General features: G+C 37.3%; 1 pseudogene; it reads right to left on the bottom strand.

Moving 5' to 3' along the window:
- Window positions 1-37,348: 37,348 nt before the first annotated feature.
- On the bottom strand, window positions 37,349-37,961 carry LOC126061537 (high mobility group protein B1-like; annotated as a pseudogene).
- Between the last annotated feature and the right edge of the window lie 34,128 nt (window positions 37,962-72,089).

Raw genomic sequence — 72,089 nt, 5'->3', positions numbered from 1 at the left:
TTCTTTATAACATTGTTCTTTATAAACTTATCTACTTTGATGTGCAGCACCTGGAGTCTCAAACTCTTGTGAGCAGCCAGCTACGATACTCCACTGGTCTCATCACATCTGGAGCAAGGGGGAATGAAGAAAACCAAAATACAAGGGAAAGATTAGTCTAAAGGACTAATGGATCACAAACACTACAGCCTGCACCTGACTGAGTCCAGCATAACTAGATGGTGCCTGGCTACCACCACCAAGTTCTCTGATAGGGATCACAATAGAAGGTCCCAGACGGAGCTGGAGAAAAATTTAGAATAAAATTGTAACTCACACACACAAAAAAGTCCAGACTTATTGGTCTGACAGAGGTTGGAGAAACCCCTAGAGTATGGCCCCCAGACAACCTTTTAGCTCAGTAATGAAGTTATTCCTGAGGTTTACCCTTCAGCCAAAGAATAGACATATTAGACAGGCCCATAAAACAAAAGGAGACTAAGTGGGCATACCAGCCCAGGGACAAGGATGGAAAGGCAGGAGGGAACAGGAAAGCTAGTAATAGGGAACCCAGGATCGAGAAGGGGAGAGTATTGACATGTTATGGGGCTGACAACCAATGTCACAAAACAATATATATACTTATTGTTTAATGAGAAGCTAGTTTGTTCCATAAACCTTCATCTAAAATACAATAAAAATAAAAGAAACCTCACTTGGTTCATATCTCTTTTGTTTGCTACTGAGACACTCACCAAATGTCTGTTAAATTTTCACAAAACATTAGCAAGTGTACTGGACTTTGAAGTCTAGTTTTGGTTTGAGACGATTTATTTTTCTTCTGTTTTTTTTGTATTTCTTTCCTTATTGTTCATGGGTTCTTACACTAATTCTATTTTAACAAAATATTAAAGTTGGAACCATAAGAATTTTCTGCTTCTACAATACTAGTTCATGGTGAGGACATTTTGATGTAAAGACTGAGTCAAATCCAATTGATGAGAATGACAAGTCAATGCAAAAACTTCAAGTTATTTGAAATTTTGTCTGGCAATGATTTTTCCCCCCACACCGTTCAGTGCAGAAGCAACCAAATAGCTTCTGTCTCGTGGTTGGAAACGCTTATGGCTGTTTCCATGTTTTTAAAAATCTCCAAAGGCCCCACCTTTAAATAAAATCTAAACAGTGTATAAAAAAAAAAACCTTAACCAAGGGAAAATTCATAATGTGGTTTAGTCTCCTGAGGCATAAACGGGGCAAACACATACTATGTAAAAACAGTTCATTCTTACAACTCTCTCAAAAACCGCACAACAATCCATAAACCCAGAATCTTACGCTAGGAACAGGCACAAGTCCACTGAGACGCTTAATTTGCATATCACCGGTAAAGTGTGTAGATGAGGACAGACAGGTGGTAAGGGTGATTTCTGGATGAAGGTATCACCTGTGAAATGACAAAAATTGACTCTTCATGTGGCTACCTCCCTGCTGCTAGTAACTAAGCAGTACTGTTGCTTGGCTCATTGCCTCCTAAACTACAGCGGGTGGGTGTTGAGGTTGTGCCATTACAAATCGTCATCTGTTAGATCAAAGTGCAGAGGGAAGAACTGCAGGTGCGTAGTATTAATAGCTACATTTATCTCTCCAGTCACTTAATAATTGCTTCTGGTGGGCCTTCCTTGTAGCGAAGCATTTCGGGGACTCCAAAAGCATTTTGATGAAGCTTAATGTGTTCCATGCTGGCAAAGCTCTCGTGAGCTAAGTGTAGGGTGTGTGTGTTTCGTTTTCTAATGAGGCACTCGTATAGCAAACAGGTCTAGGAAGCCACTTGTTAGTCATTCATATTACTCTGAAGTTAATAGGTAGTAGTGTTTACCTCTACATTTTTAATATTTCTTTAAAAACAATAGCTAGTGTATATTTCTTTAAATCTTTTCCATATTTAAAAGTATCTGACATCTATCAAATGCCTTCTGTATGCCAGCCAGGGATTGATCTAGGCATTTATGTACATATAGTTCTCACAAGAATGAATATTAGTTTATAATTATAATCAATATTATCATTGACTATAATTGTCATGAAACACTTAAGAATAATAAGCTATAAATACTTGCCTTCTTCTTTGTGAGAATCTTAAATATTCAATTAGGTTGTCTTACTGAATGAGGAAAGCCTCTCATAGTAGTAGACAACTAGAAGACAGAAGACTGGAAGTTTTGGCAATTTTTAGTTCTATGTGCAATGATATATCGATAGCTGACTTTTCAATGTATATTCTGGCTCTGATATAAAACTTGGACTGTGTGTATTTGTATATGTGTTTGTACTTTATAAATACAAAATATAATAAACAGAAGGCCTTGGAGAGGAAAATGGAATAGGTAGTCATTGTGAGATGTTATTTGTGTCATCTACAATGCCATGTGCATACTTGTAGTCCAACACTGGGGAGAGCTTGATGAACTTGGACGAATAACATGCTGCTCCTGTATTACTGTCTGGCTTCTTTCTGCCACACAGGCCAGGTGATGCATGTATTTATAACTATTTGTGGACTTCCATGTGGTTCTTCTTCCTCAGCTAATGGCTTTCTTGGCTTTGAAAATGTTACTACATCTGTCTCACTCTAATACCCCACGGTACAAATATTAAGACATATCAAATAAAAAATGGAAAATAATCATTCGTCGTGTTTACAGTTTCTAACATGTATTAACCTAAATATAAAGCAATCTGTTTCCTTTAAATTTGTTCCTGCTATTTGCAGCAATGGACTGTCATCAACAAATTGTTGAAATATCTAAAGATACAAAGCCTTTTAAATGTTATGTGAATTACCACTTTTTCCTGTTTTTTACAAAAGTATAAGCACTCTTAGGCAAAGGTGGCAGTTTAAGTCTGTACTTTTTTCTTTGGAAAATAAGTAATTAGTAATTGTTCCTCCCATGTGTTCAAGTGAGAAATTTTGACTCTATAGCACAGTGAACATTGACATACTTCCTCGGAAAAAAGGTTTTATTCATTGTTATTATTTTATTTTAATGCATGCTTCAAAATATGTCCCTGTGCTTGTTTTCCAACTGTCTAAACCTTAAAACCACAACCATACTCCATATAAGGGAGCCAATAAGCTCTACCCCATAGAGATTCATTGATATATTCTTAATTCGTCCTTGGAACTTCAGCAACTGCCTTCAGAGGACATTGGTGTCTGTTGCAGAGATACCAGCCTTCTATCCAAGTCCATTCTTTCCTGTAGCAACTACTGGCTTGTAGCTGAATTGATGGCTAAAATACTTTTCCCAGGCTCACTTGAAGCTAAGATCTCATCAATAGGATATAACAGGAGTTGATGTGAGACAAGGATTTTAAGATGGATGTTGGCTTCCTGTATGCTTTCTCTACTCTATTGCCAGCTGGATGAAGATGATAATGATGCAATACAATTAATGGGGAGCCACAAGCTATAAGGAGCCTGGGTCATTGAACTTTAATGTGGACAATTGCCTCCTGCCAAAAGCACCATAGACTAGAAACAAACATTGTAGACTGTTACATGAAAAAGAGAAAAAAAAACTATTTCATTTCAGCAATATGTATTTCGGAATTTTTTTTTATTACAGCAATTTAATTTAGTCTAAGCAATACTGTGCCTTTAGTCTATGAGACATAGATTAAAATGATCGAGGTTTCTGAAGAATGAAGAAAACTAAAGATACAGGGGAAAGATTAGTTCAAAGGACTAAAGGACCACTTCTAGCACGGCCTGTACCAGACTGAGTCCAGAACAATGAGATGGTGCCCGGCTACCACCACTGACTGCTCTGACAGGGGTCACAATAGTGGGTCCAGGACAGAGCTGGAGAAAAATGTAGAACAAAATTATAACCGAAAAAGAAAGACCAGACTTGCTGGCCTGACAGAGGCTGGAGAAACCCTGAGGGTATGGCCCCCAGACACTCTTGCAGCTCAGTAATGAGGTTACTCCTGAGGTTTACCCTTCGGCCAAAGATTGAACAGGCCCATGGAACAAAACAAGACTAAATGAGCACATCAGCCCTGGAGCAGGGACTGGAAGGCAGGAGGGAACAGGAAAGCTGGTAATAGGGAACCCAGGGTTGAGAAAGGAGAGTGTTGACATGTCATGGGGCTGTTAGCCAATGTCATAGAACAATGTGTGTTCTAACTGTTTGATGAGAAACTAGTTTGTTCTGTAAACCTTCATCTAAAGTACAGTTAAAAAGAAAAGAAAATGATTGAGCCTTCTTCAAGGCAAACACAGAGACCCAGCAAGGCCAGTTATTAACTCCAATCTACAAATGGTGGGTGTTTGAAACATTATGTTGAAAATATTAGGATTCAGCACTCATTAGGATTCAGTAGTATAGACTGTTGTGATCAGTCACCATGGTTGTCATAGGCAAACAAGCATAGAGTGGTGACAAGTGTTTCCTATATTTGCCAAACCTGATGTAGATAAATCAGTGACTCCCTTCTCTATAATATTAAAATTTTATTTAATATTGACATGGAATGGTTTGCAATATGGGACAGCTTTCTTTTTGGAGATTTGAAGATGCCAGCTTTTTTTTTTTTTTTTGGTGATTTTTGGAATACTATTAACTTCTCTTCCCATCCTTAATCTCATGCTTTATTTCTTCCCTTTTTTCCTTCCCCAGAACTGAGAGTTTGAAATTTTAGTATATCGGTCTACTTTCCCTTCTTTATAGGTTTGGTAGTTTAAAACTTAGAACTTTGGTTTTTTGTTTGCTCATTTTTTGTTAAAGTATTTATACAAGAAATTGATCACAAACTAATAAAATTTAATTTACTCAGTGTTCATAATAATGTGTCATAGGCTTTGAAGAAGTTGCCTCTTAGTGCAAACGGGTAAGCGCTCAGTTGCTAATCCAAATGTTGGCAGTTGGAAACCACCCAGTGATTCTGTGGGAGAAAGATCCGGCGATCTGTTCCTATAGAGATTACAACCAACAAAACCCTCTGAGGTAGTTCTTCTCTGTTACCTGGGGTCACTGTGAGTTGGAATTGGCTGGATGGCACCTAACAACAGCAACAGGCATTGAAGAAACATTCTAAGAGGGTATGTTAATGAGGGAAAAAATTAATTGAATTTAGCACCTAAAAATTAATTGAGTTTAACATCTAATTCCCCAAAACCTTGGGAATAAAAAAAAATAGTTTCATAATTTAGTCCATTGAGAGGACAGCTTTCATATTTTAATTCATTGAAAGGACAGCTTTCACGACAGGTTCAGTTTATTCAGAGAGCGTTTTAGATGGGAGATTTTTGTGAAGAGGAAAGGATGCAAAGAGATAATAGAAGTAGAGGTAAGAGTGTCTGACTGAGGGAAGGGAAGGTTCCCCCAGTTGAAAGGACACAGAAGTTTAGTAAACCCACCAGGATTAGCACTGCAACACCTCATGGCACCTAGGTGAGAGGTGACAGCTGTTCAGAGAATAATAGCTATAGTATACATTATGGGAGTCTGGACATAAGCTCTTGATGCTCCCACCTCAGCAAAGATGCTGAGCCCAAGCTTGGCACTTTCAGAACAGAGCTGTCTATCTTCAAATGGACCCCTTAGGCATGGACAATGGGCATTGCAGGGGCTCTCATGTTGCCGTGAATGACAAGGATACTCCTCTCATTTCTTTTAATACTACAAATATTTATTCAGATTTTAAGGCCACTTAACAAGAAGGAAGGGGAAGAGAATGCTTAAAACGTGGTTGAGCATATAATTCTCATCCTCATTAATGTGGGAGTTGGGAGCTAGTGTTATTTTCCTTGGAAAATAATCAGAGTGTGCAGTGAAATTTTCTTCTGGCACACATAAACAATACAGGGTGTCTAAATTGATCATGTAACTTCAACCAAAGACATTTTTGCTGTATCAAAGCAGATCAGTGTGTACTGTAAAAAATTCCATATTGACTTATTGTTTCAGATTATCTATAATCACTATATTTAATGACCATTTTGTTCTTCTAAAAAGAGATATTTTTATACCCAATGGGAAAAAAGGAACCGTCTCACCATACACACACAGACACACATACACAGTAATTTATTCTGATACTTCATCCCAGAAATATGCCCTCTTAACACTGGTATATTGATCATTCAAATATGATTTTAACTGCTGGCTCTTAAATGCAAAACATTCTTGAATTTAAAAAATGTAAAATGTTCATTTCAGGGCTGCACAGTTAAATAAAAAGACACCCAGTTAAAAACTTACATGTTTCTTTGATTTTTATTTACTTCTTTGTGGTTGTTTTTACTTAGATTGACTTTAACAGAAATGAGAATATAGAGGAAAGATGGAAGCCTCAAAAGCTTTTTCTGATGACACATAAGGTAAGAACTGTATTCGATTGATGCTTTCAAAGTATTTCGCCAAGTATATCCCAAGTTGGCCAAGAGGGTAAATAAATTAAGTCTCGTTCTCTGAAACCAGCTGCTGTAGCGTGAACATCAACTCGCGGCGACCCCATGTGTGGCCGAGCAGAACTCCCCTAAGGCTTTTGGTGGCTCATATTTTGGATGTAGATCACCAGGACTTTATTTTGACGAGCTTCTGGTTGGGCTTGAACCTTCGACCTTCTAGTTAGCAGTTGAGAGTGTTAATCATTTGTACAACCCAATGACTCCTATATTTTGATGACCCTTTGAGTCAGGAATGTCAATAGAACTGATAAAGGGTCCAAATCCCTTCAACATTTATGAATATTTAATTCGATTTTACACACAGAGCGTTAAGGCAGTTTTGAAAAATATTCAGACTGATTTTCCACTGAACCACTTTCAAAAGAAACGCCTGCTCCTTGCTTCTCAGCTTTCCTGGAGAAATCAGCCAATTACAAATGTTGAGCATCATGGCAAGCATCTAAAAAAAAAAAAAGCATTGCCATCGAGTGGATTCCGACTCATAGCAACCCTATAGGACATCGTAGAACTGCCCCCCAGGGTTTCCAAGGAGCAGCTACTGGATTTGAGCTGCCAACCCTCTGGTTAGAAGCTGACCTCTTAACCACTGCACCACCAGGTCTCCACGGTAAGCATCCGGGCAGTAGCAAAACACAGTCTCTGTCCTGGAAGTGCTCTCACTCTCCTCAGGGGAGATTGGACACTCTACAAAGCTGACATTGACATTTTTGTGCTTAGAAGTAGGCATTATCTAATGCAGCCAATTATATAAAAGCAAACCAACCAGAACAACCTCTGAAAAGCCAGAATATTTGCTATAAAGTTCTAGAAAAAATGTTGGAAAATGCTGATAGGCAAGTTATTCAAACATTTACCTAAAGATGGCCTACTCATTTTTATTTAAAAAAAACCAAACCCACTACCATCAATTCCAACTCATAGCAACCCTATAGGACAAGGCAGGACTGCTCCACAGAGTTTCCAAGGAGTACCTGGTGGATTTGAACTGCCAATGTCTTGGTTAGCAGCCACAGCACTTAACCACTACACCACCAGAGTTTCCTTTACCTTGAGAGCATTCTAATAAGACTGATTTTCTGTTTTCTTCAGCCACGGCATATCAGAAACAGCACATTTCTTGTTGAGGGACAAGGAGGCATAGCAACTAGAGGGTATTTTTAAAACTGGCAACCTGAGAAAAGATGAAATGAAGCAGCTTTTTAAAGACCTTAGTATTTGTGTGTGTATGTGTGTGTGCACACACACATACATATGTGTGCATAAATATGCATTTGTGTGTGTATGAGTTTTTTTTTCTATGAGTTTATTCTGATTCCAATCAAATACCACAATGTTCATTTTAACTTTTTGCCTTATTTTACTCAAACTCTTTCTCCCACAATGAGAAACTCAACTCTCATTAACTCTAAAATGTTTACTTACTTGTTCAATTCTAGAATATCCACAAGATAGTTTTAGAATTGCTAAAGTATACTCCTGTGAGAAATATTTTATTAATTAGTCTTTTCCTGTCTTCTAGTACCTTCTCGTTATGCTCAAGCATAAGGATTGTGAGGATGAAGCAGGACAGGGCAGTGTTTTGTCCTGTTCTGCATAGGGTCGCTATGAGTCAGAACTGACTGGACAGCACCTAACAACAACAACAACAACAGTGAAAGGGGCAGCATGGGAAAGAGGGTGTATAGGCCTAACATCCTGGGCATTATGGAATTCTTTTTACCCAGCTTGCATAGTTAACTTTTGATTACCCCAGTGATTTTGTGATTTTGCAGTTTCCTTCTTTCCCCGCCCGTCCCCCCCCGCCCCCCGCCCTTGTCTTTTCCATGATTCTATAAAGTTTGAAATTAACCTGTGTTCCTCTTTGGGAGGCAGAGCAACAAGCAATAAATCTGGAAGAGAGAGAGACTAAACAAAGGGCCAATCTTGTGACTGGAACCAGGATGGCCTCAGAAGATCTCTGAGAATATTCGCAGAGGGTCAACATATCCGGAATGAGGTCATTATGCCCACCTCAAGGCGGAACTAACAAATTCTTTGAGTTCTTCGGACCCAAAACCTACCCCTATAAAACCCTCTGGTCAGCCTCCAGGAGACAGACAGATTTTGGATGAGCCCATTCCCCTCTGTCTCTTGTATACCGGTGTACAATAAAGACCCTCTTGCTGCTCACCTCACCCCTGTCTCAGTATTGGCTTCTGGCACAGGCGGCTCAAATCGTGCTTTGTGGTAACAACAGCATCCAGTCAAGATACTGTTTTTGACAGTTACTCAGGTTATTTCTTTTCTCCTTACTCCTTCAGTGTGGTTATGTCATTCATTTGCAATACACTTAAGTTCATTTGTTTGCATTTTTATTTGGGTTTCCTTCACATCCATATTTGGGGTTCAAAAGTGTTAAAAAAAACCCACTACCGTTGAGTCGATTCTGACTCATAGCAACCCTATAGGACAGAGTAGAACTGTCGAATAGAGTTTCCAAGGAGCTCCCGGAGGATTCGAACTGCCTACTTCTTGGTTAGCAGCCGTAGCACTTAACCACTACACCACCAGGGTTTCCCAAAAGCGTTAAGGTTATGAAAAATAAGGAAAGTCTGAGGAACTGTTATAGATTGGAGGAGACTAAGGACAAGTAACATAAGCAGTGCAGAATCCTAAGTATAGTCCTGGAACAGAGATAAGACATTAATGTAAAAATTAATGAACTTAAACAAGGTTTGGAGTTTGGTTAATCATACAGTACCAATGTTAATTTCCTGTTCTTGATAACAATATTATGATTACATAAGATATTAATATTAAAGGAAGCAGGGTGAGGGATATAAAGATAATTTGTACTATTTTTGCAACTTTTCTGTGAAGTCTAAAATTAGTACAAAATAAAATGTTAAAAAATAAAAGACCTAAGTACTCGAACCAACCTTGATTGGAAACCATTTGGAGTAGTATCTTAAAAACCTCAATGGCTTATTGTTCTTATAATAAAGCACAAGAATATATTAAGCTTTTACAGTAAAGGTTTATTAAGATAACCTGGAGTATCAAGAAAAGCTTTCAGTCAAACTTTTATATCAGATCAAAAAAAGAAGAAGAAGAAGAACAACAAAACCCATTACCATGGAGTCGATTGCCACTCATTGCGACACTATAGGACAGAGTAGAACTGCCCCATAGAGTTTCCAAGGAGCACCTGGTGGATTCGAACTATGGACCTTTTGGTTAGCAGCCATAGTACTTAACCACTACACCACCAGTGTTTCCACATCAGTACAAAAGTTATTATAAAAAGATATTTTACAAGACAAGCTTCAGTAACTTGGAAATTCACTAACCCAAAATAAACAAAGATTTAGCCAAATGGGGTGCTGGTGGTTGGAGCACAGAGATCTTGGTTGAAGTTTATTAGGGAAGTAGAAACATGGGGAATTAGTAAGGAAAGATTTCAGAGGTTGGTGACCATTGGCTGAGCATAGGGCAGAGGTCTTTCCTCTAGTGTATGACTCCTGGCTGAAAGATTGACTTTGCTACAGGACATGTAAAAATGAGCAGTTGACCTCGGTGTGTGATGGGAAACCAAACTAATTTATAAGGAGAGCCTTGTTTACAGTGTTTATATCTCTTAGATCACCAGAGCAATTAATTGTTAAAAAACTAAATTTGAAGAAAATTTTAATATTATATGTGTACGTATAATATATATTATATATGTAATATAAAAATTTTCCTCAAATGTAGTATACATACATATAGATATGAACAAGGATATACTTGGGTAAAATAGTCTCCTTATTCTGTCCTAGTATAAAATGTAGCCCTGGCTTGGTAGACTACAGATGAACTAGAAGAAAGTCAGTCTTTGATATCATACAAAACTGAGTAGTGGTCCAGTAGCGTGGAATTTTGAGGCACCTTTTTCTTAAAGTTAACATACATGCTGTATGATTTTCACTGGGCCCCTCCACTATTTCTTAGAGTACTGGTTAACAAATTGTGACCTCCAGATCAGCTCTGTGACCAGCACTTGGGAACTTGGTACAAATGCAAATACTTGGGCACCACCCCAGACCTAATGGATCAGAAACTCTGGGTGTTGGGCCCACTAAAGTGTATTCTGGCAAGCCCTCCAGGGGCTCCTGGTGCCAGGTCAAGTCTGAGAACCACAGTTTCAGAGAGGAAATCACCTCAGCTCACACCAATGAACTTTATTCCACAGACACTCTTCCACTGCTTGTTATTTATAACCTTTCCTTATTAACATCTTATAGCTGCACAGTGAAATTCCAACACAAATCCATTTTCTCAGACTTTTCCAATCTAACCTGCTCTTAATTTTTTTCCTCTATAAATCCTAGCAGAATGAAAGAGGCCATTTTGACCCTGTCAGCTATTGCTTTAGAAAACCTAACAGTGAAAAAAAAAAAAATAAATAAGAAAATTGCCATAGCTCCTGGAGGATACAAAGAACTTGGGTTTGAATTTCCAGTGCACCAAAAATTTTACACCTAGTAATGTCATACATTAGGTAGAGTGAACTCCTTTAGAAAAATGTCCACTACACTTTCATACATAAGGGTTTCTAGCAGGACTTGACTTGCACCTGTTAAATGATTTCAAAGAATAAAAATACCTGTGCACTCAAGCTGGAAAACATTATCCATTGCCAAGTCCACTGTGAGTTAACATGCAATTTGCAACTTACAGACAGGTCAGCAACCAATCCTTTCCCTAGAGTGTCACTTAAAATAATATATATATATATATATATATATATATATATATATATATTTTTTTTTTTTTCTGGGAGGAAAGAAAATCAACCAGTCAGTCTTTATCTGTGTTTGCCAAGCAGCTGTAGTTATAGAAAGGGATGGCCTGAATTTTTTTTTTTTAATCTTAGATTTTTAACCAAGCAGTTTGGTGGTCTAACGATTTTAGTTTGTGAAACTCATAAAATGCATGGTCCAAAATGTGTTTGAACCTCTTCCCTCTTTCTTCTCTTCCACGTCCCCATTATTTATAATGAGTCTTCCCAGAAAATTCGGTGTGTTCCTCACTGAGTGCACAGACAGTGGTGAAGCAGAAAAGATAATCAACTCCAGGCTGGGGCTGCATAGTACCGCCAACAAGCTACTCATGACTCCAGCAGATGTTTCTGCTTTGGGGGACCAAAAGAAATTTTATAGGGTTTTTCCTCCCTTTCAGGGAAAATTGCCAGAATAGTCAAGAAATGGGAAATATATAGACCTCCTCACGTTTCCAAGTTGGGAGGGATGTTATGACCAGTAAAAGGAATCTGCAAGAGAGGAATTTCTGAAGACACCATCCCACAATAGCTAAGTAAAATGTTCACTAGGAAAAAGAGGAGCCAAGAAAAGCCCACTTGGCTTCAGATTTGTCCGTTTATTGAAAACTGTGTGAATGTTAGGGGAATTAGAAATGATATTCATTTATGGTAAAAATGTACCTGGGATTCAAGAAGGGCCCCCTTGCCCCTTGAAAGTAGACACAGATTCACTACTCTTGATTTCTGCACTACCTTTTTCATTTTTGTTCCTATGTTCCTCAAAACTAATTTAAATTATGAGTCCAATGAGGGAGATGGTGGATGCAGAAAGACTGTGCATTTTTTTTAACATTGACTGTGTGCCACACAGTACAATTTTGCTCCTGTAAAAGGAAAAATAACAAAATTTTTCTTTCAGTGGGAAGATCTGAGAGTTTCAGCTATCTTGGATTAATTTACTTTGAGTTGCATGGTGTTTTGGATCTCAAGAGAAAATTTATGTACAAAATCATGTGAATAAACATCAGAGGGAACAGGTCTTGTGAACCCCATGTGAAGTGAAAGCATGGATCTCGGCAGAGCTCAAGTCCTGTGAGTTAAAAATCGCACTTTTGGAAGCAAGTCTGAAATAGGAAGGAAAGGAAGCGCTGCTAAGCCACTTGCTAGTCTTGTTTATGTAACTGGAAGTAAAGAGGATCAGCTTAGAAAACAGGGCTGCTATAATTCTCTGTGGCCTTTCTATTTAGCAAAGCTGCCTGCTAAGGGCCGGAAGTACTGAGCTATTGCAAGGCCATTCTGATTACCCTTAGATGGATTATTCTTTTCTGATATTATGTTTTCAAAGTCATGCATCAACAATTAACAAAGGTGGTATGATTGACTAGAAATAGTAGTAGAGTGAAGTCCATCTGTTTAGTCACTCAGATCTTCTTATAATTAGTCCCAACTTATATTTCATATGCGTGACAGAACAAAAGTGATTGGAGATGATTCTATTAAGGAATTGTACTATGAAGGAAATGTGTTATCAACCTATTAAAGTTCTGACAAGATCACTGTTGACTTTAAAATCCATTAGCAAGTTTACTGTTAAAAACATGAGTGCTAATAGGGGTCTCAGCAAGCCTCTAGGGTTCTCTCCCTGATCTTTGAAAGGAAGGAAATTTCACCTATTATATGCTTCATAACATTCTACGCTTTTTAGCGGAATCCAATTTATGTAGTTTATTTCAACTTCATTTAAGTTAAAACTTGAAAAAATGAGTAAGAGTTTAGTTAAATTGAGGAGAAATAGCCCACAAAACTTGGGAAACAGCATGTAGAAAGACCCAGACTTGAAATAAAAGTATTTAAAAAACTAAAATTGATATACACAACTTTCACATAAGTTGTAAAGAAACAGAGGGAGATAAAAAGTAGTGAATCATGCAGGAACAAGACTAAAAGTGGACTTCTAAACCATGACAATTGAATTGAAGGAAAACAAAGCCAGTTTCAAGGTACCCAGTTGCAAGTGTATTGCTGAGAATACCATGACCTGAGGAGTGACAGCAAGGATTACAGAGAAGCTGATGGGAATTAGGGCTATTTAAGATTTTGAATTGTTCAGGTTTGGTGTTTAATTGTGTATGAGAGCACAGAGAGGAAAGACAAAGATATTCCGAGTTCATGTTTTGAACAATTTGTTGGATAGGAGTGCCATTCATTAAAATATTTGCAGGCGAAAAGGGAAAGATGGATTCATTCTTAGTGCTCAACTGTATGACAATTATTTCCAGGCATCCCCAGATGTGCATATGAGCTCCCAAACCATTCCATGCATTTTTTTTTTTTCTATTCCAGTAACATCACTTAGGTGCAACAATCAAAGATCACTGGAGAGAGTCTCTCTCATCGATATGCTCCATGACTATGCTGACTCTCTGATAGTCCTCGGGCAAAGCAGTTACTGATGCTGCTCCACATTGCCCATTGATGCTACTGCTGAGTATTAATGAAGCAACTGGGGAAAGTACCTCTGCTCTAAATTGTTGCCAAAGGTGAAATCGTTATGGGTTATAATGACAGCTTTCAACTTCTGGTTATAGGAACTCTTTTGTTAGAATTTTGAAATTAGGTCCTGAAGTTAGACTGAGAACAGAGGTTATTTCATTCCCTCCATTGTCCTTTCCATCTTCATTTCTGATCCTGGTAACGTTGACCTTTTTTTTTCTCAGACTAAAACATGGAAACTTTATGCATATAAATTCACAAGACAAAAATGTTCAAAGTGATCACCTACTTTCCAGTGCTGCAAAAAGCAAGACCATAGTTCTTACTTTGGATTAAAACTGACACCCTTCTATAGAAATATCAAAAGCCTATGACATTTTTAGTCCCCGGATGATGTTAACAGAAAGGTTGGAAGTTCAGCCTCAGAAGAAAGACTTGGCAATCTACTTCCAAAAATCAGCCATTGAAAACTCTGGAAAGTACAGCTCTACCTTGACGCATGTGGGGTTGCCATGAGTCGATGTGGACCCCTCAAGAACTGGTATGACACTTTTATTCCATGAAGTCACAAGTTATTGAAGCTGAAGTGTCCTTGAAGTTGAACTCCACGTTGTTCTCAAACTCTAATGTTCATATGAATTGCAGGGAAACCATGTTAAAATGCATACATTGAATCAGTGGTTCTGGGGACAAGGACATAGAGATTTTTCATTTCTAATAAGCTCCTCAGGAGCCCTGGTGGGAAAGTGGTTAAGGGCTCTGGCAAGCTACAGCTGTTAACCCAGAAGTCGGCAGTTCAAATCCACCAACCACTCCCTGGAAACCTTACTGCGCAGTTCTACCCTGTCCTTTAGGGTCGCTATGAATAGGAGTCGACTTGGTGGCCACAGATATGGTTTGGTTTTTAACAAACTCTTCAGCTGTATGGAAGTTACTGATCTGGAGCCCACACTTTGCAAAGCAAAGTTCTAGTGTAGACAATCTCCTCAGAGTACGCTTGAAGAAAATGAGTCACAGGCATTATTTAGTTCAAGGCAATGAGCTCAGTGCTGCTTACGTGCAAAATGAGGGATAGGATCAGAAGAATCAATTTCCCTGATTCCCAGTTCACTGTCCTTTTCACCATCATCAGCAGCATTTTCCATCAATTGTGTTTGTTCCTCATTTTGGAACCAAGACATTACTCTTCAAAGAAAAAAAAAATCTTCCAAAAGGTGAAGAGATCCAGCAGAAAAGAAGGCTGTGTTTTGCTATTGTCCACGATAATAGGTGTGTATGGTGATTTTTTTATGGTGATGTATAAATCCTTTGGAAATGTACAGATAACACATTTCCAAAGATAAAGAGCTTCAAAGACTATGGTTTCATATTATTCATTAAAAAGAAATAGCTATATAATAAAATAATGTAGGTTTTATTTTTTCCTTTTAAAGATTATTGAATGCAAACTTTTAGTTTAAAAATAACTGGATAAATTGTCCTGAAAAGAAATTACTCTGTTCAGGCAGGAAACCTTCTTCATTTGCCTGTTGTCCTTCAAAGATGCTCCTTAAGGGGAAGGCTAATGAACCCTAAACCTGAGAGAGCAAGAAAAACCGGAGTGTTGAAAACTGGTTTATTTAAGCAACACAAAAATAGGACTTGATAACAATAGAACCATATTCATATCCAGGGATTACCCTCCTCTAACTGAAACATCTGGCCACTAGCTCATACCCGGATTTCTTTACATTTCATTCCTCTCCCTACCCCTCCCTTCTTAATGCTCCTGCTCAAGTTTAAACAAGTGCTGGCAGGAGAGCAGATGGACTTCACTAAGGCTGGGAAGAGCTAGCAGGAGGACAAGATGCAAGGTGTTCCCTTCTGACGCCGTGGTGACTGTAAACTTGATCAAAAGAGATCTTCCTCTCCAGGGAGAAGAGATAATGCAGTCATATTTTTGGCTTAAAATGTCTCCTTACCAAAGGCTGCCAGCTCAGCTATGGTTTGCTGAGAGAGTTCTCGGGAGGATGTGCTAAAGCCATCAAACACCTATCCCTTAGAAAGTCCCATGGGATTCAAAAAACTGGCCAGAAAACAGAAATGAAATAGCTGTTTCCCCCAATTTCCAATTCTCATAAATATGAGAAGGAAAATGTGTGGAGACGTTCTAGCTCAGCAGGGTCCTCAACTAAGCATGTTAGAGAAGTTTCCATTGCTTCTGACTGCATCTTGTAATGTTGCACCTAAAAGAGTGCTCTGACATCTGAAAGCTTTCAGGAATACTACATTCATTCAGAGAGGAAAAAAATCCTTCTTGTGTTAGACAGCAACATGTAATATTTATTGAAAAACTTAAAATGTCTTCCCAAATTAACATCTGATTCAGAAATAAGCCAAATGTAGAGCCAGCAAGTCAGGCTATGTACACATATATTCTACTCATAAATCTATCAAAGGGAAGGGATTAAACAACCCTTCATCTCCATCTGAAAAGTTTGATAGGGCTATAAAAATGGAAACATATTAATTACATCTACTAAAATTTATATGTGCCCATAAAAAACAACAACAACAACAAAACCCAAACTCATTGCTATCAAGTGGATTCTGACTTATAGCAACTCTATAGGACAGAGTAGAGCTGCTCCATAGAGTTTGCAAGGACCACCTGGTGGATTCAAACTGCCAACCTTTTGGTTAGCAGCCATAGCTCTTAACCAATACACAACCAGGGTTTTTGTATGTACCATATGTTTCCATACGTACCCATAGCCGCATGTTAAAGCTAGCACTGGGCTTAATGTAGAATAATACAAAGTACTTATTGCTTACTTTCTCTTTTGTGAGAGAATATGTTTTGGTGGAGGAATTAATTCATTATTCAATAAATACTCCTTTACCTGAGAAAACAAATAGGACAGTAGGACAGGAATTGGTGGTGACTAATAACAAATAAAGATATAATATTATTTTAATGGGAATGTATCCAAGGTGATTTTTTTTAATCAAATAGAATTCCTGAAAAGAATCTGTAGGTCTCTGCAGAAAAATAAGTTTGTGGTTTTTTTTTAGACTAGAATATAATTAAAAAACACATAGACTTATAATTGCAGAAAAATAAGTTTTTTTTTTTTTTTTTTTAGTTAGACTGGAATATAATTCAAAAACACATAGACTTATAATTGGGAAAAATTTTAAAGGTTGATTTTTCTGACAAAGGAAGATTAAAAAATTGATGCATTTGAATTATGGTGTTGGCAAAGGTTGAACATACCATGGACCACCAGAAGAACGAACAAATCTGTCTTGGAAGAAGTGCAGACAGAATGTTTCTTAGAAGAGAAGATGGCGAGACTTCCTCTCACGTATTTTGGACATTTTATCAGGATGGACCAGTCCCTGGAGAAGAACATCATGCTTGGTAAACTCGAGGGTCAGTGAAAAAGAGGAAGACCCTCAATGAGATGGATTGGCACAGTGGCTGCAACAATGGGTTCAAACATAGCAACAATTTTGAGGATGGTGTAGGGCGGGGCAGTGTTTCCTTCTGTTGTACCTAGGGTTGCTATGGGACAGAACCATCTTGATGGTACCTACCAACAACAACAACAACTTTTTGGAGTTAACATAGTCCATAAAATGGTAAAGAATTGTACATAGAATTGTGCATGTGTTTTAAACTAATGAAGACATTTCAAGATTGCCTAGATTCCATTCCTGCCTGACAGTGCTTTGGTGTATAAACCTGAATTATCAAGTCTACGGTGTTTTCCCAGATCAGTGAGCATCTACCACATATATTTCAGAATCTGTGCCATTTGTTTGCTGTTTGACTTTAATTACACTTTTGGAAAGTCTATAAAATAATGCAACTGCACATCCTAAACAAGAATCAATAGCTGATATCCCATGGATTTAAATACAGCCTGAGACATATTTTGTTTAGCAGCATAGTGCTTTCTTTTTTAAGAGAACATGATTTGATTACCTTTAGGTTAACAAGGATTCTCTACTCTATGAAAGGCCCTACCATTCATTATTTTCTTACTTGGAGCTGTTTCACACATTTAAATTGCTTGCCTAGACATTGAGGGCATTGGAGTATGCAATATGACCTTATCATCTAACTTCAAATGTTATAATCCTTTCCTTGATATTGAATACCTTTTGAAAGCAATACAATCCTTCCTTGATTTTCCCTGGGACCAATTATCACAGTTTCTTAAGTAAATAGATATTTCTTTTCTTTATTCACCTAATTCAGAAATATTTTATTTTGTACCTGTTTTTATTGACAAAAATTTACTACCATTTGGGGATAGAGGAAGAGAAGTGATAATACAGTGGTTATAGCACTTAGCTGCTAACCAAAAGGTCAGTGGTTTGAACCCACTAGCTGCTCTTTGGATGAAAGATGTGGCAGTCTGCTTCTGTAAAGGTCGCATCTTATAACCCTATGGGGAAGTTCTACTCTGTCCTCTCAGGTCTCTGAGTCGGAATCAACTTGGTGCCAATGGGTTTGGTGCTTTTGGAGGGGATGGGGTTGAGCAAAATGGACCTAGCCCCACTTTCATGAAACTTAATGATCAAGTGGGGAAGAATTTGTTTATTGATTGAACAAGCATGGCAATCTGAAATCCTTTGCCATCATACATTATAACAATAGCAAGAATTATTATTATTAGAAGAAATGGCATAAAAATACGTAGGTTTAATCCTGAGAATCAGCTGCTCCAAAGAGGAAAGATGTGGTAGTCTGCATCCATAAAAATCACAACCTTGGGAACTCTATGGGGCAGTTCTGCTCTGCCCCGTAGGGTCACTATGAATTAGAATTAACTCGATGGCAGTGGGTTAGTAGAATTCTGAGAAGCTTTGCTTTAGTTGTTGAGTACAAATTGTGTCTGAGATGGAAGAAAGACCACACTAGCATCTATTTTTGCAGTGGCTTTCCACCTCAGAGGTCCCTGATTTCATAACTTGCAGAGGTCTCTTTTTCAGATAAGTGGGCGCCTACCACATGTATTGCAACTTTGCCATCCATTGGCTGATTTCAATTCAGATTCAGAAGAGGACACAGAATGAGGGATATCATTGCTGATGTCAGATGGATCTTGGCTGAAAGCAAAAAATACCAGAAAGATGTTTACCTGTGTTTTATTGACTATGCAAAGGCATTTGACTGTGTGGATCACAACAAATTACACATAACATTGTAAAGAATGGGAATTCCAGGACACTTAATCGTGTTCATGCAGAATGTGTACATAGACAAAGAGGCAGTGGTTTGAACAGAACAAACAGATACCGCACGGTTTAAAATCAGGAAAGGTGTGTGTCCAGGTTGTATCTTTCACCATATTTATTCAGTCTCTATGCTGAGCAAATAATTCGAGAAGCTGGACCATGTGAAGAAGAATGTGCCATCAGAGTTGGAGAAAGACTCATTAACATCCTGGAAGCTGCAGGTGACACCACCTTGCTTGCTGAAAGTGAAGAGAACTTGGAACACTTACGGATGAAAACCAAAGACCATAGCCTTCAGAAAGCAAAAATCTTCACAACTGGACCAATGAGTAACATCATGATAAACGGAGAAAAGATTAAAGTTGTCTAGGATTTCATTTTACTTGGATCCACAATCAATGCCTATAGAAGCAGCAGTCAAGAAATCAAATGACATATTGCATTGGGCAAATGAGCTGCTAAAAAAGTCTTCAAAGTATCAAAAAGCAAAGATGCCACTTTGAGGACTAAGGTGCACCTGACCCAAGCCATGGTATTTTAAATCACCTCATAATGCATGTGAAAGCTGGCCAATGAATAAGACAGACTGAAGAAGAATTGATGACTTTGAATTATGGCATCGGTGAAGAATATTCAATATACTATGGACTGCCAGAAGAATGAACAAATCTGTCCTGGAGGAAGTACACCCAGAATGCTCCTTAGAAATGAGAAGGACAAGACTTTGTCTCATGTACTCGCATATGTCCGCATGAGGGACCAGTCGCTGGAGAAGGAGGTCATGCTTGTAAAGTAGAGGGTCAGAGAAAGAAAGGAAGACACTCTACGAGATAGACTGACACAGTGGCTGCAATGATAGGCTCGAGCATAGCAACAATTGTGAGACTGGTGCATGACCAGGCAATGTTTAGTTTTACTGTGCACAGTGTCACTATGAGTCAGAACCAACTCGACTGCACCTCCCCACAACAACATAAATTAATGCAATTGCATATCCTAAACAAGAACTGATGTGCCATGGTTCTAAATAAATCCTCAGAAGTTAGATTTGACTTAATCAGTGTGGCGCTAAAAACTTCCAATTCTGGGACTATCCAGAAGTAAAAAATTTCAGGAAAGAAACTGAGCCTTACATTGTTGTTCGCTGCCGTAGACCTGGCCCCAAACTCATGGCATCCCCATGCACAGCAGAACAAAACGCTGCCTAGTCTGTGATACATAGATTTTTCACTGGCTGATTTTTCAAGCAGATTGCCTGGACTTTCTTCCTTGTTTCTCTTAGTCTGGAAGTTCCACTGAAATCTGTTCCACATCATAGCAACATGCAAGCCTCACTGGCCAGGAATCAAACCTGCATGGAAAGCTAGAATTCTATTACTGAACCACCAATGCCTCATAAGCCTTACATTCAATAAAAACCAAACCTGCCTTCCAGTCGTTTCCAACCCATAGCGACCCTATAGGACAGAGTAGAACTACCCCATAAAGTTTCTAAGGCTTTAAATCTTTACAGAAGCAGACTCCCACATCCTTCTGCCACGGATCTACTGGTGAATTTGAACCACTGGCCTTTTGGCTAGCAGCCGAGCACTTAACCACTGCACCACCAGGGCTCCTATTAAACCTTATGTAAACACAGTTTAATCATCAAATGTGAGGACAGAACACTTTTCAAGTGTCCATGAGTCAGTTCCATTTATTCTTTTGTGAATTTCCTTTTAATGCCTTTTGCACATTTTTCTTTAGGGGTATATGTTTTCATCTTAAAGATTTGTAAGTTCTAATAAAACAGTAATAGTGCAAACTCTTTGTCTAGCACATGTGTTGAATTCTTTTTAATGGTAGGTAGTCAAATATATCTTTTAAATTTGTTTTCTCCCTGTCTTAACCTAGGTATTTCCATTGCTGTCGAATCGACTCTGACTCATAGCCACCCTACAGGATACAGTAGAACTGCCCCATAGAGTTTCCTGGGAGTGCCTGGTGGATTCAAGCTGCCAGCCTTTTGGTTAGCAGCCGAAACACTTAACCACTATGCCACCAGGGTTTCCAGCCTAGGTATGGTACCTGCAACTTAATTTGTATTTATGGCATGCCTTCTTAGTGCCTAAACCCATTGCCATAGAGTTGATTACGACTCATGGCAACCCTATAGGACAGAATAGAGCTGCCCCATAGAGTTTCCAAGGAGTGGTTGGTGGTTTAACTGCCAGCCTTTTGGTTAGCAGTTGTCCTCTTAAACATGGTTCAGCGTTCGATGCTAACCAAAAGGTCAGCAGTTCGAATCTACCAACCATTCCTTGGAAATCCTATGGGGCAGTTCTACGCTGTCTTACAGGGTTGCTATGAGTCAGAATCATCTCAGCGGCAAGTAATTTAGTTTTTTTTCTTTTGTTTTCTTAGTGCCTTAGTGCCTAGTAATGTAATCAAAACTGAGGTTATAAAAGGATTAAATATGCTGGTCATACCCTTAATTCTCAAGTATTTTATTATTCTTGTTGCATACTTATCACTATATTAGACACTATGAATTGTGTTCCCTTTCCTAAAAACGTAAATCTAGGCACAAAAAAAATAAGGATTGTAAATGAATCTGGGACTACCTTAGGCCTTCATTTTGCAGATTCTGCTTCAACAGGCTTAGATAATCCTGACCAACACTGACAGAGCATCTGTAGATTTAAACGCTGCCCTGTGAGGCTTGAAGCTAATCATGCTATTGTCAGTCCAACATCCTATGTGCCAGAGTTGAACCCTGAGCTCATGGGCTCTCACAGATTCACAGTCTTAACCTAATTCCTGAATATTTCTATGATCCGTATGTCTTGGTTGCTCCCTTAGGACCCTGATTAGTATTTTAATTCTTCCGTGAGGATGGGAGTGCTGAATTGAATGATAACCTACTTGGCTAGGCTCCTGATACCTGGCTCAGTTTTTTTTCAAGTCCCTTTTTCCTCAAACATAGTCTGCAGACAAAACGCATGGCACATGGATGGTGGTCTTGTTTTTCAGGAGGTACGGCTACTGTGGTATCAGTATCTTTGGGCCGCAACCACTGCTTGAAGTATCCAGTCTGCTGGAATTACCCAGAATCACCACTGGCTACCTGCCTGTCACTGGGCTTTGGCCACTGATTGTTCTCTGGCTCAAGTTCCTGATTCAGGAGCTTACTTTGAACAACAACATGGACCTAATGCAAGGCCAAGTTCAAGTTGGCCTCTTGGACCAGAGTGCTGGTCATTTCCTTTTTTGGAAATAAGCCAAGGACACAAGGGTTGATAAGAAAATTTGAGTGCAATAAAATCAATGTAATTCCATCTATACACGTATATTTTGTTTTATGTCTTACCACATGAGGCTAATGTGTGTACTCCTATCTAAGTGAGTCCACCATGTCTGCACTAGACTCCATTCATCTTGTCTTCTCAAAGATATCAGCTCTTCAATTTCCCCTCTTAAAAGGAATTCCTTGAATACACATTTTTCCCCATTGACTGCCTCATTGAAAACATAGTGTCATAAAAAAAAAAAAGTTGTATAAATCTGTGATATCAATTCCCATTTCTCCCATACTTTTCTAAGCTCAGTCCAATCAAATTTTTACCTTCACAAAGAAAAATCCAAGCCCAGCTGTCTTCACTAATAAATCCTATTTATTATTATTAAACAAATGCTATCAATCTTATATAAACTCAGAAAATGAAGGAGAGAAATGGGTAACACTTCTCAAATCCTTTTATGAGGCCAGAATAAATCTGATTCTAATATCTGACAAAGATATGATAAACAGAATTACATAACAAATATCCCACATGTACTTAGATGCAAAAATCCTGATTTTAATATTTAGCAAAAAATTCCAGCAATATATAATAAGAATACTACATCATGACCAAGTAGAATATATGCTATGATTTCAAGGTTAGTTTACCATTTAAAAACCAATCATTTTATTTCATCATATTAACAGAATAAATGAAAACTGTCACATGATCACCTCAACAGATTAAAAAAAAGTATTTGATAAAATACTACAAATGGAAGAGAATGTCCTCAGGCTAATAAAGGACATATACAGAAAAAGGTATAATTCATATTCTACTTAGTGGTTAAATTTTGAATATTATTCCCCTAAAAAAAGAAATAAGTAAGGTTATTTGTTCTCATCCTTATATTCAGCATTGAACTGGAGATCTTGACCAGTGAAAAAAGAAAATGAATAAATAAACAAAAGGTATACATATTGAGGAGGAAGAAGTGAAACTGTATTATTACAAGAACACTTGTATGCATAGAAAAATAATATTAAAATATCATTAATAATTTTAAAATAAACATCAAATGGCTATGGTCAAGTATAATGAAAGGTATATAAGTGTATATGCAAGGCCTCTAACACTGAAAACCATATTGAGAGACATTGAAGGGCACTTAAAAATAAACTACATTCATGGATAGAATCATTATTGCTAAAAGGACCACTTTTCCTCAAATTAATCTGTACATTAAATGCAATCCTAATGCATTCTATTTTTTTTAAAGAAATTGACAAGCTGAGCCTCAAATTTATATAGAAATACAAAGATCCTAGAATAACCAAAGCAATTAAAAAAAAATCAAATTTGGAAAACTTATATTGAGTGATTTCAAGATTTATTATTATTACTACTACAATAATTAGGGCAACTTAATATTGGCATATGGATAGACAAATAACTCAATGGAACATACTAGAAAGTTCAGAAATGCATACATAAATAGGCCATCAATTGATTATTGACAAAGGGGCTTCATTAGTTGTCTAATGCTGCCTAACAAATTATCCTATTTTTATGGATTAAAAACAATGCCAATGCTCATTTTGCTCATGAATCAGCAAAGAGGGCAAGACTAAGTAAAAATAGCTCTATTTGTCATCAACTGGTGCAGCTCAGTGTCTGGGGTCTGGAATCACCTGAGGATTTACTCACATGCTGCTAGGTGCCTTGCTAGAAAGGTTGCTGAGGGGTAGTATGGCTGGGACGCATCAAGTACCACTATTTTTATACGATTCTGCCCCTGGTCTCTCTAGCAAAGCAGCTTTAGTGAAGCCAAGCTTCTTATATTGTGAATCGAGGCTCCAAAGACTCATGTTCTGAGAGAGGAACCCAGGCAAAAGCCATATAACCTTTATGAACTTGAAGGAAATGAAACTTCACTGTCACTGCATTCTATTGGTGAGTAGACAGTTACAAAGACTAGCCAAGGATGCAGAGAAGCGAGGACAACACACCTCACCTTTCCAAGGAGCGTCAGTGCTACATTTTAAGAAGAGCATGGGTAAGGAAATATAAATTGATGAAGCCATCTTTGGAAAATACAATGTAACATAAGAGCCAAGATAATTCAATGAAGAAAGGATGGTCTTCCAACAAATAGTACTGGAACAACTTATGATATTCTCATCTAAAATTAAAAAAAAAAAAAAAAAAACTGAACCTCAAATGGACTTCCTAAAATTAATTTGATATGACTCTTGGGACTAAATGTGAATGCCAGAGCCATAAAACCTCTAGAAGGAAATAGAATAATATCTTCAAGACCTTGGAGGTGATCTAAGATTTCCTTGATAAGGCAAAAACTCTAGACATGAGAGAAAAACAATGATAAATTATCATTTTTAAATTAAAATGTGTGCTCATAAAAAGACATAAATTAAAATAGGGAAACTATTTTTTATAAGCTGAGAGAAAATATTTGTAATGCATATACCTGAAAAAAGACTAGTATCCAGAATATATGAAACACTACTACTTATGAACAATAAGAAAATAAAAGATGAACAAAATCTTGAATAGACACTACAAAGGAAGATATGAAAATGGCCAATAAGAACATAAAAATGTGCTAATCATTATAGCCATGAAAAACCTTTAAGTCAATTCCAAGTCATAGTGAACCTACTGAAAATGGTAGAATTGCCCCATAGGGTTTGCAAGGACGAGCTGGTGGATTCAAACTGCTGACCTTTTGGTTAGCAGCCAAGCTCTTAACCACTGTGCCACCAGGGCTTCTCATAGTTATTAAAAACCCAGAAAAATGGTTATTTGGGAAACATAAATAAAATAAATCCTCATGAAATGTCATTTCACACCCATTAAAATGGTTAAAGTTATATGGACCAACCATACCATATATGGGAGAGAATGTGGAACAACTGGACTCTCATACATTTATGGGGAAATATAGAATGGTGCAGCCACTTTGGAGAGCTTTTGGTTAGTTTCTTATGAAGTTAGGTATATACATACTTACCCAATGACCCAACAATTCCACAACTAGGTATTTCTCCAGGAAAAATAAAAATACATAGAGAGACTTGTATGAGACTGTTCATTGCAGTGTTATTCATAAGACCCCCAAAGTGGAAACAACCCCGGAGTCTATCAACAAAAGAACTCACATTCATTTAGTGCATTCATACAATAGAAAACAGAACAAAAAGAAATGAAGTATTGACACATGTAACAATGTATTATAATAACCCAAAGAAACAGGCAAGAAAATACATACCATTTTTCCATTTACATGAAGTTCTAGACCAGGCAAAATGACAATAGAAATTAGAAAATGGATGCCTCTGGGACGGGGGTGTTTACTAGAAAAGGGTACAAAGAAAATCTCCAGAGTGACCGAAATGTTTTACGTCTTGTTCTAACTCCTCTGAGGCAGCTACATCTGCACAGAAAAGAATATCCACTCATTCCCACATTAGTGACTACAAATGAGAAAATTTACACCCAAGTATTTGGCAATCTGCTAAACCTCCAACAAATATAAGGGATTGTCAGGCATTTTTCACCATTAAAACCTAACATTACGTTTCATAACCATTATTTGAGAAATGAATCAAATCATTTATTCTAATCATTTCTTAAAAGTCTTATGTGCACTTAAATATGCCTATCAGAATGTGTTATGACACAAAGCTTTGTCAGAAAGTCATTACTTTTATTGCGTTAATCAAAGGAAGGATTTAGATTTCAGTGATAGTCTACCTTTTTCTTTAAGAGACTTGCATATAACCAACAAATCCAGTAGCTTTCATTGTAATCAGCAGCGGTTCTTTGAAAAAGTTCTTTCACAAAAGCCTCCCAGCAGATGCTCACATAATCAAGAATGTGTTCATTAGCTAAACATTAACACAACACAATACGTTAAGTAGATGTTTTCTTGGATTAAAAAACACATTCTCACACTGATTTGCTGGGATTTTACTGTTATAGATGCATGTAATCTTTTAGGGCAGCTGACAGTATTATTCAGCTAGAGCTCCTGAGTGAAGTTAACTCGTATTCTAGAAACTAAACACTTGATTTCAGATTTTTAAAATTATTTTTCCTATGATTTGCATTATGTTAGCCAAAATGTGAACCCAGATAAAAATATTATCATCAAATTATAAAATAATTTCTATTTTGTATTTTCATACATAAACAAGAGACATGTTACTTTCTTAAACTTCTTCTTGTCTATATTTAAATAAATTTGCTTTATTGAAAGCCTTAAAAATCCACTCATTTATCCCTTTTTCCTTTTTTTTCTATATAATGTCTACTCTTTCTGCTCACAATAATACAGTATTTTGGGGGCAGAGCATGGACGTCTTACTAACATATTGCTGAAAATGTAGAGGGCCAGTGGTAGGACTAATATCCCAGAAGAAGTTAAAATCAGAACCAAGGAATCTTCCAGTTTGATGCAAATCCTAGGCAGACATTGAAAGGTCCCCAGAAATGCCTGCAAGGTATGTCAGAATGAGTTGTGTCCAGTAGGGAACTTAGAGGTCAACCATAACCACCATTTCAGGGACTCTTAAGATGGTGTGGAAAACTTGGTGACATAGAGGTTAAGTGCTACGGCTGCTAACCAAGTGGTTGGCAGTTTGAATCCTCCAGGCGCTTCTTGGAAACTCTATGGGACAGTTCTGCTCTGCCCTATAGGGTCGCTATGAGTCAGAATCAACTCGATGGCAGTGGGTTTGGTTTTTTGGGTGGGTAACAGTGGGTTTGGTTCATGTTAAAGAAAAAAAAAAAAATTTTTTTTAACATGGTGGGGATTTTTTTTTTTTTTAGCTTTTTGTTTTGAAACAATTATAGATTCACATAATAAACATAGTATAGTGAGATTTCCAGTGCCTTCGCCCAGTTTACCTAATGGTAGTATCTCACGTAATTATAATGGATCATCAAAACCAGACAATTGAAGTCGGTATAATGTGTGTATAATTCTATGCCATTTTGTCACACATGTAGAATCATGTAATCACCAAGGTAATCAAGATACAGAATTATTCCATCACCATAAAGATCCTTGCGCTAACCATTTAGGTTCAAACCCACTACCTTTCCCACACTAGCTAGAGATTCACACGTTAATAGGATTCTAAGCCCTGTAGTGTTTAAGAGAAATCGGATTTCACTGAAGCTCACTAAAGAAAAACAAAACAAAATCCTAAGGGAATGGTTAGAGACCATTGTGTGGTTAGAGTTTGGCTTCTAGTGCCGGAAGACCGGGAATCTAGCCTTTCTAGGCCAATTCCTGACTGTATAATAGTGGAAGTTACTTAAATGCTATGAGTCAGGGTTTGTTCATTTTAACTCTAGCTTACAAAGTTATTTTGAGAGTTAGATTTTAAGATAAGTGTAAAACTGTGGGGTAAAATTTAAAGCAAATTCTATTGGGAGTTTCACCTTATTTTCTTGCTGCTGTTTAGCTGTAGCAGGCTAAGATACTCTGTGACCATTGCCCACCTGAACTAACCCAGTCCAAACTTGGAGTCCTGGTAAACCACCGTTGTCATGCACGCTCCAAACTCTGCACATTCCTTACCCTAGCTACAGTTTCCAAAGTGCCCACACCATCCTGCAAAGAAAAACAAAGTTCATGATATTAAATTATACAGAAAATGTTGATGGAACTGGATAATGTTGCATGGGGGTATTATTGGCTTGCTATTTTATCTTGCCATTGCTCCATAAATACATAAATAATTACATAATTTAGTTAAATTTATTTTATGATGAAGCAGCTACATGGGATCAGACAGAGGATGTGACCCATTGTGTCGGGACTGCCTCAGTCTAATAAGTAATTCATTTCACTTTCTCTATGGAGCACCGAATAAACCCCTAAACAAAAAATTTAAATTCTTAGGTATAGCCTTCTTCTCAGCTAAGAAAATGCAAAAATTGAAAATCACCCCACAGATGATCGAGATAAAATGTGTTACGTTTATCAAACCAGCCGTGAATGATGGTGGAGGGAACACTTGATATTAAATTGGAAGAACATGGTTCTGTTGTCATACTTGTGTCATTGTCTTATATTTTTTTTCTACAGGTATTTATGTAAATGGTAATTGTTATATTCACATATTCTCTTCTCAGAATCATTGGGGGATATTTGGAAAAATAGCATAACGATATTCTTACCCCAGTGTTAATTTAGGAAATTAAAAAAAAATCTTTATAAATAAATACAGATAATTCCTAAGTCACTTCAGTCTTTAAAAAGCCTTTCAAACATCTCAGCACAAAAAGGTAAGTGGAAAAATGAAACTGTAAACAACACACATCAAAAGGCATCAAAATGACAACACTAAACACTTAAAAAAAAAAAAAACACTTATCTATAATTATGTTGAATGCAAATGGACTAAAGGCACCAATAAAGAGACAGAGAGTCTCAGACTGGATAAAGAAACACGATCCGTCTATATGCTGCCTACAAGAGACACACCTTAGACTTAGAGACACAAACAAACTAAAACTTAAAGGATGCAAAAAAATATATCAAGCAAACAATAAGCAAAAAAGAAGATGAGTAGCAATATTAATTTCTGACAAAATAGACTTTAAACTTAAATCCACCACAAAGGATAAAGAAGGACACTACCTAATGATAAAAGGGACAATTGACCAGGAAGATATAACCATGTTAAATATTTATGCGCCCAATGACAGGGCTGCAAGATACATAAACCAAATTTTAACAGAACTGAAAAGTGAGCTAGACTCCTCCACAATTATTGTAGGAGACTTCAACACACCACTTTCGGAGAAGGACAGGACATCCAGTAAGAAGCTCAATAGAGACACGGAAGACTTAATTACAACAATCAACAAACCTGACCTCATTGATTTATACAGAACTCTCCACCCAACTGCTACAAAGTATACTTTTTTTTCTAGTGCACATGGAACATTCTCTAGAATAGACCACATATTAAATCATAAAACAAACCTTTGCAGAATCCAAAACATCAAAATATTACAAAGCATCTTCTCAGACCACAAGGCCATAAAAGTGGAAATCAATAACAGAAAAACTAGGGAAAAGAAATCAAATACTTGGAAACTGAATAATACCCTGCTCAAAAAAGACTGGGTTATAGAAGACATTAAGGAGGGAATAAGGAAATTCATAGAATGCAACGAGAATGAAAATACTTCCTATCAAAACCTCTGGGACACAGCAAAAGCAGTGCTCAGAGGCCAATTTATATCGATAAATGCACACATACATAAAGAAGAAAGAGCCAAAATCAGAGAACTGTCCCTACAACTTGAACAAATAGAAAGTGAGCAACAAAAGAATCCATCAGGCACCAGAAGAAAACAAATAATAAAAATTAGAGCTGAACTAAATGAATAAGAGAACAGAAGAACAATTGAAAGAATTAACAAAGCCAAAAGCTGGTTCTTCAAAAAAATTAACAAAATTGATAAACCATGGGCTAGACTGACTAAAGAAATACAGGAAAGGAAACAAATAACCCGAATAAGAAAAGAGATGGGCCACATCACAACAGACCCAACTGAAATTAAAAGAATCGTATCAGATTATTAAGAAAAATTGTACTCTAACAAATTTGCAAACCTAGAAGAAACGGACGAATTCCTGGAAAAACACTACCTACCTAAACTAACACAATCAGAAGTAGAACAACTAAATAGACCCATAACAAAAAAAGAGATTGAAACGGTAATCAAAAAAGTCCCAACAAAAAAAAGCCCTGGTCCGGATGGCTTTACTGCAGAGTTCTACCAAACTTTCAGAGAAGAGTTAACACCACTACTACTGAAGGTATTTCAAAGCATAGAAAATGACGGAATACTACCTAACTCATTCTATGAAGCCACCATCTCCCTGATACCAAAACCAGGTAAAGACACCACAAAAAAAGAAAATTACAGACCTATATCCCTCATGAACATAGATGCAAAAATCCTCAACAAAATTCTAGCCAATAGAATTCAACAACATATCAAAAAATTAATCCATCATGACCAAGTGGGATTTATACCAGGTATGCAAGGCTGGTTTAATATTAGAAAAACCATTAATGTAATCCACCACATAAATAAAACAAAAGACAAAAACCACATGATCTTATCAATTGATGCAGAAAAGGCATTTGACAAAGTCCAACACCCATTTATGATAAAAGCTCTCACCAAAATAGGAATTGAAGGAAAATTCCTCAACAGAATAAAGGGCATCTATACAAAAAAAAATATACAAAGCCAATAGCCAACATCACTCTAAATGGAGAGAGCATGAAAGCATTTCCCTTGAGAACGGGAACCAGACAAGGATGCCCTTTATCACTGCTCTTATTCAACATTGTGCTAGAGGTCCTAACCAGAGCAATTAGGCTAGACAAAGAAATAAAGGGCATCCGGATTGGCAAGGAGGAAGTAAAATTATCTCTATTTGCAGATGACATGATCTTATACACAGAAAACCCTAAGGAATCCTCCAGAAAACTACTGAAACTAATAGAAGAGTTTGGCAGAGTCTCAGGTTATAAGATAAACATACAAAAATCACTTGGATTCCTCTACATCAACAAAAAGAACATCGAAGAGGAAATAACCAAATCAATACCATTCACAGTAGCCCCCAAGAAGATAAAATACTTAGGAATAAATCTTACCAAAGATGTAAAAGACCTATACAAAGAAAACTAGAAAGCATTACTACAAGAAATTCAAAAGGACATACTTAAGTGGAAAAACATACCTTGCTCATGGATAGGAAGACTTAACATAGTAAAAATGTCTATTCTACCAAAAGCCATCTATACATACAATGCACTTCCGTTCTAAATTCCAACGTCATTTTTTAATGTGATAGAGAAACAAATCACCAACTTCATATGGAAGGGAAAGAAGCCTTGGATAAGCAAAGCATTACTGAAAAAGAAGAAAGTGGGAGGCCTCACTCTACCTGATTTCAGAACCTATTATACAGCCACAGTAGTCAAAACAGCCTGGTACTGGTACAACAACAGGCTCATAGACCAATGGAACAGAATTGAGAACCCAGATATAAATCCATCCACATATGAGCAGCTGATATTTGGCAAAGGCCCAGTGTCAGTTAATTGGAGAAAAGATAGTCTTTTTAACAAACGGTGCTGGCAGAACTGGATATCCATTTGCAAAAAAATGAAACAGGACCCATACCTCACACCATGCACAAAACCTAACTCCAAGTGGATCAAAGACCTAAACATGAAGACTTAAACGATAAAGATCATGGAAGAAAAAATAGGGACAACCTTAGGAGCCCTAATACAAGGCATAAACGGAATACAAAACATTACCAAAAATGACGAAGAGAAACCAGATAACTGGGAGCTCCTAAAAATCAAACACCTATGCTCATCTAAAGACTTTACCAAAAGAGGAAAAAGACCACCTACAGACTGGGAAGGAATTTTCAGCTATGATATCTCCGACCAGCGCCTGATCTCTAAAATCTATATGATTCTGTTAAAACTCAACCACAAAAAGACAAACAACCCAATCAAGAAGTGGGCAAAGGATATGAACACGCACTTCACTGAAGAAGATATTCAGGCAGCTAACAGATACATGAGAAAATGCTCTCGATCATTAGCCATTAGAGAAACGCAAATGAAAACTACAATGAGATTCCATCTCACTCCAACAAGGCTGGCATTAATCCAAAAAACACAAAATAATAAATGTTGGAGAGGCTGCGGAGAGATTGGAACTCTTATACACTGCTGGTGGGAATGTAAAATGGTACAACCACTTTGGAAATCTGTCTGGTGTTATCTTAAACAGTTAGAAATAGAACTACCATACAACCCAGAAATCCCACTCTTCGGAATATACCCTAGAGAAACAAGAGCCTTCACACAAACAGATATATGCACACCTATGTTTATAGCAGCTCTGTTTACAATAGCAAAAAGTTGGAAGCAACCAAGGTGTCCATCAACGGATGAATGGTTAAATAAATTGTGGTATATTCACACAATGGAATACTACACATCAATAAAGAACAGTGACGAATCTGTGAAACATTTCATAACATGGAGGAACCTGGAAGGCATTATGCTGAGCGAAATTAGTCAGAAGCAAAAAGACAAATATTGTATAAAACCACTATTATAAGATCTTGAGAAATAGTATAAACTGAGAAGAACACGTATTTTTGTGGCTACGGGCGGGGAGAGGAAGGGAGGGTGGGAGAGGGTTTCTTACTGATTAGTTAGTAGATAAGAACTGCTTCGGGTGAAGGGAAGGACAATACTCAATACATGGAAGGTCAGCTCAACTGGACTGGACCAAAAAATAAAGAAGTTTCCGGGATAAACTGAAATCTTCAAAGGTCAGCGGAGCAAGGGCAGGAGTTTGGGGACCATGGTTTAAGGGGACTTCTAAGTCAATTGGCAAAATAATTCTATTATGAAAACATTCTGCATCCCACTTTGAAATGTGGCATCTGGGGTCTTAAATGCTAACAAGCAGCCATCTAAGATGCATCAATTGGTCTCAACCCACCTGGATCAAAGGAGAATGAAGAACACCAAGGTCACACGATAACTAAGAGCTCAAGAGACAGAAAAGGCCACATGAACCAGAGACCTACATCATCCTGAGACCAGAAGAACTAGTTGGTGCCTGGCCACAACCAATGACTGCCCTGACAGGGAGCACAACAGAGAACCCTTGAGGGAGCAGGAGATCAGTGGGATGCAGACCCCAAATTCTCACAAAAAGACCATACTTAATGATCTGACTGAGACTAGAGGAATCCCGGCGGTCATGGTCCCCAAACCTTCTGTTGGCCCAGGACAGAAACCATTCCCAAAGACAACTCATCAGACATGAAAGGGACTGGACAGTGGGTAGGAGAGAGATGCTGATGAAGAGTGAGCTATTAGTATCAGGTGGACACTTGAGACTGTGTTGGCATCTCTTGTCTGGAGGGTGGATGGGAGGATAGAGAGAGTTGGAAGCTGGCAAAATTGTCACGAAAGGAGAGACTGGAAGGGCAGACTCATTAGAGGGAGATCAAGTGGGAGTACGGAGTAAGGTGTATATAAACTTATATGTGACAGTTTGACTTGATTTGTAAACGTTCACTTGAAGCTCAATAAAAGTTAATTAAAAAAAAAAAAAAAAGCCTTTCACACACCCCAGTTCACTGATGACATACCCTTTCCCAGGGAGCTCATATAAGATTTTGGGGTTGCCTGCTATGCTTAGATCCAACAGCATTCCTACTCAGTTTCCTAAAAATCCCCTGAATGTAGGACTGCAGATTTAGCAAACACAAATACAGAACATTCAGAAAAATGTGTATTGCAGATAAACAGCAGAGTTTCTCTCTTTCCTTTCTTTTTTTTTTAAGTGTAAGCATGTCCCAAACATTGCATGGGAAATCATTTTCCAAAAAAAAAAAAAAAACAAACTTTTTTTTCATTGTTTTCTCTAAATCACAATGTAGCTAGGCATCCTGTATTTTACCTGACAGCCCTACCTGAATGGGCTGATTTTAGGTACTCCCCATTTCTGTACCCAAAAACAGTTGTAATTAATCTACCTTCAGGCAGATATATTGCACATCACATCTCTGGAGCGAGTCTTCTCACATGGGGTGGACCAAGTTGCCAGGGCAAATACACCGTCTCAGTGAGGCTCTAAGGAAACTTTGGAAACCCTGGTGGTGTAGTGCTTAAGAGCTACTGCCGCTAACCAAAAACCAGAATTTCAAATCCACCAGGAGCTCCTTCCGCCAAGTGTCTGTCAGTTCTTCGTACCTGTGGGGTCTTGCGTGTGGCTGTGATGCTGGAAGCTATGCCACCGGTATTCAGATACCAGCAGGGCCACCCATGGAGGACAGGTTTCAGCTGAGCTTCCAGACTAAGACAGACTAGGAAGAAGGACCCAGCAGTCTACTTCTGAAAAGCATTAGTCAGTGAAAACCTTATGAAGAGCAGTGGAACATTGTCTGATATAGTGCTGGAAGATGAGCCCCCCAGGTTGGAAGGCACTCAAAAGATGACTGGGGAAAAGCTGCCTCCTCAAAGTAGAGCCGACCTTAATGACGTGGATGGAGTAAAGCTTTCAGGACCTTCATTTCCTGATGTGGCGTGACTCAAAATGAGAAGAAACAGCTGCAAACATCCATTAATAATCAGAACCTGAATCTAGGAAAATTGGAAATCGTCAAAAGTGAAATGGTATGCATAAACATCGATATCCTAGGCTGGACTTTATGAAGAAGAACGGGGCATCAGGATTGGAGGAAGACTCATTAACAGCCTGCATGATGCAGATGACACAACCTTGCTTGCTGAAAGTGAAGAGGACTTGAAGCACTTACTAATGAAAATCAAAGACCACAGCCTTCAGTATGGATTGCATCTCAACATAAAGAAAACAAAAATCCTCACAACTGGACCAATGAGCAGCATCGTGATAAACGGAGAAAAGACTGAAGTTGTCAAGGATTTCATTTTACTTGGATCCACAATGAACAGCCACGGAAGCAGCAGTCAAGAAATCAGAAGACGCATTGCATTGGGTAAATCTGCTGTAAAAAAAACAAACTGTAAAGGACCTCTTTAAAGTGTCGAAGAGCAAAGATGTCACCTTGTAGACTAAGGTGCACCTGACTCAAGCCATGGTATTTTCAGTCACATCATATGCATGTGAAAGCTGGACAATGAATAAGGAAGATTGAAGAAGAATTGATGCCTTTGAATTGTGGTGTTGGCAAAGAATATTGAATATACCATGGACTGCCAAAAGAACAAACAAATCCGTCTTAGAAGAAGTACAAGCAGAATGCTCCTTAGAAGCAAGGATGGCGAGACTGCAACTTGCATACTTTGGGCATGTTGTCAGTAGGGATCAGTCCTTAGAGAAGGACATCATGCTTGGCAGAGTACAGGGTCAGCGGAAAAGAGGAAGACCCTCAACGAGGTGGATTGACACAGGGGCTGCAACAATGAACTCAAGCATAACAAGGATTGAGGATGGCTCAGGATTGGGCAGTGTTTCGTTCTGTTGTGTATAGGGTCACTATGAGCTGGAACCGACTCGACAGCACCTAACAACAACAACAGGCGCTCCTCGGAAACTCTATGGGCAGGTCTACCCTGTCCTGTAGGGTCGCTATGAGTCAAAATCAATTCCTACTCAACAGCAATGAGTTTTTTTTTTTTTTCTTTCTTTCTTTTAATGAAACTTTATTGCCTTCCTAGGTTGCTTTATCGTCGTCTTTTTTCCTGCACGTGATAGACAGAGCTATCTCAGAACCAGCAAAATACACTTCTTACTTACCACTTACTGTGTGACATTAAACAAACACAAGCAGTTACATTTTCCCTAATTGTAATGTGAGGATGCTGGATTTAATAATATCTAAGGTTTCCCCCTGGTCAAACATTCTTTACTATTTTGTTTTAGGTCAAAGTTTACAGCATGAATTAGTTTCACATTCAAAAATTTATACACAAATTGTTTTGTGAAATTGGTTGCGATCCCTGAAATGAAATGTGTCTGCACTGCCCCCTCCCTTCCTTCTCGTTGGGTTCCCCATGTCCATTCACCCAGGTTTCCTGTCCCTTCCTGCTTTCTCAGCTTTGCTTTTGGGCAGGTGTTGCATATACTTGATTGAACTAAGGAGCACATTCCTCACGTGTGCCATTGTTCGTTTTATAGGCCTGTCTAATCTTTGGTTGAAAGGTGGGCTTGTGGAGAGGCTTCAGGTCTGAGTTAGCAGGGTGTTTGGGGGCCATAGACTCGGAGCTTACTCCAGTCTCTATCAGACCAGTAAGTCTGGTCTTTTTTTGTGAATCTGAATTTTGCTCTACATTTTTCTCCAGCTCTGTCTGGGGCCCTCTATTGTGATCCCTGTCAGAGTGGTCAGTGGTGGTAACTGGGCATCATCTAATTCTTGTGGGCCGAGGCTGGTAGAGGCTTGGTTCATGTGGTCCATTAGTCCTTTGGACTAATATTTTCCTCGTGTCTTTGGTTTTCCTCATTCTCCTTTGCTCCAAACCTGGTGGGACAGTAGATGTACCTTAGATGGCCACTGGCAGGGTTTTAAGACTTCAGATGCCACTCACCAAAAAAAAAAAAAAAAAAAACTCTTTATGAACTGTTATGCCAAATGACCTAAGTCTCCTGAGACCATGGTCCCAGCCCTCTGACCCAGTAACTCAGTCCCTCGAGGTGTTTAGATGTGTCCAGGAAGCTTCTATGACTTTGCTTTGGTCAAGTTGTGCTGACTTCCCCTATATTGCATGTCATCTTTCCCTTCATCACATTCTGTGGTTTTAACCCCCTTATCATGTGATAATTACAAATAAAACAATTAAAAAAATTAACATATGTGGAAAATAACCTAGGTATTTTTTGTTACTGCTTATTGTTACCCCCATGTTTTAAAAAATCTTAAAATCTTAACCCGTTTTCACTTTTTAAAATGAAATGTATTTTTTCTCTCTTTAACTTCCTGTGTCCCTCCCTCTCTCCCTCCTTTCCTTCCTTCCTTAATTTATTTATTAGTATTTAAGAAAGTTTCTGCGTTCATTTTTTTAATAAAAAAATTGTATTTACTTGGAAGCATTCAGAATGTCTACAAAACGGCTGCAACCTTTTTTTTTTTTTTAAATTACAGAGTGGTATTCAGTTAACAGAACAATAATTATTTGGTATAAGCTGCATCAGAGACAGCTGAAGATGAAAAAACTATCATCTCCATATATAATTAATTCGTGCTGTGCACCAACAAGCTCCTGCTTTGAATTTCCATGCCGATTTTCAACCCCTACACCGTTACCAGGTAAGATTAGTGGCTATTGAAAATACCACTAGGACAGGGCTATCTAAAGACACATTTGGTAGTGTGTTAACTATACAAAAAAAGACACTCTACAACTTAAAAACAAATCTTACACGGCCTTGGATTTCAATTATTTTATTTTTTTTTCTTTAAACGGAGTGAGTTGTATACAGGGGTTAAACACTTTATAGACAAGAAAAAAAAAAAAAAAAAACTCCGTCAGCACCAACTTATTTATCATCATCATCTTCGTCTTTTTCCTCCTCTTCATCGTCCTCATCTTCTTTATCCTCCTCCTCTTCCTTCTTTTCCTTGCTTTTCTCAGCCTTGACAACTCCCGTTTTGGCTGCATAAGGCTTTCGTTTAGCCTGGGATGCGGCAATGTCCTTTTCGTATTTCCCCTTCGGCTTAGCCAGGCCTTCTTCTCATAAGGCTCCTTGTCATCAGCAGCAGTATTCGTCCACGTTTCTCCGAGTTTCTTCACAACGTTACCAAAGGCCACGACACTCGCCTTTGATTTTTGGGCGATACTCAGAACGAAAGAAGAAAAAGGCCTAGGAGGCCTCTTAGGTGCATTGGGATCCTTGAACTTTTTCTTTGCTTCCCCTTTAGGAAGGATATAGGTTTTCATTTCTCTGTCATAATGGGCCTTGTCCGCCTTTGCCATGTCTTCACATTTTGCCTTCTCTTTAACAGACATGATCTTCCACCTCTCTGAGCACTTATTAGAAAATTCTGAAGAGGTGACTGGTGCATCTTCTTGTGCTCCTACTGGCAAGTTTGCACAGAAAATGCATGCGATGGCATTTCACCTCTCGGCTTCTCAGGATCTCTTTTACCCATGTGTGGTTATTTTTCGTCTGGGAGGCACAGACTCACCCAATGCCCTCTGGCTCTGCCTGGCTGAGCAACGTCTCTATGGAGCTCAATGTACAGCAATGCCTGTTATTATTTTTTTTAATAATATCTTATTAAGTTTTTGGTGAAAGTTTGCACAAGTTAAGTTTCCATTTGACACTTTCCACACAATTTGTTCAGTGACATAGTTACACTTATCACAATGTGTCAGCATTCTCTTTAATTGTGTTCCATTTGTTCCTTTTCTAGTACTCTACTTGCCCTGCCCCCTTATCTTTTCAATTTGCTTTTGAGTAATTGTTGACCTTTTAGTCTCATACTGCTGGTAGTTAAGCAGGGCACTGATCTTACAGGTAATATCCTTTATTTTGTGTGCCACTCTGCTATTTCACCAAAGGATGATCTACCTTGGGGGATAGGCTCAGGTCTAGGTTTAAAGAGCATCTCAGGGCGATAGCCTCAGGGAGTTTTCTGTTCTCTGCTGTTCCAGTTTGTCTGGCTTTTTAAAATATGAACTTGAGTTCTGCTCTGAATTTTTCTCCAATTCTATCCGGGACCAACTATTGTAACTGCGGTCAGAGTGGTCTGTGGTGGTAGCCAGGAACCATCTAATTTGTCTCATCTCAGGTTAGATGAGGTCGTGGCTCGTGTAGACTTGTATACCAATTTGCCTGTACCTATCAGTGCTCAAACACTCGTTTTTCTTTGGTGGTGCTGTGCACACCACATCCATATTCTACACCACTTTTCCCGTCACCAAAACTAAGAGTCTCTACTGTATATTTTTCACATCTCCCTCCCTGGTAGCACCAATGAGCATTGGTCTCTCTATATTTGTCTATTCTTGTCTTATAAAAGAGGGATTATACAATGTCCATACATGCTTGTCTTATTTCACTTAGCATCATGGGCTCCAGGTCCATCGATGTTATAATATGTTTTGCGGACTCATTGTGGTTCTTCATGGTTTTGTAGTATTCCATTGTCTGTATAGACTCATAGTGACCCCTATAGGGTCTATGAGTCGGAATCAACTTGACAGGACTGGACTTGGTTTTTTCTGGGTATTGTATGTATGTACCAAAATTTGCTTATCTATTCATACATTGGTGGACACTTGGGTTGCTTCCATTTATTTGATATTGTAAATAAAGCAGCAAGGAACACAGGTGTGCACATGTCTGTTACTGTCATTAATTTTAGTTCTCAAGGGTATGAGCCCTTGTGGCACAGTGGTTAAGTGCTTGGCTGTTAACCAAAATGTAGGTGGTATGAATCCACCAACCACTCCTTGAAAACTATAAGGCAGTTCTACTCTGTCCTATAACCAAACAGGTTTGGTTTTTGGTTTTTTGAAGAGTAGGCACCTATGAGTGGTATTGCTGGAACATAGGTAGTTCTATTTATAGTTTTTTGAGAAACCACCATACTGTTTTCCATAGTGGTTATAACATTTTACAGTCCCACCAGCAATGGATAAGGGTTTCAATTCCCCAGCATCCTCACCAACATTTAATATTATCTGTTTTTTTAATCAGTCATTTTACCTGGGGTAAAATGGCATCTCATTGTAGTTTTGATTTGCATATTTCTAATAGCTAATGATCATGAGCATTTTTTATATATTTTATATATTTGTTGACTTATTGAATGTCCTTTTTGGTAAAGGTTCTGTTCATGTCCTTTCCCCAAAGATTTTTTGCTGAAGATTTTTTCCAGTTTGTAGGTTGTCTATTTTCTCTTTTAATAAAGTCTTTGATGAGCATAGTTTTTAATTTTTATGAGGTCCTATTTATCTATTTTGTCTTCTATTCATGTATTTCTTGTTATGTTTGTTATCATATTTTTACAAATTACTAAGCATGATATTTTTCTCCCTGTTTTCTTCCAGGAATTTAATGGTTTTAGGTTTAACATCTAGGTCTTTGATCTATTTTCAGTTAGTTTTTGTGTATAGTATGAGGTATGTGTACTGTTTCATTTTTCTGTATGTGGATATCCAGTTTTGCCAGCACCGTTTATTAAAGACTGTTCCTGCCCTACTGAATGGATTTTGACTCTTTGTTGAAAATCAGTTGTCCATAGATAAAAAAAAAAAAAAAAAATTTTTTTTTCATAGATGGCTGGGTTTAATTCTGAGTTCTGTGTGTCTATCCTTGAACCAATACCAGGCTGTTTTGATTACAGTGGCTGCATAGTATGTTTTGATATTAAGGAGTGTGAGGACTCCTACTTTGTTCTTTTTCTTCAATACTGCTTTGGCTAGTCAGAATTTCTTTCCTTTCCATACAAAGTTGGTCGTTAGTATTTCCATTTCAGTAAAGAATGTTGTTGGGATTAGTACTGGTATTGCATTGAATCTGTAGATCGCTTTAGATATAATTGAGATTTTTATTATACTAAGTCTTCCAAACCACGAGCATGGAATGCCTTTCCATTTTTGTAGATCCCTTGTAGTTTTTGTAGTAGTGTTTTAAAATTTTCATTTTTCAGGTCTTCTATGTTCCTGTTTAATTCCTAGGTATTTTATCAATTTCAGAGCATTGTAAATGGTATTGTATTCTTGATTTCTTTTTCAGAGTAGTCTTTGTTAGCATAGAGGACCGCAGCTAATTTCTGTGTGTTGATCTTTTACCCTGCAATATTGCCAAATTCTTCTATTAGTTCCAGTGGTTTTCTTGTGGAATCTTTAGAGTCTTACGTGTATAAAAAAACTTTTTTTTTTTTTTCTTAGGATCAAGTTATCTCAAAATGGAGATAGTTTTACCTCTTCCTTTCTGTTTTGGATACTTTTTTATCTCTCTTTCTTGTCTTATTGCTCTGGCTAGGACTCCAGTACCATGTTGAATAAGAGTGATGATAATAGGTATCCTTGCCTTGTTTCCAGTCTCAGACTCCCAGCATTTTTCCTTTGAGTATAATGTTGGCTGTTGTTTTTCATATGTGTCCTTTATTATGCTGAGAAAATTCTCTCCTATTCCTATTTTGCTGAGGGTTTTTATCAGTAAATGGTGTTGAATTATATCAAATTCCTTTTCTGTATTGATTGAGATGATTATATGGTTCTTTTCCTTTGTTTTAATTATGTGGTAGATTACATCCATTGAATAATTGTTGAACCACCCTTATAATCCTTGTATGAATCCCATTTGTTCATGGTATATTATTTTCTTGATGTGTTGCTGAAGTCTGTTGGCTAGAATTGTGCTGAATATTTTCGTATTTATGTTCATAAGGAATATTGGTCTGTAACTTTCTTTTTTTTTTTTTTTTGATGTCTGCCTGGTTTAGGTGTCAGGGTTATGCTGGCTTCATAAAAAGAGTTTGGTAGTGTTACTTCCTCTTCTACGTTTTTGAAGAGATTGAGTAGGATTGGTGTCAACTGTTCTCTGAATGTTTGGTAGAATTATTCAGTGTAGACATTTGGCCCTGGGCTTTTTTTTTTTTTTAATTTAAATTTGCTGTGCTTTAAGTGAAAGTTTATAAATTTCTTTTTTGGCAATTTTTTGATGACATATTCAATCTCTTCTTTTGTAATGAATCTGCTTAAATTTTCTGCATCTGTTTGTGTTAGTGTGGTTAGGTAGTGTGTTTCTAGGAATTTGGCCATTTCATCTAGGTTTTCAAATTTGTTTGTGTACAGGTTTCCATAGCAGTCCAACCATTATGATTGTCTTTATCTCTGTTGGATCAGTTGTCATGTCACCAATTTCATTTTGATTTGCTTTTTTTTTTTCAATCTAGCTAAGGGTTTATTTTATTGACCCTTCCAGAGAGCTAGTTTATGGTTATATTGACTCTTTCTATTGTTTTTCTAAAATATATTTCATTCATTTCTGCCCTGATCTTTATTATCTCCTTTTTTCTGGTAACATTTGGCTTTTTTTGTGTGTTTCCTTTTCTATTTGTTCAAGTTGTCAGTTTAAGATAATGATTTTGGATATTTCTTATTTTTTAATGTAGGCACCTACTGTCATGAATTTCTGAGAACTTCTTCCACTGTGTCCCAAAGGTTTTGATATGTTGTGTTTTCATTTTTGTTTGATTCTAGGAATTTTTTAATATCACTTTTGATATCTTCTATGATTTTTTTATGACCCAATAGTTTTTTAGAGCTGTATTATTTTTTCCACATATTTATTTTTTTCTTATTTATCCTGTTGTTGACTTCTAGTTTCATATTGTCATCAATCTTGATTGATTTCAATCTTTTTAAATGTGTTGAGACCTGTTTTATGTCCTAGCATATGATCTCTTCTGGAAAATGATCCTTGTGCATTGGAGAAGCATGTGTATTGTTCCGATGCTGGATGGAGTGTTCTCTATATGTTTGTTAGGTCCAGTTGATTTATGATCTTATTTATGTTCTCAATGTCCTTGTTGATCTTTTTAGATGTTCTGTCTATAACTGAAAATGGTGTGTTGAATTTCTCTGCTATTATTGTGAGGATGTCTATTTCTTCTTTTGTATTAGTATTTGTTTCATATATTTTGGTGCATTGTGTTAGGTGCATGTATATTTATAATTGTTATGTTTTGCTGGACAGACCCTTTTATTAAGCTGGACAGACCCTTTTATTAAGCCGGACAGACCCTTTTATTAACATGTAATGTCCTTCTTTATCTTTTAATTTAAAGTCTATTTTATCCAATATTAGTATGGCCACCACTCTCTTTTTGTTTACTAGTTGGATGGAACATTTTTCTCCACCCCTTATTTTCAATCTCTTTGTGTCTTTATGTTCAAGGTGTTTCTCATAGACAGAAAACGATGGATCATGGTGGGTTTTTTTTTTTTTTTTAATCCATTCTGCTACTTTCTCTCTTTTGCATGGGGCATTTAGACCATTTACATTTAACGTTATTACTGAAAACAAAGTGTCTACCTCACTCACTTTGCTGTTTGTTTTTTAAGTGTTTCGTATCTTCTTTTTTTTTATTCTGATTTTTCTGTTTTTGTTTGTATTTGCCTGCTTTCTTGTGATGAACATTATTGCTAACTTCCTTCTTTTCTTCTGAATATTTCTTCTTGGTGATTCCTTAGTCGTTACCACATACGTTATGTTACACAACTTACAATTGCAACAACTTTTAACATATGAACAACAGTTAACGTGCAACCTTAACATAATAAATCTGTTCCTGATATGTTCCTCCCTCCCCCATTTCTGTTGGTGTGTCTCCATTAAAATCAATATACACCTTATATTTGATAAGTTTACTTTGTGCTTATTTCTACAAACTTGATTTTGTATTGTCGGTTATTGATTTTTTTCCCTGAAAAGATATACTTGATCCTTATGAGTGCCCATGCCATTGCGGTTTTTTAGAGATCTCTCTCTTATTTTTGGTTTATTAATTTTTCCCCCATGTATAGAAATGAGTGTTTATTTAACATTCTTGTCTTTCCATTTGGAATGTTCTCTTGAATCATGCTTGCAGAGCTGGTCTGGTGGTGGCAAATTCCTAAAACTTCTGTTTTTTTGGGAATGTCTTTATTTCTCCCTTGTTTTTGTATGACCACTTTGCTGGGTAAAGAATTCTTGGTTGGCAATTGTTTCCTTTCAGTCTTTTACATGTGTTTTTCCATTCTCTTCTGGCCTATAGAGTTTCTGAGGAGAAAACCACACTGATTCTTATAAATGCCCCCTGGTATGGTATATTGCATTTTTCTCTTGCTGTTTTCAGGATTCTTTTCTTGTCTCTGTTTTTCAAGAATTTTGTTAGGAGATGGTGTGGAGTTTATCTCTTCTAATTGGAGTTCATCTCTTCTAATTGGAGTTCGTATAGCTTCTTGTATTTCTAGGTTTGGTTCTCTGCTCAGGTCTGGGAAATTATCTTTAATTATCTCTTGGAAATTATTTCTGTGCCTTTATTGTTGTCATGGTGCTTTGGGATTCCAGTAATTCTAATGTTAGATTTCATAATTGAATCTTATATTTCCTTTTGGCTTTGTTCACTTTTCTTTGTTCTTTTGTCTTGTTTCTCTGGAGACTGGATAAGCTCAGTTTTTTTGTTTTTTTTTGTAACATCTTATTGTGTTTTTGGTAAGATTTACACAGCATTTTAAGTTCCCGTTCAACAATTTCTACACAAGTCATTCAGTGACATTGGTTACATTTTTTATAATGCATGAACATTCTTATTATTTCAATTCTGGATGTTCTGTTTCCATTAATCCAGTTTTCCTACCTCCTTACTTTCTCATCTTTATCTTAAAGTAATTGGTAATCATTTGGTCTCGTACAGGTGATTTTTAAAAGGCGCACAACACTTATGGGTGATATTCATTATTTTTTTAACCATTTTGTTGTTTAGCTGCAAGGTCACCTCAGGGGTTAGTTTAGGTTCAAGGTATGAAGATATCTTGAAGGAATAGTCTCAAGGAATTCTTCAGCCTAAACCAGTCTAGCAAGTTGATTTTGTGTGTGTGTGTGTGTCTGTCTGTGTGTTTTTTTTTTAGGAATTTGAGGTTCTGTTCCACATTTGTCTCCCATTCTATCAGGGTCCATCTATTGTGGTCCTGATTAGAATGGTCAGTAGCTGTAGCCAGGCACCATCTAGTTCTTCTGGGCTCTGGATAGATGAGGCTATGTTTGTGTAGATTATTTGTCCTCTAGACTAGTTTACTCTTTGAGTCTTTGATTTCCTTCTTTCTCTTTTGCTCTGGATAAGTAAGGACCAATATTTATATCTTACATGGCTGCTTACAAGGTTTTAAGGCCCCAGACACCACTCACCAAACTTGGATGTCGAACATAACTTTATGAACTGTAGTCATACATTGCTTATGAAATAGATTGTTATGTGATTTGGACATTGTGTTAACACCCTATTACAGCAGTCTCCAGGTTAAGAATGTCTGGCTTATGGACAACTTGTAGATAAGTTCAGATATTTTTTCTTCTAGTTCATATATTCTATCTTCTGTTTGTTCAACTCTATTGTTGAGTGTTTCTTCTGCTTTTTCCAATTCAGTTGCTTTATTCTTCAGTTCCAGTAGTTCTTTTTTTTTTTTTTCTTTTTTAAAAAATATTTTCAAGTTTCTTGTTGAGTCGATCATTTTGTTCCTCCAATTGTTTTCTGGTCTCTTCTAGTTTGTTTTCTGTGTGCTTTTTGCTTTCCTTATACATATGTAGAATCATAATTTGAAAATTATCAGATTTTTACATTATTTTGGCCTCCACAGAAGAATGTTTTGTTTTTGACTGTTCTTTCTTCTCTGCTTTCTTTTTGGATTTGGACTTTTTTTTTTTACTTTTAAATTTTGTATTTTTGTTTTTATGTGAACATTTTCTGAATGGTTGCAGGGGCCAAGCGCCTGGCTGCAATCAAAAGGCTGGGGCCACACCCACCAGCCACTTTACTGGACAAGTATGTGGCAGGCTGTTTCTGCAAAGACTCACATCTCTAGGAACCCCACGGGGCATGCCCACTCAGCCTCTCAGGGTAGCCATGAGTCAGAATTGACCCAGTCACTGTGGGTCGGTATCATCTGAGAACTATTAGAGGATGTTCTTATCCTTAAAAAAAAAAAAAAATTTTTTTTTTTTTTCTTATCCTTAGGCTTTTTTTTTTTTTTTTTTTGGTGTTGATTCAGAAGTTCTGGATAAATGATCTCTGGAATTCAATATGCATTGAAGATTTAGCTGTTTGCGACACTGATATCAGCAGTGAGGCGTAACTTTCCTGTGGTGAGGTGTGGGGCTCTCTATGTCTTTCCTTCATGGGTGCCCCTGCACAGGCTCACCCATGTTGTTCTGTTGTGGGCTTTTCCCTCTGTATTACCCCATCAGTCTGGAGTATCATCCTTGTTCTGCTGCTCTTGCCATTTCTCCCGATCCTAGTACCCATCCGTCTCAAACCTCAATGAGATTCAGTAGCACCCTGTTGCAGTGCCAGGGTCTCCCTTCACTCCCTTGCAATTGTGCAGCCCACAAACTCCCATGGCCACTTTGCACCATTTTAAAAAACATAAGGGTACAGCTGCCTCAGATTAACTTCTGTGTTTCCTGTTTGGGGTGTTACCCAGCCCCATCCCAAAATGAGTGCAATGAGAGAGCACTCCTGATGTTAGCAGGTAGGCTCTCTCAGCTTCTGTGCCATTCTTGTTCCTCCCAGCCCCCACTTCTGGACTCACTCCAACTCTCCAACACCTCAGCTGTCATCTGAAGTTTTAAGATCTCAGCCTGTGCTTGTTTTTATTCATTGTTCAGTGGGTTAGTTTCTGGGGGATAATTGAGAACCTTCATTCATTTCTCCGTCTTGCTCCATCCCCACTTTTTTGTTTTTTTAATTTTTATTGTGCTTTAAGTAAAAGTTTACAAATCAAGTCAGTCTCTCACACAAAAACTTATATACACCTTACTACATACTCCCAATTGCTCTCCCCCAATGAGACAGCCCACTCCCTCTCTTCACTCTCTCGTTTAGTGTCCATTTCACCAGCTTCTAACTCCCTCTACACTCTCATCTCCCCTCCAGGGAGGAGATGCCAACATAATCTCAAGTGTTCACCTGATCCAAGAAGCTCACTCCTCACCAGCACCCCTCTCCAACCCATTACCCAGTCCAATTCCTGTCTGAAGAGTTGGCTTTGGGAATGGTTCCTGTCTTGGGCCAACAGAAGGTCTGGGGGCCATGACCACCGGGGTCCTTCTAGTTTCAGTCAGACCATTAAGTCTGGTCTTTTTACGAGAATTTGGTGTCTGCATCCCACTGCTCTTCTGCTCCCTCAGGGGTTCTCCGTTGTGTTCCCTCTCAGGGCAGTCATCGGTTGTAGCCAGGCACCATCTAGCTCTTCTGGTCTCAGGCTGATGTAGTCTCTGGTTTATGTGGCCCTTTCTGTCTCTTGGGCTCATAATTACCTTGTGTCTTTGGTGTTCTTCATTCTTCTTTGGTCCAGGTGGGTTGAGACCAATTGATGCATCTTAGATGGCCGCTTGCTAGTGTTTAAGACCCCAGGCGCCACTCTCAAAGTGTGATGCAGAATGTTTTCTTAATAGATTTTATTATGCCAATTGACTTAGATGTCCCCTGCAGCTATGGTCCCCAAACCCCCGCCCCTGCTACACTGACCTTTAAAGCATTCAGTTTATTCCAGAAACTTCCTTGCTTTTTGTTTACTCCAGTTGTGCTGAACTTGCCTGTATTGTGTGTTGTCTTTCTCGTCACCTAAAGTAGTTCTTATCTATTATCAAATTAGTGAATACCCCTCTCTTACCCTCCCTCCCTCCCCCCTCTCGTAACCATCAAAGAATATTTTCTTCTCTGTTTAAACTATTTCTTGGGTTCTTCTAATAGTGGTCTTATACAATATTTGTCCTTTTGCAACTGACTAATTTCACTCAGCACAATGTCTTCCAGTTTCCTCCATGTTATGCAATGTTTCACAGATTCATCACAGTTCTTTATCGATGCGTAGTATTCCATTGTGTGAATATACCATAATTTATTTATCCATTCATCCATTGATGGGCACCTTGGTTGCTTCCATCTTTTTGCTATTGTAAACAGTGCTGCAATAAACATGGGTGTGCATATATCTGTTTGTGTAAAGGCTCTTATTTCTCTAGGATATATTCCAAGGGGTGGGATTGCTGGATCATATGGTAGTTCTATTTCTAGCTTTTTAAGGAAGCACCAGATCAATTTCCAAAGTGGTTGTACCATTTTACATTCCCACCAGCAGTGTATAAGTGTTCCAATCTCTCCACAGCCTCTCCAACATTTACTGTTTTGTGTTTTTTGGGTTAATGCCAGCCTTGTTGGAGTGAGATGGAATCTCATTGTAGTTTTTATTTGCATTTCTCTAAAGGCAAATGATTGTGAGCATTTCCTCATGTATCTGCTAACTACCTGAATGTCTTCTTTAGTGAGCTGTCTGTTCATACTTTTTGTCCATTTTTTTTTAATTGGGGCATTTGTCTTTTTGCAGTTGAGTTTTTGCAGTATCATGTAGATTTTAGAGATCAGGCGTTGATCAGAAACGTCATAGCTAAAAACTTTTTCCCAGTCTGTAGGTAGTCTTTTTACTCTTTTGGTGAAGTCTTTGGATGAGCATAGGTTTTTGATTTTTAGGAGCTCCCAGTTATCTAGCTTTTCTTCTGCATTGTTAGTAATGTTTTGTATACTGTTTATGCCATGTATTAGGGCTCCTAATGTTCTCCCTATTTTTTCTTCCATGGTCTTTAAATTTTAGATTTTATCTTTAGGTCTTTGATCCATTTTGAGCTTGTTTCTGTACATGGAGTGAGGTATGGGTCTTGTTTCATTTTTTTGCCAATGGATATCCAGTTATGCCAGGACCATTTGTTAAAAAGACTGTCTCTTCCCCCATTTAACTGTTTGGGGCCTTTTTCAAATATCAACTGCTCATATGTGGATGGATTTATATCTGGATTCTCAATTCTGTCCCATTGGTCTATATATCTGTTGTTGTACAAGTACCAGGGTGTTTTGACTACTGTGGTGGTATAATAGGTTCTAAAATCAGGTAGAACAAGGCCTCCCACTTTGTTCTCCTTTTTCAGTAATGCTTTACTTATCCGGGGCCTCTTTCCCTTCCATATGAAGTTGCTGATTTGTTTCTCCATCTCATTAAAGAATGTCGTTGGAATTTGGATCAGAATTGCATTAAATGTATAGATCACTTTAGGTAGAATACACATTTTTATAATGTTAAGTCTTCCTATCCATGAGCAAGGTATGTTTTTCCACTTATGTAGGTCTCTTTTGGTTTCTTGCAGAAGCATTTTGTAGTTTTCTTTGTATAAATCTTTTACATCCCTGGTAAGATTTATTCCTAAGTATTTTATCTTTTTGGGGGCTACTGTAAATGGTAGTGATTTGGTGATTTCCTCCTTGATGTTCTTTTTGTTGGTGTAGAGGAATCCAACTGATTTTTGTATGCGTACCTTGCATCCGGATATTCTGAACTCTTCTATTAGTTTCCTTCAAGTTTTCTGTGTATAATATCATGTCATCTGCAAATAGATTTAATTTTACTTCTTCCTTGCCAATCTGGATGCCCTTTATTTCTTTGTCTGGCCTAATTGCTCTGGCTAGGACCTGCAGCACAATGATCAATAAAAGCGGTGATAAAGGGCATCCTTTTCTGGTTCCGGATCTCAAGGCTATCAGGCTCTCTCCATTTAGGATGATGTTGGCTTTGTAGAAATGCCCGTTATTATGTTGAGGAATTTTCCTTCTATTCCTGTTTTGCTGAGAGTTTTTGTCATGAATGGGTGTTGAACTTTGTGAAATGCCTTTTCTGCATCAATTGATAAAATCATGTGATTCTTGTCTTTTGTTTTATTTATGTGTTGATTACATTAATTGTTTTTCTAATGCTGAGCCATCCCTGAATACCTGGTATGAATCCCACTTGGTCATGGTGAATTATTTTTTTGATATGTTGTTGAATTCTATTGGCTAGAATTTTGTTGAGGATTTTTGCATCTGTGTTCATGAGGGATACAGGTCTGTAATTTCCTTTTTTTGTGGTGTCTTTTTTTTTTTACCTTGTTTTGGTATCAGGGAGATGGTGGCTTCATAGAATGAGATTGGGAGTATTCCGTCCTTTTCTATGCTCTGAAATACCTTTAGTAGTAGTGGTGTTAACTCTTCTCTGAAAGTTTGGTAGAACTCTGCAGTGAAGCCCTCTAGGCCAGAGCTTTTTTTTTTTTTGTTGGGGGTTTTTTGGTTACCTTTTCAATCTCTTTTTTTGTTATGGGTCTATTTAATTGTTCTACCTCTGTTTGTTAGTTTAGGTAGTTGTGTGTTTCTAGGAATTCATCCATTTCTTCCAGGTTTTCAAATTTGTTCGAGTACAATTTTTCATAGTAATCTAATATAATTCTTTTAATTTCATTTGGGTCTGCTGTAATATCGCCCGTCTCCTTTCTTATTCAGGTTATTTGCTTCCTCTCCTGTTTTTCTTTTGTCAGTTTGGCTAGTGGTTTGTCAGTTTCGTTGATTTTTTTAAAAAAACAGCTTTTGTTGTTGTTAATTCTTTCAATTGTTTTTCTGTTTTCTATGTTATTTATTTCTGCTCTAATTTTTATTATTTGTTTTCTTCTAGTGCCTGAGGGTTTCTTTTGTTGTTCTCTTTCTATTTCTCCAACATATAGGGATAATTCTTTGATTTTGGCCCTTTCTTCTTTTTGGATATGTGCATTTATTGATATAAATTTACCTCTGAGCACTACTTTAGCTGTGTCTCAAAGGTTCTGATAGGAAGTGTTTTCATTCTCATTGGGTTCTATGAATTTCTTTATTCCATCCTTAATGTCTTCTATAATCCAGGCTTTTTTGAGCACGGTATTATTCAGTTTCCAAGTGTTTGATTTCTTTTCCCTGTTATTTCTGTTATTGATTTCCAGTTTTAGGGCCTTATGGTCGGAGAAGATGCTTTGAAATATTTCAGTGTTTTAGATTCTGCTAAGGCTTGCTTTATGACCTAATATGTGGTCTATTCTAGAGAATGTTTATGTGCACGAGAAAAGAAAGTATACTTGGTTGTTGTTGGTTGCAGTGTTCTGTATATGTCTACTGGGTCAAGTTGGTTGATTGTGGCATTTAGATCTTCTGAGTGTTTATTGAGCTTCTATCTGGATATCCCATCCTTCACCGAAAGTGGTGTTTTGAAGTCTCCTACTATTATTGCGGAGCTGTCTGTCTCACTTTTCAATGCTAATAGAGTTTGTTTTATGTATTTTGTCATTGGGTGCATAACTATTTAATATGGTTCTATATTCTTGTATATTGTCCCTTTAATCATTATATAGTGTCCTTCTTTATCCTTCATGATGGATTTAACTTTAAAGTCTATTTTGTCAGAAATTAATATTGCCACTCTTGCTCTTTTTTGAGTGTTGTTTGCTTGATATATATTTTTCCATCCTTTGAGTTTTAGTTTGTTTTTGTCTCTAAGCCTAAGGTGTGTCTCTTGTAGCCAGCATTTGGATGGATCCTGTTTTTTAATCCTTTCTGCCACTCTCTGTCTCTTTATTGGTGCATTTAGACCATTTACATTCAGGGTAATTATGGATAGGTCTGAATTTGGTGCTATCATTTAGATGTCTTTTTGTGTGTGTTGTTGACAGTTTCTTTTTCCCACTCAATTTTATGTGCTGAGTAGATTATCTTTATATCTTGTCCTTTCTTCATATTCGTTGTTGTTGATTTTGTTTCTGCTGAGTCTCTATTTTTTTCTTGTATTTTATTTTGATGAGTAGGATAGTTTGTCTCCTTTGTGGTTACCTTACTATTTACCCCTATTTTTCTAAATTTAAACCTAACATTTATTTCTTTGTATTGCCGTAACTTCCTCTCCATATGGAAGGTGTATGATTACATTTCTTAGTCCCTCTTTATTGTTTTAATGTTGTCTTCTTTCATATGATAACATCACTGTTACCCTGTTTTGAGCTTTTTTTTTTTTCCCCTGTCTGGGTTGACTTCTGATTATTCTGCCCAGTGTTCTAGTCTTGGGGTGATACCTGATATTATTGATTTTCTAACCAAAGAACTCCCTTTAGTATTTCTTGTGATTTTGGTTTGGTTTTTACAAATTCCCTAAACTTCTGTTTATCTGGAAATGTCCTAATTTCACCTTCATATTTAATAGACAGTTTTGCTGGATATATGATTCTTGGCTGGCAATTTTTTTCCTTCAATTTTTTTAATAAGTCATCCCATTGCCTTCTTGCCTGCATGGTTTCTGCTGAGTAGTCTGAGCTTAATCTTATTGGCTCTCCTTTGTAGGTGACTTTTCATTTCTTTCTAGCTGCTCTTAAAATTCTCTCTTTATCTTTGGTTTTGGAAGTGTGATTATAATATGTCTTGGTGACTTTCTTTAACATCTACCTGAGGTGAAGTTCGCTAAGCATCTTGGATAGATATCTTCTCATCTTTCGTGATATCAGGGAAGTTTTCTGCCAACAAATCTTCAACAATTTTCTCTGTATTTTCTGTTATTCCTCCCTGTTCTGATACTCCAATCACTCGTAGGTTATTTCTCTTGATAGAGTTCCACATGATTCTTAAGGTTTCTTCATTTATTTTTTTATTCTTTTATCTAGTTTTTCTTCAGATTTGTTAGTGCCAAGTGATTTATCTTCAAGTTCAGAAATTCTGGCTTCTACTTGCTCAATTCTGTTCCTCTGAATTTATATTGAGCTGTCTACTTCTGTAATTTTGTTGTTAATCTTCTGAATTTCTGATTGTTATCTGTGTTCTTATCTGTGTATGGATTTTTTCCAGCTTACTAAGTTTTTCATTATGTTCCTGAATAATCTTTCTAATTTCTTCACTTGCTTTATCTGTGTGTTCCTTGGCTTGTTCTGCATATTGCCTCATTTCCTTCCTGATGTCTTGAAGGGTTCTGTATATTAAACTTTTATATTCTGCATCTGGTAATTCCAAGAATGCACTTTCATCTTGAAGATCCCTGGATTGTTTGTTTTGAGAGCTTGTTGAGGTGATCATGGTCTGTTTCTTTATGTGACTTGATATTGTCTGTTGTCTCCAAGGCATCTATAAGTTATCGTATTAGTTTATGCTTGCTTACTGTGTCATAACTTCTTGCTTTGTTTTGTTTTCATATGCCCAAATGGGTTGCTTGAGTGACCTAGCTTGATTATTTTCTCCTGTGGCTATCCGACGTCCTGTCCGCAGATGGCTAGAGCTGTTATCAGGTATATCAGTCTAAGAGTCCACTCACTTTTTTTGTATGAATTCGGCTCAGGTGTCCAGGTAGCTGATCATCAAGTATGTGGTACAAGCTCTGTCCTACAGTCTTAGAGGGGCAGGGGTGATTGGTGTAGGTACTGGTATCTGGTTGCAGCAGGGGGCCACACTCTGAACAAGGCAGGGGGTTGAGAACCAACCCCTGGTTGTCTTTGAGAAAAGCACGTTCCTATTCCATACAATGTGCAGGTGGGTGGGTTCTGCAGATGGACCATGGGAACCCAATGTTTTTGGTTGTAAGGACTGGGAAGTAGCAGTTATCCTATGACCCCTGCCATGGGTAGCTGTGTGGCCTGAGTGGAGCTACCAGTCCTTAGGGCCCTGATGTGGGTGGGTGAGGACCCTGTTTCATAGGCAAAGCAATGTCAAACATCAAACACCCACCTCTCCCCCACACAGCTGAAATGGTTGGAGTCTGCCAACAAGGGCCTATTCTCCTGAAATTGGTCCACACAGATCCATGCAGAGGGGAAAGGTGCTCAAAGTCCACAGGCTGTTTATACTTGGACAGGAGCCACTTCTGTCCTGAGCTCTCCCGGTTAGTGGAGCTACAAATTATCGTTTCCACTAAATGCAAATTTTTTCCTTCTCTAAGGCCGGGGGGATGGCTCTAGGTGCTGAACAGTGCCTATCTCAGGCCCTGGGAATTCTTCTGCTGAAGCCAGCTTGGGGGTGTGCGGGCACATTAAAATATATGCAAGTACTTAGCTTTTGCTGAGAGCACCGTTCTTCTCTTGTTCCGGAGGTGTGAGTAGGCTGTGTGGCTGGCTGCTTCTCCCTGAGGAAACTGCTTCCAAACGCTAGTACCAGCCCACCCCCGCTGCTCCTGGGAATGGTGCAATTCAGGTCCGGTAACTCCTCTCCGCTTCTGAACTGTTTCTTCCTCCCCTTGCCCCTCCGTTAGTTTTCTAAGCTTGCCTTTGATGCTCAGGGCTCCTAGCTTGTCATAAATATACTCGTTTCACTTGTTTTTTCGGGTCTTTGCTGTAAAGAGGGCTCGCCAGAAGCATCTGTCTATTCTGCCATCTTGTTTCCGCCTCTTGCTCCAACCTCTCTTATGTTCAACTTGCAACCAGGCTAGATTTGGGTTGGAAAAATATCCCATATTATAATATAAATACTGCTAACATGATATTTCTACCACAGAGGAGCTCAGAGGAATCTGTTCTCGTCTGAAAAATGAAACTTTCTAAATATTCAACATTTATTCATCAGTTGTCACAAGCTCCTTCTGTTGTTTTAGATTATTTATTCTAGTTAATATCGAACCCATGGATTTGTAATGTCTTCAGTTTTGATGTTTCTAAGCACAAAGCTAAATAAATTAAGATTTCAAAATCCCTTCCCCCGTCTTTGATGGAGCTGATCATTGGGGTAACATCCTGTGACTCTGTGAACTGATACTGGCACACTGCCTTCCATTTCAATTATAGCAATAGAACTACAAGTGAAGGATTTGGGGAACAATAATTTTCTTTGACTTAAAGACTCCTTCAGTGTGGTTTCTTGTCTCTCTGAGGACTGCAGTGTGCCTCATTTGCTTCTAAACATTGCTTACCTTCCCTCTTCTTTGCTAGTTGTTTTAATATATAAAATTACCCTGAGGTAAAATAAAATGCCAGTTTTCAGGTGTCCCATAGAAATGAAAAGTAGGGCCATTAGCTAAAATGCCACATATAAATAACATATATAAATATTAATATACATTCTTTGACAGCCCCTCCCCCACTTTTAGGATGTGAACATTAAGCTTTTCTAGCCAGAGTGGAACACCAGGAAATTACCACTCTCCCCCAAAACACACACTTCAGAGGACCTCACATGAGCACTCTGTTAGAGATTCTGTTAAAACCCATCTCCTTTAGTTGAGAGGGATGGGAAGACATCCCTTACTCCTCACTTTTTACTCTACCACTTGGCTGTGAAACCTTGAGCCACTTGTTAGCTGTGCAACCTTAAATAAGATACTCATTTTTTTTCTGCCTCGTTTGCTTTAATTTTATAATGGTCATAAATCTGGTGCCTATATCATACAGTTTTGTGAGAATCAAGTGATATCATATTCTTATATAGCCTTAGAACAGTATCCAACATATTGCAATACTTCATAACTATTAGCAAGTATTATTACCATCTGATATAATATCTAACTTTTCTCATTATCACTTTAGAAAATCAGGCTTGGCAAGTAATTTTGGAAGAGAGCTGACTCTTTAGTAACAAATTTAGTTAATCATTTTGTCCAATAATATCCTTTCTCTATTTTATAAATATGTTATCTGAAACCAAGTGCTTCCTAAATCTCTGATAATAGTAGCTATTGAATTTGTTCTCTGTAGCCAAAATCACTATTTCCACTGAAGTCAAATGGTTTTAATTTCATCGCTAAAAATGTAAATGGAATTTTGGCAGTACATTATACCATAAAAGATAAGGTCATTAGTAATAGTCCAGAGTTGATTATCTTCAAAAATAATGCTTCCTCCAGATTGTCCAAGAAAGCAATGAAGTCAGCATGTACTGCTCTAGAAAGTCCTGACTAAAATCTTTGGGGAAAAGTTATGAACAAATGGTTAATCGTGACTAACAAGACCCATAAGAACGCATGACTTCACATTGTTTGTATGCTAAGGTTATACCAAACATGTTGTTATAAGGCATATTGTGGCTTGTGTACAAGATAGCAATTCATATTAACAGATGTTTGGGAAGGAAATTATTTGTTTAATTTGTTTATGAGTCAGAGGATTTTTGTCTGAACGTAATTATATGAGGAGACCACAATTTATGAATGGATTGTATTCCAAAAGTGCATTTGTGAGTCAGTTGTTTGGGACTAAGAACATATGTATTTTTTTTTTTTTTATAAGCTAGTTTAAATGTTAGTGTTTCCCATGTAGGCCCACATATTACTGCTTTAACCCATTATTTGGCTGACACAATCTGTATGTTATTCCTGCATCCCTGGAGAAAGGACTTGGAAGGAAAATGACCTCTTCCTTTTCTGGCTACTTTATTTGTTTTGATTCTGCTTATGATAGCCTTTCCCACTTTCCAGCATTGCCTTTCCCGTGCTCTCTCATGAGACCTCAGAAGCCTTAAACCACCCTGAGGGACCAAAACTCCAGTCTGATCTACCCTTGGCAAAACTCACACTTTTCCAAAATTACCTGTTCTTCCACCCTATCAACAACACATTGTATCTTTCAGGGTTGCTGATATCAGGTAATAACAAGCAACAAATTACATTAACTCAATTTTACCCAAACGGGCTTGATAATGATTCTGGGAATATTTCAAATTTTAAAATAAGATATTTGTTCACCCAAATTTCTATATTTGGTGGACTTTATAACTAACAAGATGAAATGGGGGCAAAAAAAAGCAGACATTTTGGAGTCAGGGCCAAGATGTAGGGTTTTTGCTGCCAAATAATCTGCCCTAGTATTCATTTCCTCTAGTTAATTTTGTTTCTTTGGGCTTTTTCCCCTTTGCTCTTCATGGACTAACATGCTCTCTAAACTTTTATGCAGCAGTTTCCACTTTAGAAGCAATGATGACTACTGAGGAAAGAAAAAAGTGCAAGGAAGAGTTTATGTGTATATGAAGTACAGTTTTCCGAAATGGATTTTTGTTCTTTTCCCAAATCAATAGATGCATAATTAATGTTTGTTTTTTGTATATTTGTTTCTCAGACTAGGTAGTATACTCATTCCTTGAGTAGAAGGAATGTATATTATTTGGTGCCCTGGTGGCACAGCGGTTAAATGCTTGCTCAGCTGCTAATCGAACGATTGGAGGCTCGAACTCACCCAGCAGCTCTGCAAGAGAAAGACATGGAGATCTACTCCTGTAAAGATGAAAGCCTAGAAAACTCTATGGGGGCAGCTCTACTCTGTCATATGGGGTCACTATGAGTCAGAATGGATGCACCTAACAATGACAACACCCTATGTCTAGAGCTTAGCCCAGTACCTGTCACTTAACAAATTCCCCCAAATACGTATTGAATAAAAAGCAAAAATAAATAAATAAATAGGTTCATTTTTGAAACATGCCACAGTAGACACATATACTTGAGTTTGGAAATAACTAGTTACGCTTTATAGACAGATACCTGTTTAGGGAAATAGACAATGGAATAACTGGGCCTTTTGACTCTAAGGTCTTTCTTCCCTGTTTCTGTTGAGGTTAAGGGTTAAATTTTGCTTTTTATCGTAAACAATAAATACTCCTTCCACCCAGAAAATGATTTTGGTTTATTTATATTACAGCTAGAGGAATGAATGAAAAGTTGGGATAGAAAACATTTTTGAAGCTGTTCTCTCATCAAATCTCACAGACATTGGAGATACAATTGGCATTTTTGCAGAGAAGAGCATTTGAAATAATGAGAAATATATAAAATGAATTTTTTTGAGTAGCAGAAAGCATGTGTAAATGAAATAAAAAAAGGAAAGAAAACCTTGAATTTATTTATGCAAGCTAATTTTAGGTGTCCTAATTTCAGGACAATGAGAAATTAATTTCAGGACAATGCAAAGTTTTATCTAGTGAGGTAAAGCCTCACAATCAATAAACTTTAAGGCAGTGCATATAAGATAGTCCTGTTGGATGCACTTTTATTGTGTTTAAACAACTCTTCTGTTTGCATAATATTTGGGTGGTCCGGATTTACTTTCTGATTTACACTTGAACACTGACATATAAAACATGAGTCTGTGAGGTCTGAAGAGAAGACACCACCACACACCAGATGGAGCTGCTTATTTATTCGCAGGTATGAGAATAACAAGCAGTCGTACAAGGACTCACTCTTGGTTTCACTATTCTAAGACTAACTATTCAGTGCTATTAAGTTCAGACAAAGTCTCATGGCAGACATTGATATCTTGGCAGATTTTTTCACACAATCATCTGTTCTTTATTTTTAGCCATGCTGAAATTAATTCTTTAAATGCACTTTTAACAGTGAACACTGTCCAAAGAACACATCAGGACTAAATTCTTTATAACGATCAAATAGCTTCATAGCATCAAATATTTGCATACAATTTTGACTTTACAAAATTTTATTTATATATTAATGCTACAAGTTAAAGAATGGCATTAGTCCACATGTTTATTGACAGATACATCAGTATTTCTAAAGTTCCGCAGGAACTGACACTCTTACAAATCACACCCACAGAAAGGGAGATACTTTGTTGGAAAGATTTCCGCTCACTGATTTTAAATGAAACGTTTGCCAAAACAGTTAACTCCTTTGATTCTCAATATTTTTAGTTCGTTGCGAATTTGATGTGCCAAGAAATAGTCAAAGCTGTTTACCTAGAACTATTGATAAGATTATATGCATATCAAACTTCCATGTCAAGAGGAAGAACAAACTAGTAAGTATTAATAACCTACACAAGACTCTTTAATGTGCTCATTGTGTTGTCATAACTCTGACAATACAGGTAATTATTATTCCTACTTCACAGGTGAAAACATAGATGTTCAGAGGACTTAAGTAGCTTTTCTAAAGTCAGCATGAATAAATAAAAAAGTTGAATCTGTCACTGGAGCTAAATTGAGAGCTCCTCTTTGTTCTCCACCGTTATCCCTCCTATCTTTCTGTAGGACAACACTATCAGACCCTGCTCTGCTCCGCCAAAGCTGAGGTGTAACATGACAAATCTGCACTGTACTCTCAGGTTATACAGGGTTTCTAGATAGCCAGGAGGGCATTAGAAAAAGGGCACCAATAACTCATACGGATTGCTCCACAGATATCACCTTCTCCCCATCAGAGCCTGAACACACATTAGCAAATGGAAAGTAGCTTTTACTACTTAACGGTAAGAAGCAGACAGTGTACGACATACGAGCAATCCCCCTGGCTGAAAAGCTGTCTGGGTAGAGATGACAACACTTTCACACACACTTCATTTTGTGTCATAGGTGAGAGACTTAAATGGGACAATTATATGATGCACCAAAGACCCAGGCTTCTGGAAACTGTCCTGGTGAATACAGATTCTTTCATGCCTGCCCTCTACCTGGCTTCGTGGCCCAGGAATACAGTGGGACCCTACCTCCTGCTGGTCTGCTGGGAGGCTACCTTCTGATGGTGTCCCTCTGGCTAAGCAGGCCCACTTAGGTTGGCTGTAAGGTTTATGCTACACGTGGCCCACCAGCACCATAGATGAGCAAAGAAAACTTTCTCTACTACCTATCTTATACTAATTGTATCTTTTTAACCCTGCTAACAAACACTCTACTGCATCATTGCCCCCTGACTTCCTGAGAAGGTGGGGTTGTTGCCTAGGATTGTATCTTTGTGTCAGCATTCTCATTATTTCCATTCTGTTTGCTTTGTTTCCATTTGATCTAGCTCCCTTCCCCTCCTTGCTTTCTTACATTTCTTTTGGGTAAATTTTGACTGTTTGTTCACATATAGTTGATCGTTTTATGGAAGCACATTACTCACAGGTGTTATAAGCCAATCTATTATTTGTCCGAAAGGTGACCTTCAGAAATAGCGTCAGTTCCAAGTTCAAATACTATTTTAGGGCAATAGTATCAGGGGTTCCTCTAGTCTCTATTAGTCCAGTAGGTCTGGCCTTTTTAGGAATTTGAGTTTTGCTCTACATTTTTCTGCCGTTCTATCCAGGACCTTCTATAGTGTCCCTGGTTAGAATGGTCAATGATGGTGACCATGCACCATCTAGTTTTGGTCTCAAGTTAGAGGAGGCCATGGTTTGTGTGAGTTGTTAGTCTTGTGAACTAGTTTCATCCTTGAGTCTTTGGCTTCTTTCATTCTCTTTTGCTCCAGATGAGTAGAGACCAATAGTTATATCTTAGAAGGGTACTCACAAACTTTAAGACCCCAGACCCTACTCACCAAACTATGATGTAGAGCATTATCTTTATGAATTATGTTATCCCAATTCCTAAGCTTTTTAACCCAGTAAAGCAATCCCAAGAGTTGTTTGGATATATCTAGGAAGTCTCCATAACTGTGCCTCCTATGTGTCAGAACTGTATTTTTTTTAACACAAAAATGTGAGAGTGGGTAGGGTGTTGTTCTGAGGCCTAAAGACACCAGCAGAGAAAGGAACTGAGAAAACCATGGCCTCCTGGAGTGTCCAAAGGACTGCCTTCTCACAGAACTTGATGTTTGATTTGCAAAAAAAGTAATATGAAAGGGTAAGTTTTCAAAAACTGGTTTTGAACTCAGACTTGCCGCCCTGCACCTACATTCCCCTCACTCTCCATTATGCTCAAAGCTGATTCCATTCACTAGGCTCATCCCTGCTTTCACATATCTGCTTCTTCTGCCTCCTTCATTACCAAAGATTCAGTTTTGTTCTACCTTTATTTGAAATCTACACATACTTTACTGTTGGGTTCATTGCATAGATTTTCTATGAAGCCTTCCATAGTTGTCTGACTCTTCATTAATTTCTTCATTCTTTTGTGGCTGTTGCATTTACCATATTACCTTAGTTATTTTACATCATCTTGTGTTCTAGTCACCTAAAAAAAAAACAGAAAGATACAAAGATAGACTTGCCACCTCATTCTATACCCCACTGCCGTATTTCTAATTATTTTCTATGCATTCTTATATTTGTTAATGAAATGATAACATGATCATGGTCCAGACCAATAGTTTATATTCTCCTCATGATATCATATAACAGAACAACATGCAGAGGAAGGAAATTAATTGTCCTTGTGAATTAGTAGAAACAATAAACCCCTGTTTATGCTTTGAAAATATATATGACACAAAAGGAAAAAAAAATAGAGGTTTTAGCATCACAACATATTACATTGGGCAAATCTTCTGCAAAAGATAAGATCCCTTTAAACTATTAAAAGCAAAGATGACACTTTGAGGACTAGTTGCACCTCACCCAAGCCATGGATTTTCAATTGCCTCATATGCGTGCAAAAGCTGGACAATGAATAAGGAAGACTGAAGAAGAGTTGATGTATTTGAATATGGTGCTGGCAAATAATATTGAACACACCATGGACTGCCAGAAGAATGAACAAATCTGTCTTGTACAAACCTGAACACCCAGAATGCTCCTTAGAAGAAAAGATGGAGAGACTTCTTCTCATGTACTTTGGACATGTTATCAGGAGGGACCAGTCCCTGGAGAAGGACATCATGCTTGGTACAGTACAGGTTCAGTGAAAAAGAGAAAGATCCTGCATGAGATGTATTGACACAGTGACTGCAACAATAGGGTCAAACATAGCAGTGAGTATGAGGATGGCACAGGACCGGGCCACGCTTCTGCTGTATATAGGATCACTATGAGTTGGAACCAAGTTGATGGCATCTAACAACAACAAGCATCACAAAAATTATTGACTGTCACTATTGTTTCCTTACCTGAAGCCATCCCTACACACATCTCTCTTATTTCTCGAAAACAGAAATCAGATTTTATTCATGTATTAAAAATCCCCTGGCCAGGGAGTAAATAAAATTTAAGCAACTCGTGAAAGATCCATTCTCTTGGCCAGTGACTGTTTCAGGCATGAGCACATGATGCGAACCTGGCAAAAATGAAGTAAGAAGACATTTGCTGAGGGATTCCTACAAAAGTTTTCTCAATCCTAAAAAGGAACGGGAATCAGAGATTCTCCCAATTCTTGTGCCTGTGAGTGCTGCTGAGTGAAATGGCGTTACCCAGAATTTCTGCAGCCTTCTTGTGACCTTGAAGGGAACTAACTAACCAACTATTGGTGGTTGTTTGAAATCTATGCTGAAAACAGCAGTCCAGAAAGATGGAGACCACCTAGATCCTTGAAAAATGCATTAAGTTGCTATATTCGTCAATCTGAAACTCTTTTCTCCATAATACTTGTTATATGAACTAATGAACTTTTCTCTCTAGACTATTTGTTTGGGTTGAATCTTTTGTTACTTGTGACAGCATGCAGCCTAGCTGCTACAAATAACAGAACAGCTACTCAATATTAGTAGATATTTTAATTGATCCAGAAATCCTGGTGGTGCAGTGGTTAAGAGCTATGGCTGCTAACCAAAAGGCTGTCAGTTTGGATACACCAGGCACTCCTTGGAAACCCCATGGGCAGTTCTACCATGTCCTATAGGGTCTCTATGAGTAGGAATCGACTCGAAGACAATTTTTTTTAATTGATTAGAAAATATTTGGTGTTGCTTATTTTGGATATCTAATAAATTATTGCCATTTAGGACTTTCTACATGCCATTGTTTCACTAGTGCACAAAAGTTACCACTCCTTGAAGGAGTAAAATAAAATTGTTAACATGAAAGAGATTAACTTGAAAGAGTTTAACTATAGACACAGGAAATGTCAAATGAGCCAGACTCTGTTTCTTCTAACGAAAGATGAGTTTACATCAGTTGTTTATTATAGAATGCTGTGAGTCATTACAGGATTTGCATAATAAAAGATGCATGCTTTTTTTCCCATTTGGGTTAAAACTGTAACATATGTTTTCATACAGAATGCTGAAAATTTCCTACCCAACAAGTATTTACCATGATCGCAGAACACTTTTTAACCAATAGGAAAAAAATAATAAAAGCTATCAAAGCAAGACTATCTTGATCTACCCTCTGCTTTTACTCCTTCCCAATACCAACCTGAGCTCATTTGTCACATTAAAATGCTTAGATTTTAAGAGGAAAGATAGGCACAGCATCCCGGATTTGCCAATACAGCACATTTTGACAGGTTACTGTGAAGAACATGACTGATCATCAGGATGAGAATAAAATAAAAGGCAGAGATGAAAGCATGCCAACCTGAGGGAAATGGATGTTCTGTTAATCTTTTACTTTTTGAATAAATTGAGCTGACTTTTGCTTTCTAGAGTTTATTTTACCACTTTGAGACATTTTACCTATTCAGCAAAAAATAGTAATTAGAAAAATATTTAGTATATTATCATCAAAGCCAAACGATGTAGAAGATGGTGGGAAGACATTATTATTTGGGATATATAAGCAATAAAAGTACATTTCTTTCTCAGGTAGAAATAGAGGTCCTAGGTTTTCTATTCCTTGTGTTTAGTATTTCTCAGCTTCTCCACTTATAAATAAATTTAAACAAGTTATTTAACCTCTACGAATCTCACTTTTTTCTTTTCTGTAAAATAAGACTAATATCATATGCTTCATAAAATTAATGTAAGATCAAACTTATATAGGCTATGGAAAAGTCTTTGCACCATGTCTAGCAATTCAGGCTTAGAAAAAATTTGAATCATCTTTCCTTTCTCCATGAAAATACTATATTTGAAAATTATTAAAAATATTATTTTAAAATATAATATTATATGGTCTTGAATAAAAGTTTGAATCCCTCTGAAATTAAATTTACTAGTAAAAATTATCTTAAAACTTGGTAAATTTTGAGAACTGATCCTGTGATCCATCAAACTAATGTTGCTGCATGGAGACAATAAAAAAAGATGCTTTAAAGTGCGGAACTAGTAAGAAGAGGCTTATGTATGTAAAGTATTATTATGCAGGTAAAACAAATGTTTAAAACAGAAAACAGCACATATTAAGTGAAGGAGAAGACAAAATTTAAAGAGTGTATAAATAGATGAAAGACACATTTCAATTTTTGGAACAAGGTTCTGAGTTATTTTTGTAACTCCAAATATCACTCTTTCTGTTCACCACAGAAATAACCATTGGCATGTTTTACTTCCCATTGGTTTGAGAAGTTCAGAGAAAGTATTTATTTGATTATACTATGATCAAGGAAAAATAAAAGAATATGAACCAATCAAAGCCACCTATTTTAGCTCAGAAAAGAATTAAAAAACTGCTAAAATATAATAGAAATATAATTATTAAGTAAAGGAGGTCAATGGAGATCAGGAAGACTGTGAAAATTATCTATTGATTCATGTCTTTTCAAAATAATTATTAGTTCCTTTCTAACTGTCAGATACAATGCTAATTTCCATGGTGAATTATGAATTAAAAAAGGCAAACTTCTACTGTCAGGAATGCACCCTCCAATAAATGTGAAAACTTTGCAGAAATAATTGGACTGAAGATTGCAATATAAATAGTAGTATCAGTTGAGACAAATAATTCCAACACTGGAAGAGCACAAACTTGGAGCTGAAAGCCTCATAGGAAATCAGGAAGTAGTATAGACATGTCATTAGATAAGCTGTCATTCAAAACGGCATTCATGGCAATATTATGACTATCTGCTATAGATGATTATGACGGATTATGAGAGATAGGGAGAAGAAGGAAAAAGAGGGCAGCAGGAGAAATATTATAACTGAATTCAGTGAATAAGGTGAAAAATGGAAATCACCTCAAGAAAGAACAATTTCACCTTCACATTCATTGTATCTCAACAGATAGCTCAATATTTCCTAAGGTTTCTAAAAGCAAATTTTGTTTAAGCACCATTTAAGGTAATACAAAAATTTGGAAATACTTATTATATATACTGTTAGATTTTGTAAATTTGATTTGTGATGTATGATGAAAGATTGAATGGGATTTGGTTTGTGATTGCCTTGCTTCATTCTGGGTAAACCAAGTGCAGATGTGTTGTTCATGTTGAGAAAAATACTGAAAAAGGAGTGTACACAGAAAGCTGTGTCTTCGCTTGATTTAATTAAAGGAAATTAACTGAAAATGGATTTATCTTTGTTACTCTTTCTTTTAAGCAGGGAGAAAAAAAATTATTGAAGATAAAATGTTTATTAAGCTCTTTGTTTTGCAACAGAAATTTCTTTCCTTAATGACCATCATTTCTCACCTAGTAAATGCTATCTAAATTGTAGGCAGAGTGGCAAGAGATACATGGTAACATGCTGGTTCTATGGCATAGGAATATGGAAGGCACTGAATCGGCTCAGGGATCAATCAGGTGTAGAGAATGCAGAAAGAATACTTGTTGAATAAATGAAAAGTGAGTAAGAGATTTAGGTAGCCCATTTTAACTGTTGGCCTTTAATTTCATGGACATAATGCAATTTATTTACCCATTTTCTTGGTGATTACTATTTAGATTGGTTCTACTTTTGCCATTAATAAATGTTGCCATAAAGGATTCTTTGTACTCTCTTGTGAGAGGTTCTCCAGAGTATTTAACTAGAGAGAGAATTGCTCTGTTATGGGATGTATGCCTTCTATTTCAATCTTACTAAGGAGAAATGCAGGTGAGTGCCTTCAAATTTAGATGCAAAATTGCATTATTATACTGTAATAAAGCTCTAGAATTCATCTTAACCATTTCAGATGCACTAACCAATAGAGTTTAGATAATAGATGAAATCTAGAATATTACCTAATAAAGGATGGCAACTACATCAAAATCCATTATATCTATGTATGCTAATGGCAATGGCTTCCTTGCATGTATGGAAAGGAATTTTAAGGCCATGATTATGTTTATAAGAGAGATTTGTGATTAAAAAAATATTTGACTTGTTTGGAGAGGTGGGAATATTAGCATGAGTGGTAATGAGTATTTGTCATACTATGAAATGGTTCTATCATGGACTCAGAGGATGGTGTTGGATTCCTAGAATTAGGCTACAGCTAGCATACAGATTTTTCTTATAAAGACAATGGCTATGTATCTAGATTACTATGCTAAAACAATATGTGTTATGAGAAATCCATTTACCTAAAAATTGTTAATTTGTATTTATTTACTTATTCATTTGTGTATATCAATTCGCTTTTATATTATCTCTTATTAACATAAAAAAAACCATTGTCATAGAGTCGATTCCGACTCATAGTGACCCTATAGGACAGGGCAGAACTGCCCCATAGAGTTTCCAAGGAGCACCTGATGGATTCAAACTGCCAACCTTTTGGTTAGCAGCCGTAGCACTTAACCACTATGCCACTTGGGTTTCCATAGAGGGTGTGAAATTTGTTCAATAATAACATACACAAAAGAATATCTATTCTGTATTAAGTCCCTTTTGTTATTGTTAGATGTCATCGAGTCAGTTCTGATTCATAGTGATAATATCTACACCAGAACAAAACACTACCCAGTTCTGTGCTAGCCTCACAATCATTACTATGTTTGAGCATTGTTGCAGTCACTGTGTCAACTCATCTCGTTAAGGGTCTTCTTCTTTTTTGCTGATCCTCTACTTTATTAACCATGATGTCTTTCTCCAGGCACCGGTCCCTCCTGATAACATATCCAAAGTACATGAGATGAAGTCTCACCATCCTCACTTCTAAGGAGCATTCTGGCTGTATACCCTACAAGACAGATTATTTCATACTTCTGGCAGTTCATGACATGTTCCATGTTCTTTGACAATACCATAATTCAAAGACATCAATTCTTCTTCCGTCTTCCTTATTCATTGTCCAGCTTTCACATACATATGAGGTGATGTTATTGGTATTGTTTGATAATTTTTGCATTCAATTGAATCACTTTTCTTTGGAATAAGCACAAATATGGATCTCTTCTAGTCAGTTGGCCAGGTAGCTGTCTTTCAATTTCTTGGCACAGACAAGTGAGCACTTCCAGCACTGCATCAGTTTATTGAATCATGTCAATCGGTATTCAGTCAATTCCTGGAGCCTTGTTTCCTGTCAATGTCTTCAGTAAAGTTTTGATCTTTCCTTCAGTACTATTGGCTCTTGATCATATGCTACCTCCTGAAATGGTTGAATACAGACCAATTCTTTTTGTTACAGTGACTCTGTGTATTCCTTCCATCTTCTTTTGATGATTCCTGTATCATTCAATTTTTGCCCACAGAATCCTTCAATATTGCAACTGGGGGCTTTAATTTTTTCTTCAGTTCTTTCAGCTTGAGACATGTTGACCACATTCTTCCCTTTTGGTTTTCTGACTCCAGGTCTTTGCAAATTTTATTACAATACTTTGTCTTCTGTCTTGTTTGTCTTCTGTCTTTATTACAATACTTTGTCTTCTGCCACCCTTTGAAATCTTCTGTTCAGCTCTTATACGTCTTCATTTCTTCCATTCACTTTAGTTACTCTACATTCCAGGATAAGTTTCAGTCTCTTCTGACATCTATTTTGGTGTTTTTTTTTTTTTTTTCTTTCCTGCCTCTTTAATAATCTTCTGCTTTCTTCATGTATGATGTCCTTGATGTCATCTCACAACTCACCTGGTCTTCTGTCATTAGTGTTTTAATCCATCAAATCTATTCTTGAGATGGTCTGTAAATTCAGGTGGAATATACTCAAGTTCGTACTTTGACTCTTGTGGGTTTGTTTTAATTTCCTTCAGCTTCAACTTGAACTTGCGTATGAGCAATTGATGGCTTTGATCTGACTGATGATATCGAGCTTCTTCATTCACAGATGTAGACTATTTGATTCCTGCTTATTCTATTCAGCCTGTCCCATGTGTATACCAAAAACCAAATGCATTGCTGTCGAGTCTATTCCAACTCATAGTGACCCTATAGGACAGAGCAAAACTGCCCCACAGAGTTTCCAAGGATTCAAATTTCCTACCTTTTGATTAGCAGCTGAATGCTTAACCCCTGTGTCACCAGGGCTCTTCCATGTGTTTAGTTGACTTTGTGTCATCGAAAAAGGTATTTCTGTTGAATAAGTCATTGGTTTTCTAAAGTTCTGCCATGTGATCCCTGGCATCATTTTTATCACCAAGGCTATATTTTCCAAATACTGATTCTCCTTCTTTGTTTCCACCTTTCTCATTCCAGTCACCAGTAATTATCAATACATTTTTTGATTGCATGTTTGATCAGTTTCAGACTGAAGAAGTTGGTAAAAATCTTCAATTTCTTCATCTTTGGCATCAGTAGTTGGTTTGTAAATTTGAGTAATAGTCATATTAACTGGTCTTCCTTGTAGGCATATGGATATTATCTTATCACTGACAGTGTTGTGTTCAGATCTTAAAATGTTCTTTTTGATGATGAATATGGTGCTGTTCCGCTTCAATTTGTCATTCCTGTCACAATGCACAGTACGGCTGTCTGATCCAAAATAATACCAGTCCTTTTCCGCTCACTAATGCCTAAGTTCCTTCCATCTTCTTTTGATGTTTCCTGGGTCATTCAGTATATTTCAGTCTGAGGCTTCAGTTTTTTCTTCAGTTCTTTCAGCTTGAGAAATGCCAAGTGTGTTCTTCCCTTTTGGTTTTCTATCTCTAGGTCTTTGCCCACATCATTATAATACTTTACTTTGTCTTCTGGAGCCACCCTTGGAAATCCTCTGCTCTGTTCTTTTATTTCATCATTTCTTCTGTTCACTTTAGCTACTCTATGTTCAAAAGCAAGTTTCAGAGTCTCTTATGATATCTGTTTTGGTCTTTCTTTCTTTTCTGTCTTTTTAATGACCTCTTCCTTTCTTCAAAAGAGGATTGAAGGAATACACAGAGTCACTGTTCCAAAAAGAATTGGTCAGTGTTCAACCATTTCAGGAGGTAGCATATGATCAGGAACCAATGGTACGAAAGAAAGAAGTTCAAGCTGGCTGCACTGAAGTCATTGGTGAAAAATAAGACTCCAGAAATTGACAGAATACTAATTGAGATGTGTCAACAAATGAATGCAGTGCTCGAAATGCTCACTTGTCTACGCAAAGAAATTTGTAAGACAGCTACGTGGCCAACAGACTAGAAGAGATCCATATTTATGCCTATTCCAAAGAAATGCAATCCAACCAAATGTGGGAATTATCGAACAATATCATTAATTCAAATGCAAGTAAAATTTTACTGAATATCATTCAAAAGCAGTTGCAGTAGTACATCATCAGGGAACTACCAGAAATTTAAGCCAGATTCATAAAAGGATGTGGAATCAGGGATATCATTGCTGATGTGAGATTGATCCTGGCTGAACGTAGAGAGTATCAGAAAGATGTTTATCTGTGTTTTTTTGACTATGCAAAGGCATTCAACTGTGTGGGTCATAACAAATTACGGATAACATTGGGAAGAATGGGAATTTCAGAATGCTTAACTATGCTCATGAGAAACTTCTACATAGATCAAGAGATAGTCTTCACACAGAACAAGGGCATACTGCATGTTTTAAATTCAGGAAAGGTGTGCATCAGAGTTGTGTCCTTTCATCATACTTATTCAATCTGTATGCTGAGCAAATAATCTGAGAAGATGGAGTGTATAAAGAAGAACACGGCATCAGGATTGGGGTAAGGCTCATTAACAACCAGTGATACGCAGATGACACAACCTTGCTTGCTGAAAGTGAAGGGGACTTGAAGCACTTACTGATGAAGATCAAAAACTATAGTGTTCACTGTGAATTACAACTCAGCATAAAGAAAACAAAAATCCTCACAACTGGACCAATAAGCACAATCATGATAAATGGAAAAAAGATTGAAGTTGTCAAAGATTTCGTTTTACTTGGATCCTCAATCAACACCCATAGAAGTAGCAGTCCAGAAATTAAATGACACAATGCATTGGGCAAATCTCTTGCAAGAGACCTCTTTAAAATGTTAAAAAGCAAAGATGTCACCTTGAAGACTAAGATGTGCCTGACCCAAGCCATGGAGTTTTTAATTGCCTCATATGCATGCAAAAGCTGAGCAATGAATAAGGAAGACTGAAGAAGAACTGACGTCTTTGAATTATGGTATTGATGAACAATATTGAATATACCATGGACTGCCAAAAGAACAAACAAATCTGTCTGGGAAGAAGTATTGCCAGAATGCTCCTTAGAAGCATTGTCCATACTTTGGACATGTTATCAGGAGAGACCAGTTCCTGGAGAAGGACATGATGCTTGGTAAAGAAAAAGAGTCAACAAAGAAGAGGAAGACCTTCAACAAGATGGACTGACACAGTGGCTGCAACAATGGGCTCTCGCGTAGTAACGATTGTGAGGATGGCCCAGGACTGGGCAGTGTTTCTTTCTGTTGTACCTAGGGTGACTATGAGTCAGAAGTGACTCATTAACACCTAACAACAAAAACAATGCCTAGGTTATAGATGTTCAAGCTTTGCATTTCCTTTCTGACAACTTCCAATTTTCCTTGATTCATACTTTGTACATTCCACTTTCCAATTATTAATGGATATTTGCTGCTGTTTCTTTTTATTTGGAGTAGTGCCATATCAGTACGTGAAGGTCCTGAAAGCTTTACTCCATCTACATCATTAAGGTTGACTCTACTTTGAGGAGGCATCTCTTCTTCAGTTGTATATTGAATGCCTTCTTACCTGAGGGAGCCCTCGTAGTGCAGTGGTTAAGAGCTCAACTGTTAATCAAAGGGTTGGCAGGTCAAATCCAGCAGCTGCTCCTTCGAAATCCTATGGAGCAGTTCTACTCTGTCTTATAGGGTCATGATGAGTTGGAATCTATTTGATGGCAATGGGTTTGGTTTTTTTATTTTGTTTGTTTCCAACCTGAAGTGCTCATCTTCCAGAACTATTGAGACAATGTTCCACTCTATCCATAAGGTTTTCACTGGTCACTTCTTTCTGAAGAAGATCGCCAGGTCCTTTTTCTTAGTCTGTCTTAGCCTAGAAGCTCCACTGAAACCTGTCTACCATGGGTAACGCTGTTGGTATTTGAAATACTAGTGGCATAGCTTCCAGTATCACAGCAACATGCAAGCTACTGCAGTATGACAACATGACAGACAAGTGGTGAAATTCTCTTTTAAACTTAAACTGCTTTTCATTAGAGCTTTTTCCCTTTGAGTTTTGGAAAAATTATGGATATACATGTTTCTTCTTTTCCTTTCAGAAGGTAATTATAGCAAAATTTTAGTGTTTCACTGAACAGAGATACATTGTAAGATTTTTTCGGACACATGCATACACACACCCAAAGGCAATGTGTATTTTGCTTAAAAATACAATATTGCTAAAATGTTTTATTTGACATTTGAAAGTATTTTTAGTCTTATTAATTTTTATTATGAAGGCATATTTGTTAAATATTAAATATTTACTATATTCCAGGATATGCTTTGCAAAGACAAAGACATCTTAGGTGAGTTTTTTTTTTAATTTTGTAGAATTGCGTAGTTGCCATTAAGCTTAGAGCTATCAGATCACAGTGTAAAATACTGAGTGGCCTAAAAGTTTTCTATGAATAATTTTCTTAGAAAATGTGACTGAGTATTCATACTAAAATATTAAATTATATTTTATATTATTCATTAAAAGCAACTTCAAAATTAATATATAAGTAGTATAAATATATTACCCACACAAAAATAATTTGAGAGGAAGAGAATAACTTCATAGAAAGGGAAATTATCTGTAATGATATTAAGTAACAACACTGATGGCACTCAATGAATGTAAAACTAAAGATAATCACTAAACAAACTTTAATACTATCCAATATGTGAATATGTGTATTTTTGTTTTTTATTTTATTATTATGTAATACTAAAGAATCATTACTCCTGGGTATACACTGATCTAAACTAAACTAAAAAACAAAAAGAAAACCAAGCCTGTTGCTGTCAAGTCAATTCCGACTCATAGTGACCCTATAGGACAGAGTAGAACTGCCCCATAGGATTTCCAAGGAGCAGCTGGTCAATTCAAACTGCCAACCTTACCAGCCATAGCTCTTAACCAGTCTGCCCCCAGGGCTCCAAACTAAACTGAAGCAAAAAGCAAATGTAAAAAATATCCTTTGTCCTTTTAGAAACAAAAGTTATAGGGTTTTCATCAAACAAATTTAAAAGCATTACTATTTCAAAAATGTGACAGCTTGTAAAAGGAACACCTGACTTGGAGAACATAGCAGGAAGATTTTGACACTCTATTATATAAAATCAGTTAGGTAGCTAGGCAGTCACATATACACTGAAAAATAATTGTTGCATTGCATTATGTCTTTGATTCTCTTTTTTCATGTTCAAAACTACTAGAATCACCTACTTAAGTCTCCCTAGAGAATCCAAGAAGATTCTTAAGGAGCTTCAAGTATATTCTAGAGCATTACTCCAGAATAGTATTCTCGGAATTGTATACAAAGAAGATGTATGAAAGGGTCATCTCCCAAACTTAACCTCCTCTGATAATCATGTGAACCATTAGATGCAGTGGTAAGTCTAAAAGAACCTCAAAATTGTCCAATGTATTCCTTTGGATCTGGGTCACACCAATGCCTGTGCTGGAGGCCATGAATTTTGTAAATGTCACTTTATTTAGTATTCCTATTGAAAACACCATAAAATGAGAATTGATGCTATTTAAAAAAAAATGAAAAAAATAAAGTCTACACCTTTCTCAAAGAATTTTTCCACACAATAGGTGTGTTCTTGGGCCTGAATTGAGTAATATATCAATATATGATTTTCTTCTCTGCTGTTTTCATCCAGTTTCCTTGTTATCTATATT

Source organism: Elephas maximus, chromosome 18 (genome assembly GCF_024166365.1).
Source record: "Elephas maximus indicus isolate mEleMax1 chromosome 18, mEleMax1 primary haplotype, whole genome shotgun sequence".
Lineage (NCBI taxonomy): Eukaryota > Metazoa > Chordata > Mammalia > Proboscidea > Elephantidae > Elephas > Elephas maximus.
This window is presented reverse-complemented; position numbering and strand designations above follow the sequence as displayed.